Source organism: Entelurus aequoreus, linkage group LG23 (genome assembly GCF_033978785.1).
Source record: "Entelurus aequoreus isolate RoL-2023_Sb linkage group LG23, RoL_Eaeq_v1.1, whole genome shotgun sequence".
In the NCBI taxonomy this organism is placed as follows: domain Eukaryota; kingdom Metazoa; phylum Chordata; class Actinopteri; order Syngnathiformes; family Syngnathidae; genus Entelurus; species Entelurus aequoreus.
The window spans coordinates 25,592,598-25,664,686 of NC_084753.1; the positions used below are offsets into that span (position 1 = coordinate 25,592,598).

General features: G+C 41.3%; 1 long non-coding RNA gene across 3 annotated transcripts; it reads left to right on the plus strand.

Moving 5' to 3' along the window:
• Nucleotides 1-25,226: 25,226 nt before the first annotated feature.
• Nucleotides 25,227-33,433, plus strand: LOC133640415 (uncharacterized). Of its 3 annotated transcripts, XR_009824141.1 has the most exons (11): nucleotides 25,228-25,329; nucleotides 27,008-27,094; nucleotides 29,740-29,880; nucleotides 30,078-30,202; nucleotides 30,385-30,483; nucleotides 30,667-30,760; nucleotides 30,859-30,958; nucleotides 31,154-31,401; nucleotides 31,507-31,693; nucleotides 32,106-32,233; nucleotides 32,340-33,433. It is a non-coding gene; the product is annotated as an uncharacterized LOC133640415 (long non-coding RNA). The 3 variants fall into 3 exon arrangements; XR_009824139.1 differs by having other exon boundaries at nucleotides 25,227-25,329; nucleotides 30,385-30,760; XR_009824140.1 differs by lacking the exon at nucleotides 27,008-27,094 and having other exon boundaries at nucleotides 25,244-25,329; nucleotides 30,385-30,760.
• The last annotated feature ends 38,656 nt before the right edge of the window (nucleotides 33,434-72,089 follow it).

Sequence of the window (72,089 nt, forward strand, 5' to 3'; positions counted from 1 at the left end):
ACAGCTCCAATCAGCCGCCTCGACAATAGAGGTGCGGAACATGGTCCATTCGGACTCAATGTCCAGCACCTCCCTCGTGACATGTTCAAAGTTCTTCCGGAGGTGGGAATTGAAACTCTCTCTGACAGGAGACTCTGCCAGACGTTCCCAGCAAACCCTCACAATGCGTTTGGGCCTGCCAGGTCTGTCCGGCATCCTCCCCCACCATCGCAGCCAACTCACCACCAGGTGGTGATCGGTAGAAAGCTCCGCCCCTCTCTTCACCCGAGTGTCCAAAACATGAGGCCGCAAATCCGACGACACAACTACAAAGTCGATCATGGAACTGCGGCCTAGGGTGTCCTGGTGCCAAGTGCACATATGGACACCCTTATGTTTGAACATGGTGTTCGTTATGGACAATCTGTGATGGGCACAAAAGTCCAATAACAAAACACCGCTCGGGTTCAGATCCGGGCAGCCATTCTTCCCAATCACGCCTCTCCAGGTTTCACTGTCGCTGCCAACATGAGCGTTGAAGCCCCCCAGTAGAACGAGGGAATCACCCGGGGGAGCACTCTCAAGTACTCCCTCGAGTGAATCCAAAAGGGGTGGGTACTCTGAGCTGCGGTTTGGCGCGTAAGCGCAAACCACAGTCAGGACCCGTTCCCCCACCCGAAGGCGGAGGGAAGCTACCCTCTCGTATACCGGGTTGAACTCCAACATGCAGGCTCTGAGCCGGGGGGAAACAAGAATTGCCACCCCAGCCCGTCGCCTCTCACTGCCGGCAACGCCAGAGTAGAAGAGAGTCCAGCCCCTCTCGAGAGAACTGGTTCCAGAGCCCTTGCTGTGCGTCGAAGTGAGTCCGACTATGTCTAGTCGGAACTTCTCCACCTCGCGCACTAGCTCAGGCTCCTTCCCCCCCACCGAGGTGACGTTCCAAGTCCCAAGAGCTAGCTTCTGTAGCCGAGGATCGGACCGCCAAGTGCCCTGCCTTCGGCTGCCGCCCAGCTCACATCGCACCCGACCTCTATGACCCCTGCTATGGGTGGTGAGCCCATTGGAGGGGGAAACCACGTTGCCTCTTCGGGCTGTGCCCGGCCGGGCCCCATGGGGACAGGCCCAGCCACCAGGCGCTCGCCATCGTGTCCCACCTCCGGGCCTGGCTCCAGAGGGGGGCCCCGGTGACCCGCGTCCGGGCGAGGGAAATCTGGGTCCATAGTTTTTATTTCTCATTGAGGTCTTCGAGCTGCTCTTTGTCTGATCCCTCACCTAGGACCAGTTTGTCTTGGGAGACCCTACCGGGGGGCCTTTTCCCCCGGACAACGTAGCTCCTAGGATCATTGGGACACGCAAACTCCTCTACCACGGTAAGGTGGCAGCTCAGAGAGGAGGTTCTGAATTTATTTCAATAAATATTAATTTGTTAACGTTATAATGCTCAAATAGGGACGAGGGCGGGTGCACAGTGAAACAGTGAACAATTTTGCGACAAAGATGAACCTTTATTGATTGATCTGCAGCCATGACAAAACATCAGACAATCTCCATTGTCAACGACAGGCAGGAAAATAAAGATGAACACATAGCCTATGCTGTAGGCATAGGCATAGGCTCATATGTTTTTAAGTTGAAATAAAAAAAATTATGAAAAATGTGCCTCATAAGCCTTAGGCTGTCAAACACACGCACAAACTTAAATTATACAATAATGTATGTATGTCATCCCTATTTAAATTTTTTTTTTAATTAAATAAATAATAATTATAAATTACCTGCAACTTATTGGCCAAGGCAAATAGCTGAAGGGGGGAAATCAAACCCATCAGATTGCACTTTATCGTCAAACTTGAATTATAATGAAAATAGACGGTCACGACAAACAAAGCAGGCTAAATGGCCTTACATTGTAGCCAATCAGAGATGTGCTTCACTTGAAAGCGAGGCCAAATAATTAACACACAGAAGTATATCTCGAATAGAAAAAAAACACAATAAACAACGCAATTGCCTTAATTCCTTTGCATTGTAGTGCGCCCAAACAACACGTAACCATCACAATTATTCAGCTGACCGAACTCAAAATAGGTTAGACATGGGTTTATTTGGTATAGCCTAGGTAACGTTGAACTAAATTCGTTAAATTCGTTTAACATATCCAACCGTATGTCTACTTACTTTTGTTTTTGTTAGCACTATGCAGGAATAAAATGGCATCTACAGTGCCAGGATTCAGGCGAGAGCACTCTAAAATGCGCCCTGCTGCGCTGAAGGAGCGTTCACTCACTATGTATATATATTTCCAAATTAGTTCAACCGCCACCCGCCCGAATCTATTTAAAATCTTTTTTTTTTGTCATGTACCCGCCCGACCCACGGTTTATCCGCGGTTGTGTCCGCAAACCGCGCATCTCTAGTCTATATTAGGTATATTAGCCTACTATGAAAAATACTTTAAAAGTCTTATATGAAGCTGTAGTGTCTATATTAGCTATATTAGCCTACTATTAAAATTACTTAAGTAGTCTTATATAAGTGTTATAATGAAGGCAACACATGATGTAAGTGTCTATATTAGCTATATTAGCCTACTATCAAAATGACTATGTGTCGCAGGCTGACGCAAATCTTCGTTGACAGAAATATTGAAATATAATATTTATTCTGCACATTTTTACATCATTGGAAAACATTAGTTAAACTTGTCAGAGGGTGAGAACTCCTGGAAATTACTGTTTTAGAATGGCCAAAGGTATATAGGTGTGTGTACAAGTTAAAGAAAACGGCAGGCTGTCTTCTTCTAATGGATTTAATACAATCTTTGGCAAGCTAGGTAATGTTTGCTGTGGTCTGGAACAACATGACGCACCAACAGCTATCAGAAATGCAGCCAATATTACAAACAGATAATGTGTCATGAGACATGGAAAAATAAACTAAATATACATAGGTAAAGTGAAGTGAATTACATTTATATAGCGCTTTTTCTCAAGTGACTCAAAGCGCTTTACATTGTGAAACCCAATATCTAAGTTACATTTAAACCAGTGTGGGTGGCACCGGGAGCAGGTGGGTAAAGTGTCTTGCCCAAGGACACAACGGCAGTGACTAGGATGGCGGAAGCGGGGATCGAACCTGCAACCCTGAAGTTGCTGGCACGGCCGCTCTACCAACCGAGCTATACCGCCCCAGCTCAATGAGCTCAAATATAGCTACAAATGAGGCATCATGATGCAATATGTACATACAGCTAGCCTAAATAGCATGTTAGCATTGATTAGCTTGCAGTTATGCACTGACCAAATATGCCTGATTAGCACTCCAACAAGTCAATAACATCAACAAAGCGCACCTTTGTGCATTCATGCACAGCATAAAACGTTTGGTGGACAAAATGAGACAAAGAAGGAGTGGAAGATTTTACATGTAAACAAACTGTTGCGTCACAGTCCACACTATGGTGAGTTCAAGAACTGCCGAAAATAGTAGGACAAAACGATGTTCACCAAATGCTCTCATCAGTGAAGCATACACACAAACATATTAAACAGTGGGCTTTCTAACAATTGGGAAGGTTTGTGTCGTGTTTGTCCTCAAACAAAAAACCCACTAAAACAAACAAAAAAAATGTTCCCCCATCTTTTTCCATTTTCAACCCTTTTTTAAAAATGGTCCCGGGCGGCACAAAAGAGCCGCGGGTGTCTGACCCCCAGTCTAATAGAATTATTGCAATATTTGCAAGTTTGTTAACGTTTACTGGAACAAGATGGCACACAAAGAACTATCAGAAATGCAGCCAATACCAGATAATGTGTCATGAAACATGGACAAATAAACTAAATACACAGAGGACATAAATAACGGAAATGAATTATACCTACAAACGAGACATAATGATGCAATATGTACATACAGCTAGCCTAAATAGCATGTTAGCATTGATTGGCTTGCAGTGACCAAATATGCCTGATTAGCACTCCATAACAAGTCAATAACATCAACAAAGCTCACTTTTGTGCATTCACGCACAGTATAAAAGGTTTGGTGGACAAAATGAGACTGTGGAAGTTGCACTGAAGACACGGCACAAGAGCCAAGCGTGCAGTTTTTAACAAAGGTTTTAATAGACATAGGTTTTTTCCAAAGTCTTTCTCCCCCAGAACGTGACTTTTCAGTCACGTCCGTATCCTCTCTTTTCTCCTGCTCCCGGCCGCTTACTGTTAAAGACAACAGATGATTAGATTAACACGTACCACCTGTAAAATCTAATTACCTGCCAGCTGTGTTTCGCCGTCAGCACTGCCACACACTGTTCTCTGTCCTCAGCACCATGGACAGAGGCGGTGACCTTTGCTCCTGCAGGCAGCGCTGGCAACATCTCCCTCCACAGAGACAAATAAGGAGTGGCCTAAAACACGTCTTTCTGCGTAGAAAGTTGTACACGAAAACAAACTGTCCGAGTCACAGTCCACACAACGGTGAGTTCAAGGGCCGTTGAAATTAATAGGACAAAACGGCGCTTGCCAAATACTCTCATCAGTGAAGTATAAACACAAACATATGAAACAGTGGGCTTTCTAACAATTAGGAAGGTCCTCCTACAGAAAACATATTACAACAAAAAACATATTTTTCACCCCATTTTTTTTCTATTTCCATACATTTTCGAAAAAGCTCCATGGAGCCACCACGCCGCTAAAGAGCCGCATGGGGCTCGAGAGCCGCGGGTTGCTGACCCCTGATGTAGGGCCTTGGGTGGTCGCGGCGACAAGGCTGACGTAACCCCCGTCTCTTGGGAGTGATCAGATAAGGTCATGTGATCCTGCAGAGGACGCTTGGCTTCATCCCTTGACCCTACTCTTATTCCACATAAAGAAAATTACTGTTAACAATCAGCAGGCCAACGCCATTGTTGTCCCGCTCCCTCCCGCCCTTCGTCCCCCAACAAATTATAAGTACCCCACTGGGCTCTCGAGGAAGCCTGTCAGCCTCAATTCTAAGAAACCGGGGACATCTAAACCGTCTTAAGGTGGCAGTGAAAAGAAAAATGTTTCTCCCTTTTTTGGGGTATTCACCCCTTTTGTCCTGGCGGTCCTTGATTGTCTTGTAATGGCTGGCGCTTTGAGGTTCAAATTCATTTGAGATTTTCCCATGCCAGTGATTGGGCGGATGGAGAAGGCCCTGGGAACGTTTCGTAAATAAACCACACCAAATGCTACCTTTTGTGGGATTGGAGTTCTTAACTAAGGTTGTTTTTACTTTTACAGAAAACCTATGATGATTTTCATCGACAAAACCCAAAACCAGTGAAGTTGGCACGTTGTGTAAATGGTAAATAAAAACAGAATGCAATGATTTGCAAATCCTTTTCAAACTATATTCAATTGAATAGACTGCAAAGACAAGATATTTAATGTTCCATTTTTTTGGTTGCAAATAATCATTAACTTAGAAGTTAATTGCGGCAACACATAGCAAAAAAGCAGTATAGTACCTGCACTCTTTTTCTATGAAGCTACGCTGTTGTAACACGTGCAGAATGTGGCTTGGCATTGTATTCCTGAAATAAGCAGGGGCGTCCATGAAAAAGACGTTGCTCAGAAGGCAATATATGTTGCTCCAAAACCTGTATGTACCTTTCAGCATTAATGGTGCCTTCACAGATGTGTAAGTTACCCATGCCTTGGGCACTAATACACCCCCATACCATCACTGATGCTGGCTTTTCAACTTTGCGCTTATAACAATACGGATGGTTCTTTTCCTCTTTGTTCCGGAGGACACGACGTCAACAGTTTCCAAAAACAATTTGAAATATGGACTCGTCAGACCACAGAACACTTTTCTACTTTGCATCAGTCCATCTTAGATGAGCTCAGGCCCAGCGAAGCCGGCAGCGTTTCTGGGTGTTGTTGATAAATGGCTTTGGCTTTGCATAGTAGAGTTTTAACTTGCACTTACAGATGTAGTGACAAACTGTAGTTACTGACAGTGGTTTTCTGACATGTTCCTGAGCACATGTGGTGATATCCTTTACACACTGATGTCGCTTTTATTTACAGTACCGCCTGAAGGATCGAAGGGCCATAATATCATCGCTTATGTGCAGTAATTGATCCAGTTTCTCTGAACCTTTTGATGATATTACAGACCGTAGATGGTGAAATCCCTAAATTCCTTGCAATAACTGGTTGAGAAATGTTAATCCTAAACTGTTCGACAATTTGCTCACACATTTGTTCACAAAGTGGTGACCCTCGCCCCAATCAAAGGTCGCGGGCATTCAATGTTGTTTTTCAGCCTTGCCACTTACGTGCAGTGATTTCTCCAGATTCTCTGAAACTTTTGATGATATTACAGACCGTAGATGGTGAAATCTCTAAATTCCTTGCAATAGCTGGTTGAGAAATGTTGTTCTTAAACAATTTGCTCACACATTTGTTCACAAAGTGGTGACCCTCGCCCCCATCCTTGTTTGTGAATGACTGAGCATTTCCTGGAAGCTGCTTTTATACCCAATCATGGCACCCACCTGTTCCCAATTATCCTGTTCACCAGTGGGATTTTCCAAATAAGTGTTTGATGAGCATTCCTCAACTTTCTCAGTCTTTTTTGCCACTTGTGCCAGCTTTTTTGAAACATGTTGCAGGCATCAAATTCCAAATGAGCTAATATTTGCCAAAAAATAACGTTATTCATCTTGTCTTTGCAGTCTATTCAATTGAATATAGTTTGAAAAGGATTTGCGAATCATTGCATTCTGTTTTTATTTACCATTTACACAACGTGCCAACTTCACTGCTTTTGGGTTTTGTTTATTTAGCGCAGTGATGCGGAACGTCACCACCAACAACGTTACGCAGGTGGTGGAAACAGACATATTGACCCGATGTTGGTTTTTGATGCAGTATCGCCTGGGGGATCGAAGGTCACAGGCATTCAATGTTGGTTTTTGGCCTTGCCGCTTACGTGCAGTGATTTCTCCAGATTCTCTGAACCTTTTGATGATATTACAGTCCGTAGATGGTGAAATCCCTAAATTCCTTGCAATAGTTTGTTGAGAAATGTTGTTCTTAAACTGTTGGACAATTTGCTCACGCATTTGTTCACAAAGTGGTGACCCTCGCCCCATCCTTGTTTGTGAATGACTGAGCATTTCATGGAAGCTGCTTTTATACCCAATCATGGCGCCCACCTGTTCCCAATTAGCCTGTTCACCTGTGGGATGTTCCGAATAAATGTTTGATGAGCATTCCTCAACTTTCGCAGTCTTTTTTGCCACTTGTGCCAGCTTTTTTGAAACACATTGCAGGCATCAAATTCCAAATGAGTTAATATTTTCCAGAAATGACAAAGTTTCTAAGTTCCAACGTTAAATATCTTGTCTTTGCAGTCTATTCAATTGAATATAAGTTGAAAAGGATTTGCAAATCATTGTATTCTGTTTTTATTTACCATTGACACAACGTGTCAACTTCACTGGTTTTGGGTTTTGTATGATACCCCTTAAAGACGGACTATTTTATTTTGAAAGTAAACCGGATAGTTTGTTGTTTGTGTGTGACATCCTGTCCAAAACAAGCAGATTTTAGCTAAATGGAATGGATTTCTTGCTGCGCCCGGCAAATATCGAAGCTCCGCGTATATTTAGCGCAGTGATGCGGAATGTCACCACCCACAACGTTGCGCAGGTGGTGGAAACCGACATATATATATATTTTTTTGCAAATATTTTTATTGAATTTTACAGTTAAAATCACATTTAACAGTCATACTTTGGTCACGCAAAACCTTCATACAATCCCACATCCACTCATACCCACTCACATGCACACTTGAGGAGAGAGGTGCACTTAAACTTTGACAATTCAAGGTTTACAGTATAAACATTATTAGAAAAGATACCCAGATATTATATATATTTATCCATCCATCCCGCTCCGGCTCAGGATCAGCAGGCTATCCGACATATTGACCCGGTGTCGGTTTTTAATGCAGTACCGCCTGGGGGATCAAAAGTCACGGGCATTCAATGTTGTTTTTCAGCCTTGCCACTTACGTGCAGTGATTTCTCCAGATTCTCTGAACCTTTTGATGATATTACGGACCGTAGATGGTGAAATCCCTAAATTCCTTGCAATAGCTGGTTGAGAAATGTTGTTCTTAAACAATTTGCTCACGCATTTGTTCACAAAGTGGTGACCCTCGCTCCATCCTTGTTTGTGAATGACTGAGCATTTCATGGAAGCTGCTTTTATACCAAATCATGGCACCCACCTGTTCCCAATTAGCCTGTTCATCTGTGGGATGTTCCAAATAAGTGTTTGATGAGCATTCCTCAACTTTCTCAGTCTTTTTTGCCACTTAACTTGTGCCAGCTTTTTGGAAACATGTCACATGCATCAAATTCCAATTGAGCTAATATTTGCCAAAAAATAACAATCTTTACCAGTTTGAACGTTAAGTATCTTGTCTTTGCAGTCTATTCAATTGAATATACGTTGGAAATGTTTTGCAAATCATTGTATTCTGTTTTTATTTACCATTTACACAACGTGCCAACTTCACTGGTTTTGGGTTTTGTATATTTAGCGCAGCGATGCGGAACGTCACCGCCATCAACGTGGAAATCAGGGGTGAGCGTGTTGTCGTCTTTGGGGTCGCACACGTCGTCTTTTTGAGTCCTTTAACAATAGATATCCAGCCCCTTTTGCCACTTCAGCATTCTTCATCCTCCAGGTCACCTTGTGTTCATATGTGATGAAATCATCCCCTCCAACCCCCCGTTTTAAGTGTAGGAATTTTGCAAAGCCTCGCGGTCGACTATTTGCACGTCAATTTAAACAAGCGTGTTCTCCTCATAATTCACGGAGTATGACGTATCTGGGGAGCCGTGTGCGCGGCCAGATTAATTAAAGCCATTTATCTGTGAACGCTACCTGCTGGGCTTGAGGACGCCGCCATTCGTCTCTTTAGGAAGAGCTCTCTCAAAGAAAGGTGTCACCTTTTTTTCCCCCGGAGACAAAGAGGCTGAGTGGTATGAGGCGCCCATGCCGATGACATGCGGTGCATCGTGGAGCATCACATTGCGTGCGTCCCCCCCGCTTTAACCCCCGCGCGCCCTTCTTTGCCGTCTTTTTTGTTGCATAATAGCTGCTGATGCTGGGAGCCTGCAGCAGCGACGGCCCCGCCCACCTGGGTCCTTACTGAAAAGCTGCCAGTATTTCATCATCCTCCCTTCTGTGAACCCCTCATGTCGCTGCCTTACCGCCTGCTGCCTCAGGGTGGCAGCGGAGACATGCATGTTTGTCCACAAACCAGACACATTGTCCTCGTTGACTCTTGCGTGTGTTTGTGTGTGTGTGTGTGTGTGTGTGTGTGTGTGTGTGTGTGTGTGTGTGTGTGTGTGTGTGTGTGTGTGTGTGTGTGTCTGTCTAACGGCAGACAGGAACAGAAAGCGCCTGGAGTCTGCAGCACTCTCGCTGCAGTCTGGCACGGGCTATCAACAAGATACACCAGGGAGGGAGGAAGAGGAGGAAAAATAAAGGGAGGGGAAGGAGAAAAAACAGGACAAAGAAAATGCAAAAAACAGCAGAAAGAGGAAGAGGATGAGGTGTGGGGGGGGGGGTGTATAGAATGATGAAGTAAGAGGGAGTGATGGAACGAGGACACAATGGGATGCTCATGAGGGACGGGTGGGTTTAAAAGCGCGGACGAGGCAAAAATAGAGGAGACAAATATAGAACAAAGCGAGCTGGCCTGCTTTTAAAGACAGATGTGTGTAGGAGACGTATATATGAAGGGCTTGCGGGAGGACTGGAACTGAATTAGGCTCTTTGTGTCTGCAGAGCTAATCAAGATTGCGAGGGGACAAGTGTGCGCGTGTCGTTTGGGACGTGTTCTACAAATGCAACGGAGCGTTTATTTGCAGACTTAATCAGGTCTTGAACATGGTTCGCCAACCGTTGCTTCATAGTTTGTAGAGTGAAGCACAGTTGCCTTTAAGACTCAATGGAAACATGAATCATTAGTTAACTGCAAACTTTGAACACACTACAATGCATATATGTACTGTATATATGTTTGTATATACATACACTATATTGCTAAAAGTATTTGGCCACCCATCCAAATGATGAGAATCAGGTGTCCTAATCACTTGGATCACCGGTGTATCAAATCAAGCACTCAGGCATGGAGACTGTTTCTACAAACATTTGTGAAAGAATGGGCCGCTCTCAGTGATTTCCAGCGTGGAACTGTCATAGGATGCCACCTGTGCAAAAAATCCAGTCGTGAAATGTCCTCGCTCCTAAATATTCCAAAGTCAACATTATTAGAAGAAAAGTGAAGAGTTTGGGAACAACAGCAAGTCAGCCACCAAGTGGTAGGCCACGTAAACTGACAGAGAGGGGTCGGCGGATGCTGAAGTGCATAGTGCAAAGACTTTCTGCACAGTCAGTTGCTACAGAGCTCCAAACTTCTTGTGACCTTCCAATTAGCCCACGTACAGTACGCAGAGAGCTTCATGGAATGGATTTCCATGGCCGTGCGGCTGCATCTAAGCCATACATCACCAAGTCCAATGCAAAGCATGGGATGCAGTGGTGTAAAGCAGTGGTCCCCAACCTTTTTGTACTTGCCAATGCTTGAAATGTTTTTTGTTTTTTTTTGTCATAAAGAAATACAATCATGTGTGCTTACGGACTGTATTCCTGCAGACTGTATTGATTTATATTGATATATAATGTATATATTGTGTTTTTTATGTTGATTTAATAAAAAATAAATAAATAAATAAATACATTTTTTTATATTTAAAAAAAAAAAAAAAAAATTCTTGTGCGGCCGCGGCCCTGTACCAATCGGTCCACGGACCGGTACCGGGCCGCGGCCCGGTGGTTGGGGACCACTGGTGTAAAGCACGTCGCCACTGGACTCTAGAGCAGTGGAGACACCTTCTCTGGACTGATGAGTCCAGCTTTTCCATCTGGCAATCTGATGGACAAGTCTGGGTTTGGAGGTTGCCAGGAGAACGCTACATTTCGGACTGCATTGTGCCGAGTGTGAAATTTAGTGGAGGAGGTATTATGGTATGGGGTTGTTTATCAGGAGTTGGGCATCGCCCCTTAGTTCCAGTGAAAGGAACTTTGAATGCTCCAGGATAGCAAAACATTTTGGACAATTCCATGGGATGGCACTTCAAGTTCATATGTGAGTAAAGGCAGGTGGCCAAATACTTTTGGCAATATAGTATATATATACACAGTACAGGCCAAAAGTTTGGACACACTTTATTTTCATGACTATTTACATTGTAGATTGTCACTGAAGGTATCACACATTAGATTTTTCAGATTAGGCTATATCATCCCGACAAGCCTGTTTTGCAGGTTTCCCTGCTTTTTCCTGACCTAACGTACACTACCGTTCAAAAGTTTGGGGTCACATTGAAATGTCCTTATTTTTGAAGGAAAAGCACTGTACTTTTCAATGAAGATGACTTTAAACTAGTCTTAACTTTAAAGAAATACAGTCTATACATTGCTAATGTGGTAAATGACTATTCCAGCTGCAAATGTCTGATTTTTGGTGCAATATCTACATAGGTGTATAGAGGCCCATTTCCAGCAACTATCACTCCAGTGTTCTAATGGTACAATGTGTTTGCTCATTGGCTCAGAAGGCTAATTGATGATTAGAAAAGCCTTGTGCAATCATGTTCACACATCTGAAAACAGTTTAGCTCGTTACAGAAGCTACAAAACTGACCTTCCTTTCAGCAGATTGAGTTTCTGGAGCATCACATTTGTGGGGCCAATTAAACGCTCAAAATGGCCAGAAAAAGATAACTTTCACCTGAAACTCGACAGTCTATTCTTGTTCTTAGAAATGAAGGCTATTCCACAAAATTGTTTGGGTGACCCCAAACTTTTGAACGGTAGTGTATATTCCGCTCTAACCCGGTATTGAGCACTGTATAACGGATAAACCACAGAAACCTCGACTATATATATATATATATATATATATATATATACACTAGGAGTGTGGGAAAAAATTAATTTGAATTCGAATCGCGATTCTCACGTTGTGCGATTCAGAATTGATTCTCATTTTTAAAAAATAGATTTTTTTTTTATTACTTATTTTTAATTTAAAAATTTTTTTTTTATTGTTTTTAAATTAATCAATCCAACAAAACAATACACAGCAATACCATAACAATGCAATCCAATTCCAAAACCAAACCCGACCCATCAACACTGCAATAAACAGAGCAATTGAGAGGAGACACAAACACGACACAGAAAAAAACAGAAGTAGTGAAACAAAAATGAATATTATCAACAACAGTATCAATATTAGTTACAATTTCAACATAGCAGTGATTAAAAATCCCTCATCGACATTAAAAAAAAAGAACAATAGTGTCACAGTGGCTTACACTTGCATCGCATCTCATAAGCTTGACAACACACTGTGTCCAATATTTTCACAAAGATAAAATAAGTCATATTTTTGGTTCATTTAATAGTTAAAACAAATTTACATTATTGCAATCAGTTGATAAAACATTGTCCTTTACAATTATAAAAGCTTTTTACAAAAATCTACTACTCTGCTTGCATGTCAGCACACTGGGATAGATCCTGCTGAAATCCTATGTATTGAATGAATAGAGAAAATAGGGGGAAAAAAAATCGTTTTTGAATAGAGAATCGTTTTGAATTTTAAAAAAAATCGCTTTTGAATCGAATCGTGACCCCAAGAATCGATATTGAATCGAATCGTGGGACACCCAAAGATTCACAGCCCTAATATACACACAGCCTGGCCCCTGGCCCAATTTTTTTTACCCAATGCGGCCCCCGAGTCAAAACGTTTGGGGACCCCTGATGTAAACTATTTGTTGACTACAAAACATGGCTGTAAGCAATGAAAAAAAAGAAAAATGGGCTGCACCATTTTATAAGCCTCAGGGTTCAAAGCTTAGGAACAAGTAGCGGCTTATATCCCCTTAAAATGTGGTAGTTCTGACAAAATCAACAGTGCCTTTGATGGTTGAAGCCAAGTAATACACTTCATTTTCCCTCAATGCAATTATCATGTGTGTATCAATTCTGCGTGTGTGTTTAATAAAGCATACTGCGGACATGTTAAGAGGAAGAACACTTAAGCCTGCACCTGTCATGTGCAGGAGTGGTTTTTACGTGTGTGGGCGGGTGGCAAAGTGTAGACGAGGGGAAAAGGCGGGAATAAAAAAAGTGCTGGAATGCAGCTCCATCCCTGGAGGATAGCAGCTCCCCAGTGTCATGCACATCTCCCCTAATGATGCCACATGGCTCTTTTACGACCCAACAATGCATCCATTACACAAAGACAGACACACACTTGTGCTCCTCTGCACTGCTGAAGGTGCACGCTGGAAAACGTTGGCCGATGTCCAGAGGATTATATCACTTCCCCCGTTGCTCCGCACTTTAATGCGTGTGGGGCGGGGTGGGTGGTGTAATGGAGCCCCACCTGTGCCAGTGCTTCCCCTTCCCCGATTTGGCACCTCTGGTGGATTTTTTTTTTTTTTTTTTTTCCATAAAGAAATACAATCATGTGTGCTTACGGACTGTATCCCTGCAGACTGTATTGATCTATATTGATAAATAATGTAAATATTGTGTTTTTTATGTTGTTTTAACTAAAAAAAACCCAAAAAACGTTTTTTATTTTTTATTTTATTATTTCTTGCGCGGCCCGATACCGGTCCGCGGCCCGGTGGTTGGGGACCACTGGTCTACATAACATGTAATGGTAGTTCTTTGGTCAAAATGGTGCATAGATTATGTTTTAGAGATCATCTTCAAGTCGCTTTCTAACAGTCGGTCCAAGATGCGGCGTTGGTATGTGGGTGGTCTTATTTACGTGGCTCACCTTCGACAGTGTCTTCTCCCCGTCATCTTTGTTGTAGCGGTGTAGCGTGCAAGGACGGGAGTGGAAGAAGTGTCAAAAGATGGAGCTAACTGTTTTAATGACATTCAGACTTGACTTCAATCAATAATGGAGCAGCATCTTCCTCATCCGTGGCTCACTTGTGCAACAACAACGCCGGAAATGTGTCCTGTAAATAAACGTCCGACCGGAACTCTCTAATAACTAAAGTTCTTTGGGTGAATAATGTAAACTCACTACACCGGTATGTTTTAGCGCTTTCATGGCGAGTTTACTTACAGATATAAGTAAGAACTTTACACTACTTTATATTAGAAATGACAACAGCGGAGGATGAATATCCCATAACAAGAAGATAGAGAAAAAGAAGAAGCTTATCGACTACAAAGGCGGACGCACGCCAATTTTCAGGATTTATGCAGATCACGAATACAGATCAGCAGGTACCAGAAGGTAAGAAAAGTTGCTTTTGCATAATATTGTGAAACAAAACACCAAAAAATATGTCTTACCTTATACACACACCATAATAATACTCATATGTTGAAGCACAGTACAATCCATCAAGCGGTGCAGCTTTATAGCTTACCAAAGTCTCACTAAAACATTTTGATAGATTTTTTAACGCCGTAATGTTCTATATTTTCAATGGAACATATAACATTTTGGTGTTGTTTACTTGAGCCATTTTGCAGTCTACACATATCTCTTATGTGTGACTGCCATCATATTGCAGTCTACACGTATCTCTTTTGTATGACTGCCATCTACTGGTCACATTGATCATTTCACCATGTACCAAATAAAATAGCTCCGAGGTCGGTAAGCACAACCAAAATTATTCCGTACATTAGGCGCACCGGGTCGATTTTTTAGAAAAAGAAAGGATTTTTTGTGCGCCTTATAGTCCGAAAAATACGGTGTATGCAAAATTTGAATTCCTTTTATTTGCATGAAAATGTGTTATAATCATTACAATCACCAAAGAGAAAGATGTTAAAGTATTTTAATGGTAATTTAAACAAAGTAGCCTTTGGCACAATAAAAACAAATACACAGTACTCAATGTGTTTTCTTTATTTTCATGACTATTTACATTGTAGATTGTCACTGAAGGCATCACAATTATGACACCTGTGAAGTGAAAACCCTTTCAGGTGACAAGAGAATGCCAAGAGTTGGGAAAGCAGTAATCAGAGCAAATTGTGGCTATTTTGAAGAAACTAGAATATAAAACATGTTTTCAGTTATTTCAATTTTTTTGTGTTAAGTACATAACTCCACATGTGTTCATTCATAGTTTTGATGCCTTCAGTGACAATCTACAATGTAAATAGTCATGAAAATTAAGAAAACACATTGAATGAGAAGGTGTGTCCAAACTTTTGGCCTGTATTGTATATATTTATAATGCAACATTTGAATTGTATTTGTTCATATGAACATTTAAAATCCAAACCATTTAGTTTTTTTTTTTTTCAATGAAAAAATAAATAAAATGGGGAACAATTTGAATGTAAAATAGAAAAAAAGGCGCAATAACAACACTGACATATGGAGGAAAAGGTGACTTATATGTTTGAACTGGCAATGGAAAAACAAAAGCATTAAAAAATGTAATCAATTTAGCTAAAAACAAACACTTTGGTGTGACTTTTTTGCCTTTTCAAGTCGGGAAAAAAAGCCTAACCCCTTTGGTGTATAAACCTTCTATATACTATATAACTGTTGTGAGGACAGGAGTCTGCAAACAAAACCAGTGGGCTTTTGGAAGCCTCGGCCATTGCTGGGGCTTAAGTGCGCCACCAGGGCTTGTAATTAGGATGGAGTCAATTTTCTTTAATGCAACCTCTCATGCTGTTTTACAGTTTTAATCTACTCCCTTTTTAAAGTCTCATTGGGCGTGTCTTTTTATACCTTCATAAAATATGTGCTAATAATAAAGCAATTTGAGCCTCAAACGATGTATCATTTTCAGACATTAACAACTCCAGTAGCATCCTTAATAATAAAAAATAAAATAACATTAAAGTGAGCTGTCTGGACCTCTTTTTACCGCTCGGTGACCTCCGGTGGTAACCTTTGACCTGCAGATTGTACCCACAATGGGGAGCAATGAAACACCAGGGATGTGATAAAAGCAAGGGGAACTCCCTCTGGCTTTATTGGCCTGCAAGTGGGGGAATAAAAAAGAGAAAGAGAAATACAATTGACAGGAAAAGTAAGTGAGCAAAAGTGGTTTTGGTGCACTAAAAAAAAAAAAAAAGGATTTTATCACACTGAAGTCGCACATGTTCGGAACACAATAGCCTACTTTCCCTATTGTCTTGCCTGAGTGGAGCTCCCCGAAGTAATTATGAAAATTAATTACGATTCCTCCGGGAGTTGTATGGAAATGAGCTCAGCGCATTTCTGCACTGCTATGCGAACTTGAAAATGCCGAGCATGGTCAGGAGAATCCCAGTTGTTCGCAGTTTGAAACAGTCTGAAATAATAAAATACATTCAGTTGCCTTCATAACACTTTCATTAACACCATACATGAGGATGTAGGTTACTTTTCAGCTGTTTTACAAGTGTAAAAAGAAGTTAACCATTGTTGATATTAAGATGGCTGGCATACTTGTAATATTTTAAAAACAGATCAATGGTGTGATTCATCCTTAAGCAAACCGAGGCAAAATTGAGTGCAGTGCTGGGCTGCACCAGTAGAGGATCTGTTTATAATTTTAATGCCCATCCTTAACACAAAGAAAGCTGCAAATTTTATTCAAGTTAAAGTACCAATGATTGTCACACACACACTAGGTGTGGCGAAAGTATTCTCTGCATTTGACCCATCACCCTTGATCACCCCCTGGGAGGTGAGGGGAGCAGTGAGCAGCGGCGGTGGCCGCGCCCGGGAATAATTTTTGGTGATTTAACCCCCAATTTCCAACCCTTGATGCTGAGTGCCAAGCAGGGAGGTAATGGGTCCCATTTTTATAGTCTTTGGTATGACTCGGCCGGGGTTTGAACTCACAACCTACCGTATCTCAGGGCGGACACTCTCACCATTAACAAAGTCATAACTTTACAAGAAGTAAGATGTAATATTACAAGATTTTGGAATAAGCATAATGGTATACCGTATTTCCCGGACCATATGGTGCACCGGATTATAAGGCGCACTGCCGATGAATGGTCTATTTTCGATCTTTTTTCATATATAAGGTGCATTAAAGGGGTCATATTATTATGATTTTTTTCTGAATGTAAAATACTTCCTTGTGGTCTACATAACATGTAGTGGTGGTTCTTTGGTCAAAATGTTGCATAGATTTGTTACGTGCGGGGGGTCGCAGCTTGCTGCGAGGTTCGTTCTCCCGGGATGCAAACGGACCACTCCGGACAGGACGTGCAGGTAGGGACATCATTTATTTGTCGAAAGTCAAAGAAGTAACAAAAACTGAAAACAAGCCAGAGGAAAAATGTGCCGATCGCACTCACAGCTAAGGCTAACACTTAGCATAGGCAAGAAGACTAGGAATACTCACGTAACTGTAGTATAAGAAAACAAAGAAGCCAGGCCGACTGACCGGCAAAGGCAGGCTTAAAGGCCTACTGAAAGCCACTACTACCGACCACGCAGTCTGATAGTTTATATATCAATGATGAAATCTTAACATTGCAACACATGCCAATACGGCCGGGTTAACTTATAAAGTGACATTTAAAACTTCCCGGGAAATATCCGGCTGAAACGTCGCGGTATGATGACGTATGCGCGTGACGAAGTCAGAGTAACGGAAGTTATGGTACCCGTAGAATCCTATACAAAAAGCTCTGTTTTCATTTCATAATTCCACAGTATTCTGGACATCTTTTGCAATTTGTTTAATGAACAATGAAGGCTGCAAATAAGACAGTTGTAGGTGGGATCGGTGTATTAGCAGCGGACTACAGCAACACAACCAAGAGGACCGCCGACCTCACCTTGACTTCCTACGTCTCCGGGCCGCCAAACGCATCGGGTGAAGTCCTTCGTCCTTCTGCCGATCGCTGGAACGCAGGTGAGCACGGGTGTTGATGAGTAGATGAGGGCTGGCTGGCATAGGTGGAGAGCTAATGTTTTTACCATAGCTCTGTGAGGTCCCGTTGCTAAGTTGCTAAGTTAGCTTCAATGGCGTCGTTAGCACAGCATTGTTAACCTTCGCCAGCCTGGAAAGCATTAACCGTGTATTTACATGTCCACGGTTTAATAGTATTGTTGATTTTGTATCTATCCTTCCAGTCAGGGGTTTACTTTTTTGTTTCTATATGCAGTTAAAGCACGATGCTATCACGTTAGCTCGTAGCTAAAGCATTTTGCCGATGTATTGTCGTGGAGATAAAAGGCACTGAATGTCCATTTCGCGTTCTCGACTCTCATTTTCAAGAGGATATAGTATCCGAGGTGGTTTAAAATACAAATCCGTGATCCACAATAAAAAAAGGAGAGTGTGGAATCCAATGAGCCAGCTTGTACCTAAGTTACGGTCAGAGCGAAAAAAGATACGTCCATCACTGTCTCTCAAGTCCTTCACTGTAACGTTCCTCATCTACGAATCTTTCATCCTCGCTCAAATTAATGGGGTAATCATCACTTTCTCGGTCCGAATCTCTCTCGCTCCATTGTAAACAATGGGGAATTGTGAGGAATACTAGCTCCAGTGACGTCACGCTACTTCCGGTACAGGCAAGGCTTTTTTTTTATCAGCGAGCAAAAGTTGCGAACTTTATCGTCGATTTTCTCTACTAAATCCTTTCAGCAAAAATATGGCAATATCGCGAAATGATCAAGTATGACACATAGAATGGATCTGCTATTCCCGTTTAAATTTAAAAAAATAATTTCAGTAGGCCTTTAAATAATGCCTCTGATTAGTGCTCGGGGAACAGGTGAGCGTCCCAAACACCAATCAGAGGCAGGTGAAAATAATAAGTAACCATGTTAACTAAACAAACTCAAGGGTGCACAACAACAGGAACTTTGGGAGTCCAAAACTAACAGAAAATAACAAAAACATGATCCGGGCCACGGATCATGACAAGATTATGTTTTACAGATTATCTTCAAGCCGCTTTCTGACAGTCGCTTCAGGATGCGCCGTTTTGTGGGCGGTCTTATTTACGTGGCTCACGTTCGGCAGCGTCTTCTCCCCGTCATCTTTGTTGTAGCGGTGTAGCGGGCAAGGACGGGAGTGGAAGAAGTGTCAAAAGATGGAGCTAACTGTTTTAATGACATTCAGACTTTACTTCAATCAATGACGGAGCAGCATCTCCTCATCCGTGGCGCACTCGTGCAACAACAACGGCGGAAATGTGTCCCGTGAAAAATCGTCCGACCGCAACTCTCTAATAACTAAAGTTCCTTGGGTGAATAATGTAAACTCACTACACCGGTATATTTTAACCCTTTCATGGCGAGTTTACTGACAGATATAAGTAAGAACTTTACACTACTTTATATTAGAAATGGCGACAGCGGAGGATGAATGTCCCATAACGAATATAAAATACTAGGAGAAGCTTATCAACTACGGTGTCGCCACAGACTACAAAGGATTTATGCAGAACCCAAATACACATCAGCAGGTACCAGAAGGTAAGAAAAGTTGCTTTTGCATAATATTGTGAAACAAAACGGCAGATAATATGTCTTACCTTATCATCATCATCATCATCATCATCATCATCAGGCCTCCGTCAGTCGTAACGACTATGGAAACTGCGCCAGTCCAGAGGTCAAGTTTAAACTCAGCGACAACGCCTGCTGTGGCTGATGAGTCCGATGTGGGAGAGGCAAACACGGCCGCATTTACTGCAGATGTAGCTGGAAGGCGCAACTGCAGGAGTGCGTGTCTTCCGCTTGGTTCTTTTTTCATTGGCTGTGGCATGGATCTTTTCCTCGCCAGTCTTCAGCTGTTTGTGAAGGACACTGCGCCATTTGCTGCGGTCAGCTGCTGCATCTTCCCAGTGTTCGGTGTTTATGTCCAGGGCTTTCATGTCCCGCTTGCAGACATCTTTGAAGCGCAGTTTTGGCCGGCCTACAGATCTCTTGCCAGAGCCAAGTTCGCCATACAGGATGTCCTTTGGGATACGTCCATCCTCCATACGGCACACGTGGCCGAGCCAACGCAGCCTGCGTTGTCTGAGCAGCGTGAACATGGTAGGAAGACCAGCGCGTTCGAGGACCTGGGCATTCGTCACCTTGTCACTCCAATGGATGCCGAGGATGCGGCGAAGGCAGCGCATGTGGAAGGTGTTCAGTTTGCGCTCCTGTTTGGAGTATGTTGTCCATGTTTCGCTGCCGTAGAGAAGAGTGCTGACGATGCAGGCCTTGTACACTGCCATCTTGGTAGGAGTTGTCAGCTTCCGGTTCTCACAGACGCGGGTCGTGAGGCGCCCTAGGGTTGTGGCAGCTTTGCCGAAACGTTTGTTGATCTCACCGTCGAGGGACAGATTGTCACTGATGGTGGATCCCAGGTATGTAAATTGGTGTACGACTTTGAGTTGGTACTCATCAATTGTGATGGCTGGTGGAGTGTCCACTTCCTGACTCAGCACATTGGTCTTTTTTAGGCTGATGGTAAGCCCGAAGTCTTTGCAGGCCTGGGAGAATCTGTCCATAAGGCACTGGAGTTCTTGTTCAGTGTGTGAAACAATGGCGGCATCATCAGCAAAGAGCATGTCCCGAATGATTGTCTCACGGACTTTGGTCCTTGCTTTAAGACGGGCTAGGTTGAAAAGTCGGCCGTCAGACCTGGTACGTAGATGTACCCCTTCTGTTGCAGTCCCAAAAGCATGATTGATGAGCAGGGCAAAGAAGATGCCGAAAAGGGTAGGAGCAAGGACGCAACCTTGCTTGACTCCGCTCTTAATGTCAAATGGGTTGGACATGCTACCCTCATACTGGATGGTTGCCTTCATGTCGTCATGAAAAGATCTAATGAGGCTATGGAGCTTTGGAGGGCATCCGATCTTGGGTAGGATGCTGAAGAGCCCTTCTCTGCTAACCAGGTCGAAAGCCTTGGTCAGGTCAATGAAGGATATGTACAGGGGCTTCTGTTGTTCCCTGCATTTCTCCTGAAGTTGGCGTAGGGAGAATATCATGTCCACTGTAGAGCGCTTGGCGCGAAAGCCGCATTGAGATTCCGGGTAAACGCGCTCAGCAAGTTTTTGAACCTTACCTTATACACACACACCATAATAATAGTCGTATGTTGAAGCTTACCAAAGTCGTACTAAAACATTTTGATATATTTTTGAGTGCCATGAGCAATGTTTTTTTTTATTTTCAATGGAACATACACAATTTTGGTGTTGTTTACTTGAGTCATATTGCAGTCTCCACATATCTCTTATGTGTGACTGCCTTTATATTGCAGTCTACACGTATCTCTTATGCGTAATAATAATAATAATTGATTAGATTTTATATTGCGCTTTTCTTTATTAGATACTCAAAGCGCTCACAGAGAAGTGGGAACCCATTATTCATTCACACATGGTGGTGGTAAGCTACATTTGTAGCCACAGCTGCCTTGGGGTAGACTGACGGGAGCGAGGCTGCCAGTTTGCGCCTACGGCCCCTCCGACCACCACCTATCAATCATTCATCATTCATTCACCTGTGTGAGCGGCACCGGGGGCAAGGGTGAAGTGTCCTGCCCAAGGACACAACGGCAGCGATTTGGATGTCAAGAGGCGGGGAGCGAACCTGCAACCCTCAGGTTTCTGGCACGGCCGCTCTACCCACTACGCCATACCGCCCCTGTGTGACTGCCATCTACTGGTCGTACTTATAATTTCATCATGTACCAAATAAAATAGCTTCGAGGTCGGTAAGCACAACCAAAATTATCCCGTACATTAAGCGCACCGGATTATAAGGCGCACTGTCGAGTTTTGAGAAAATTAAAGGATTTTAAGTGCGCTTTATAGTCCGGAAAATACGGTATTAAAAATATTTATTAGTTTTCATACGTCATCCATCAAGGAACCTTATATGCTGTTCCCAAATGATACTCTCCATTTTTATTCGACATCCACACAAGTGTAAAAAGAAGCTAACTACTGCAACACGAAAATAACTGATTTACCATTAGCCAATGTGCACGGTGAACCTTGAATTGTACTGCTGTTAATTATGTAACTTTACAAAAGCCAAATAAAAAGCAAAGGCACAAGTAGAGCTACAAAACCCAAAACCAGTGAAGTTGGCACGTTGTGTAAATGGTAAATAAAAACAGAATACAATGATTTGCAAATCCATTTCAAAATATATTCAATTGAATATACTGCAAAGACAAGATACTTAATGTTCCAACTGGGAAACTAAATTGTTTTTGCAAATAATTATTAACTTATAATTTAATGGCAGCAACACATTTGGGCACTAATACACCCCCATACGATCAAAGATGCTGGCTTTTGAACTTTGCGCCTACAACAGTCTTGGTTCTTTTCCTCTTTGGTCCGGAGGACACAACTTCCACAGTTTCCAAAAACAATTTGAATTGTGCACTCGTCAGACCGCAGATCACTTTTCCACTTTGCATCAGTCCATCTTAAGATGAGCTCGGGCCCAGCGAAGCCGGCGGCGTTTCTGGGTGTTGTTGATAAACGGCTTTTGCTTTGCATAGTAGAGTTTTAACTTGCACTTACAGATCTAGCGACAAACTGTAGTTACTGACAGTGGTTTTCTGAAGTGTTACTGAGCCCGTGTGGTGATATCCTTTACACACTGATGTCTGTTATTTGATGCAGTACCACCTGACAGATCGAAGGTACTAGCATTCAATGTTTATTACGCTTACATGCAGTGATTTCTCCAGTTTCTCTGAACCTTTTGATGATATTACGGACCGTAGATGGTGAAATCCCTAAATTCCTTGCAATAGCGTTTTGAGAAATGTTGTTCTTAAACTCTTCGACAATTTGCACACGCATTTGTTCACATCTTTGTTTGTGAATGACTGAGCATTTCATGGAAGCTGCCAATCATGGCACCCACCTGTTCCCAATTAGCCTGTTCACCCGTGGGATGTTCCAAATAAGTGTTTGATGAGCATTCCTCAACTTTCTCAGTCTTTTTTGCCACTTGTGCCAGATTTTTTTAAACATGTTGCAGGCATCAAATTCCAAATGAGCTAATATTTGCAAAAAATAACAAAGTTTACCAGTTTGAACATTAAATATCTTGTCTTTGCAGTCTATTCAATTGAATATAGGTTGAAAAGGATTTGCAAATCATTGTATTCTGTTTTTATTTACCATTTACACAACGTGCCAACTTCACTGGTTTTGGGTTTTGTATATTTATCTACAGTTTTATATACTGTATAACTGCCCAAGATCCCTTTCATTGCATTCCACCAAAACAATATATTCTTGTTTTCAATCGGCAAAAAATTAGATTAGTTTGGAAACAAATTTTAAAAAATAAAACGGTAACACTTTAGTATGGGGAACATATTCACCATTAATTAGTTATTATTAAAGTAACAAAGACTTAATTTAGAGTCATTTGGACACTAGGGGAACATATACGGGTTAGGGTTACTAATAAGCAATAATTCTGAGGTTATTGAGGGAAGACTCTTAGTTAATGGCTTACTGGTTATATAATAAGGCCATGCAGAATAAGGCATTAATAAGAACTTAATGATGACTAATTAAGAGCCAATGTGTTACTAATTTGCATGTTAATAAGCAACTAATTAATGGTGATTATGTGTTCCCCATACTAAAGTGTTACCAAAAAAAACTTGGCTGAATTTCAGACCGCTAACCTTCAAACTGATCAATTGCACTCAGCATCAAGGGTTGGAATTGGGGGTTAAATCACCAAAAATGATTCCCGGGCGCGGCCACCGCTGCTGCTCACTGTTCCACTCACCTCCCAAGGGGTGATCAAGGGTGATGGGTCAAATGCAGAGAATAATTTCGCCACACCTAGTGTGTGTGTGACAATCATTGGTACTTTAACTTTATATCGCATAAGAAAAACATGCAATGCCCATTTTGGGCCCTAGGGTTGAACGAGGGTAATGCTGTGAATGACTGACAATGATGCTGGATCTGCTGTGGCGAAAGCAGAGTCAAGTGCGACAGAAGCGGCCATCAATCCAGCCGAGCTCGCGCAGATGTGCGGAGAACACAACCCAATCCAATCACGTCTTGGCGCCGTGGAATGCAGTCGGATGCTATAACAATATAGGACATCAAAGCTTTTAGGCTTGTAAACTCCAAGGGGTTGAATAACCCCTGAGATTAGTGCTGTAAGTCATGGCAGTCATCCCCGCTCAGGGACCCAGACGTCATAAACGTCCCCAGACACTGAGAGCCAGTGTCGGGTTTGGCCCTGCTCACCCCTCCCCTCCGGGCTCCGCGTCTCAGGGTGGTTGGAAACGCAGTTAGCTGGCTTCCGAGGTCAGGCTTTGTTTGCGTCACGTTGGGTGTTAAAACGACCGTTAGGCTTTGTTTTAGACGGCAATATGTGTGTGCACAGGAGCAGCTGGGAGGTGAAGGTGCACGAGGCGCAGCCGCGGGTTGACCCCCAAGCCCCTGTGACTTTAAAATAAGCAGACGTGTCCTTGAGTTGCACCAATCAACCTCAATGGAAATGAGTCATTATCATTACTGATTTATGTAAATATTTGAAGCGTCTTGATGGCACTGACTGACCTACAACTAATCTCATGTGATGGCACGCACTCACAGTCCTTTCTTTGGAACGTAAAATACACTTGAAGAGAAGTGCTTCATGCAAGAAAAATATTTGCAAACTTACCTGAAAGTATTCCATTTCACTTTGTAAATGTTTGTGTCATTTTTTTGTTTTTTGGTTGTTGTTAAAATTCAGCTTCATTTTTCCTCGCAAATAGAGCCTGCTTACTTGCTTTATTTTTATGACTATTTACATCAGGGGTGTCCAAACTTTTTCCACAGAGGGCCGCACACGGAAAAATTAAAGCATGTGGGGGCAATTGAGATATTTTTCATTTTCAAACCATAACAAAATATATGCATTTTTTATTTATTTTACCTTTAGGGGTCCCGGGGACCATAAAGGGTCTCAGTCATTAAAATGTTAAAAATAAGTGAGATTATTATTTTTTTTAAATTATTTAACGCTTACAGTAAATCTCTACACAGTAAAATCCCCAGTGTCAAATATGCAGTGTTAACATGCATTACATCTATCAGAGTTATTACAACAACAGCTGGAGTAAAACGCCCCCCAGTGTTGGTGTTGATTTCCGTCGTTAATCGAGACAGTGTTAGAGTTACTCTGATTAGCCCCGCCCTCCAGCCCCTCCTCGTGTCCACACCCTGAAGAATTTTCTGGAAGCCATATTCTGAATGTTTAAGGACTGCGGTAAGTTGCTTCTCCTCTCTTACTAAATCAATTATTTGTCATTTGTAGCTTCATGTCAGAATTTACTTTATATTGTTGCTCAATATGTAATTACGTTATTTGTGTACGGTTTTGTATCTAAAAAATATGGTATTCTAAAAGGGCTAATGTCACCCAGTGAATGCTAGCTTAAATGTTAGCCACCTCAGACTTCATTTTTGCGCGGGCTGTGGGACAATTTCAAACATTATGTGAAATAGAATATTTAATGTGTACATTGTACATAATTATATACTGTATAAACCTGGACAACTTATATTTTACTCACTTATTCACAAAATACAGGTTTTCACTGTAGTATAGTGATGTACATGTACACTTGAGCACTTATAATGCCTAATGGAGTGCTTCAGTACTCATATCTTTTAATTATTATTATTATTTTTTTTTCTTTTTAATGTATTTATTTTTCTAACTTTTAATACAAGGGCTTTCGACCACGGAGCACAACATTAGAAGAGTCATTTTTACACGTTTGTTACATTTACAGGAAACATTTAAGCCCAAAAATAGATTATTTTTGCACCCAGTGCAAATAACGCAGAACCTTTGTCGCCCACAACAGTGGAAGCTAGGTATGTTAGCCGCTTGGCTAGCAGACGAAGGCTAGCAGACGAGGCTAGCAGACGAGGCTAGCAGAGGACAGGTGAGTTTACCGCCGCTGCCACGAAGCGAAAGGAGGAACTCGTATAAATACCACGGTGTTTCTATGTCTAATATGGGGGGCGGTATAGCTCGGTTGGTAGAGCGGCCGTGCCAGCAACTTGAGGGTTGCAGGTTCGATCCCCGCTTCCGCCATCCTAGTCACTGCCGTTGTGTCCTTGGGCAAGACACTTTACCCACCTGCTCCCAGTGCCACCCACACTGGTTTAAATGTAACTTAGATATTGGGTTTCACAATGTAAAGCGCTTTGAGTCACTTGAGAAAAAGCGCTATATAAATGTAATTCACTTCACTTCACTAATATCAGGTTAGTGTGCCGGGTAATTTTATCATTGTATAATCTTGTGACTATATGCTCCGTGTACATGCTGGGAAAGGGAGAGTGAAAAGATGTCAAAGTATTGTAAGGACGCCACTCGCGCCGTTATCAACAGTTGACAGCCTCTAATGAATGTCGTAACCCGACTAGTGTAAGCTGTATTCAACGCCAAAATAAATATATAATAATGAACGCACAGAAACCGGCTTTTACTCTGTTCTTCGTTACACACACAGACCAAACTTGAACCTCCTCTTGCTCTGTAAACTGCATGTAAATGGCTTCAAGTTTATCAGAAACCAGAACATTTGTAACTATTAAATAAACTAACATAGGGCTCAGTCCGTTACAGTATGTATATATATATATATATATATATATATATATATATATATATATATATATATATATATATATATATATATATATATATATATATATATATATATATATGTATATATATATATAAAGTATTTATAACTTTCACAAATGCATTGCAGTTCATAAAATAATAATTTAAAAAAAGGTTGCAGTATCACATATACCCAGAACTGTGATACGTTGACTTCTTTTCTGGCATTCTGAATGAATGTGCATGTGGAAGGATCTTTATTATGTTGCTCTAATCCTGCTTATGTGCTATATACTTTCTACAGGGAAAATGCTGGTAAAAGTGAGAATGGGTGATGTCCAAAAAGTTGTTAGAATAACAGAACCAAATTTGACGGACTTTTTGAATGCAGGTAGGAATTTGATATTGTGAAAGTGATGTTTGCACACAAGCTTTAACTGTGCTATGAGCAGAGTATGTACACAGCCTTGAATGTCTGGAAATACAGTGTTTTCCAGGTTTGAAATCAGAATCATCTTTGTTGGCCATGTATGTAAAACACACAAGGGATTTGACTCCGGTAAACTGTGCTTTCTCTGAAACAATGAACACAAAAATATAAATGTGCTCGAAATGTGAACAATGTGCTGGAAAATGCTGGATTTACTCTATGATGGCCAGTGTCACAATTTAAAAATTTATAGTTTGATGTAATTGTGTTGCTCCCGGTGTAAGCATCAAATGTGTCTGGGTGGGGCAAGCCCAGTTCTTTGTCATGCAGTGTATATATATATATATATATATATATATATATATATATATATATATATATATATATATATATATATATATATATATATATATATATATATATATATATATATATATATATATATATATATATATATAGTCTATTTAAAATATATATAGTCTATTTAAAGCTTTGGCTTCTTTAAAAAGTTTACATTTGTCATGATCCATGGTCCGGATCATGTTTTGTTTAGTTATGCTGTTAGTTTTGGACTTCCTTAGTTCCTGGTTTCACTTCCTGGTTTTGTTTTGTTTCCATGGTTACTCATTAGTTTCACCTGTTCCACGTTTGGACTCACACACACCTGTCTCACGTTTTCACATTGTCATGTCACACACCTGTTCACAGTTAGTCACGCACCTGTTTTCACTTATCATGTCACTATATAGGCTTTTCTGTTTCTGTTGTTCGTCCTGGCGACATCACCTTCATCTTCTCCACACATTTATGCTCTGCACCTGTTTACCATAGTTCTTGTTTCATCTCATGCCAAGTAAGTTTTGTTTATTGTTCATAGTTTTGTGCCCACGTGCATGTCTTTTGTTTCATAGTCTAGTTTTCTACTTCCGCATTTGTGCGCGCCTTTTGTTTGTACCTTTTTGTTTGAGTTAAAATATTAAACATGTCCTCACCTGCACGCCACGTATGGTCCAATTCATTTGCACCACGGGAGAGCAAACCACGCCACAGACAAAGTTGTGACAACATTTTAGCTTGAAAGTGCTGGAAAATAGTTTGAATTTTGCTCCTAAAAAGCTGTATGTTAGTTAATAGCACTGTTTCAATTAAATTAAAATTCAGTTGAATTTAGTTATAGAAAACTGCTCTCACTTTATAACTAATGGTAAGAACAAAGTTTATATTATAACTCAAATGATAGGTTTGAATTCCAAATTTAGTATCTGTAACTGGGTTTCCATTACAGATTTTTTGCAAAATAAAAGCAACATTTCTAAATGACGACAGTCTAATTGCGCATGAAATCTTATCCCGCAAAAATTCGGCATAGGAAGATGGACTCTCCAAAAATCCATATAACACTCCATATTCCTATGTTGTTATAACACAAAATGGCTTCAAACACTCACAAAATGCTACAAAAACCCATAAAATGACTTAAAAAACACACAGAATACTACAAAAACCCATAAAATGACTTAAAAAACACACACAATACAACAAAACCCATAAGAAGACTTAAAACACACTTACAATACCCCCCAAACACACAAAATACTCAAAGAACACACAAAATGACTTAAAAACACGGAATACTACAAAAACCCATAAAAAGACTTAAAACACACATACAATACCCCCAAAACACACAAAATACTCAAAGAACACACAAAATGACTTAAAAAACACACGGAATACCACAAAAACCCATAAAAAGACTTAAAACACACATACAATATCCCCAAAACACACAAAATACTCAAAAAACACACAAAATGACTTAAAAAAACACATGGGATACTACAAAAACCCATTAAAAGACTTAAAACACACATACAATACCCCCAAAACACACAAAATACTCAAAGAACACACAAAATGACTTAAAAAACACACGGAATACTACAAAAACCCATAAAAAGACTTACAACTCACATAAAATACCCCCAAAACACACAACATACTCAGAAAAAACAGAAAATGACTTAAAACGCACATAAAATAACCCAAAAACACACAACATGACTTAAAAAACCCACAACATGACTTAAAAACACACAATATACTCAGAAAATGACTTGAAACACATAAAATACCCCACAAAACACACATAACACTACAAAAACCCATGAAATGACTTAAAAAACACACAAAATACTCAGAAAATGACTTAAAACACACATAAAATACCCCCAAAACATCTGCTTCTACATTGTTAATGGCGAGGTTACTAAACAATCACCTGTTAGCTTACCAGCGTGAAGATATGCAGATAAGATTACAGGTATCATAAATCATGTTTCATTTTATGTGTTTTTTGAATTGAGAGTGCAATTTCACATTTGTTGCCCCTTTTTTTTGGTAGCCCTATTTGAAATTATATATAGGAGTATCAAGTCATTCGGTTTTTCTAATGATAATTTTTCTTATATTTGTGTATACAGTATTTGTTTTGACTGGGCCTTTCAACTTTGGCTGTATGTTTCGCTTCAAAATAACTGATTTGAAACTCATTTTAAAAATATATCAAATGACCTGTCGGTTTCTGCTTTTTTTCTGTTTCCTAGCATTTGCCAAATTGGGTGTCCCAGCTGTAACAGAAGGTGTCAAAGTTGTTGACAGTTCAGGGACTGAGATAGATGATGATGTTTTTGAGGAAATTGTGAAGGATCCATCCACTGGGGTTCTAACCATCAAATACGAAACAGGTTTGTTACCGCTTTAAATTTGTAAGCTATATTACATTTTTTATTTTAATAGCGAGAAGAGGTAAATCTTTATTTATAATCAAGCTAAGTAACTTTTTTTTTCAAAGCAAACCGATATTCTCCATTAGATTAGGTGTGGGTTTATGAGCAAATTGTGTCCAACATGTCTTCTTTTTCCTTTTTGCAATGGTGGTTAGAATCTGTCTCCATGGTAACCTCTCCAAAGTCCCAATCATCCGTTTGTTCATCGGACTCAGACACAATCATCCTTGAAGACACTCCTACTAGAAAGCGTCAGAGGCTGGACTCTGAAGCTATGCAAGTAAGACTTCATACAGGCACTAATGCTTTCTATTGAACAAGGATTAAAATGGTTACAACAATGATCTTAAATTGCATCGTATGAGGGCTATGTTTAAGTTATGTCCAGATTTTAACATTGTATTGTACTAAATATAGATTTATTCAACTGTTTTATATTTTTGTTTGATATTTTTATTTCAGCTGGTGAAATCCATTCTTACCAAGAAATCGGGTGGAGAATATATAATAAATAAATACAACCGAACTAAGTCCTTGACAGATGAGAGCAGAAGAAAATTGGTGAATATACTGGCAGCTGAGATGACGGAGAAGAATGGATAAGTTGTTTATTGGTTTTGATTGGCACATGTGTTCTTATTTAGGTTTCAGAGTAATTTTAAATCTAAAGTAAATAATAAACATTTCACTACATCTTATAAAACGTGTGTATGACAAATAAACTTGAATGTGATTTTTTTTAAGTACATCTCCATAGACAGGTGAAGGAAATGTATGCACAAGAAATTGTAAAATCTTGTTCCCCAACCTCAGAGACCCATTTTCCAAGAATGGCTATGTGAGTTACACACTGTTAATTGTTGTTATAGTTTTTATTTTGAGTCGTCCCAGAGTATGTTGTGACTAATAGTGCCTATTTTTGCAATTCTCTCAAAGGAACATTTTTATGATAGCAACAGTAGTACTGGGTACTTGGCCTGGAGAATTAAAACTATTCAGAGATGCAGTGCTAAAGAAAGGCAGTCATCATTTTGAGGTAATCCTATATTATTCTTGAGAAATGTATTGAATAGAATAGTCATATGAGCACTTATTGGTTTTGTTGCATTTGTTGCAATGCTTTTCAGCCAATAGCCAAACATTTTTTCATAAAAGTTGGGTCACATCCAGCTGACAAAGTGTTTTGAACTGTATGTGATTGTCATGAGTAGTATGTCCCCATATTGTTTAGGACCATCTGATGAAGACAAGTCGGGAGGACCAACTGTTGGACGAGTTACCCAATTCATTCCAGAGACTGTCCTGTCTGAAGATGAGTGCACGGAAGCGATGTTACTGATGAAACATTCGGCTGACGTGGACATGGTCATCAAAAAGATGAAGCTGACATTTGCTCATCGGCATAACATGGTCCTGGACCCACAGCAGTCAAGCAACATTCTATCTTATTTTCCTCGCTTTAAAGACATCAAAGGCTTGGTAATTATCTCATCAGCATTTTCGATATAAATGTTGTGCAACTTGCACATTTTAACTGTCGTTTACTGTGTAATTTTAAAATTGGTACCTAACTTCCCACTACAGGTTGAACAGGATTTTGTTCTAATGTTTGGAGAGGATGTATCGGGCAAGTTTGTGGAGAAGTGGCCAACCACACTCAAAAAGAAGATCATCCAACAATGCAGAAAGCTTCCCTCCATCACTGAGCTTGAGGAACTCCTGATGGCAGCTGACCCTCCTGAGGATGGGACTGAAGTGAATGTTGACTTTGGTAAGAGGTTTGTAAGGATACATTCATTTAAATGAGGAAGCATGTTCAAAATGCGGGCTTACAACCATAATTAGAACAAAATTCCAAAGTCTTTGGCCTCACCAAGAAGATTTAAAAAAAAAAAACTAGCTTCTTCAGGTGTTTTTAAAGTGCCATATTTTATTGATATATATATATATATATATATATATATATATATATATATATATATATATATATATATATATATATATATATATATATATATATATATATATATATATATATATATATATATATATATATATATATATATATATGTATATGTATATGTATATATATAAAGTAATAAAAATGCCACTGACCTTGCAGTGTATTAAATTAAATTGTTGGTCCACATTTGAAGTAGGCTATCAAACTTGTTCTGTTTCAGGTTGGGACAGTGACCTCTCATCGATTTTGCTGCTCTTACACTTGATCCCACCGACTGCTCTAGGTCGGAAGAGGCCAGGAAAAGTTTCTGCATCCCGGGCTGAGAAGCATCTTGGGGTCTTCTAGAAGGTTTGTATTGTTCTCTAATAAAGGATTTTTAGTTTACAATAATTTATGTAATCATTTCTATTATATAACCACAACCATGTCGATTTTTGTATTCTTCTCTCCATAGACTGGAACAAGCATCCAAGAACATCTTGACACCATTACTACCAGCACTCAACCCTATCTCCTGGCTGTTGGAGTGAGGAAGAATACAACCCACCAGTTCTTCATAATTCTCGACAAGAATGCCATACCTTGCAGGTCACACTCCTCTCTTGGTGCTTTTGATGAACTGTTTAAAGCACACTTTGTGTTTGCGACATCCTACCACACCATGCTCCACACCATGTACACAGTCATCCAGACTACTTTGTACAACATTGATGTTGGGAAGGTCAAAGAGTCCTCATGTTGCTGAAATTAGGACAAGGTTGCTTCTGTAGTGTTTGACTTTTGTCTTCCACCATTAAGTGTTTTGTTTGTCAGGCTGAGTTCCCTAGTTCAAACATGCTTGTTCGACATTTACGTTTAGTTCACGGTTACCTGCCTGGAAAAAATCTTAACCTTAAATGCGTTCAAACTGGATGTGGTGGTGTGTTTGGTACTTTCTCTGGTTTTAGGAAGCATTTGAAAACAAAACACTCAGAGTGTACTGAACTACAGATTGGCACCAATGTTCACTTAAACAGGACAGAAGAGACAGTGTCAGTTAATGTAGATGAGTCAGCCACAACATCTGAACAGTTGAGACAAGCTAATAGGAGCAGTCTGGATATGTGTGCCACTGCTGTTGCACAACTTAAGGCAGCTGGATTAAGTCAGTCTACTATGAATGGTTTTGTCTCATCCATGGAGGAAGTGTACAGAGTACCGCTGTGACTTCATTGTCTGTTCAGAAGTGGCATTTGACATGCCTGTGTTTTGTAAGATAAAAAATATTATTGTCAAAGATGATGATGTATTGCTCTGTGGGAAACTGATGGAAACTGTGTGTTTTGAGGAGCATTACCAAGCCTATAAGGTCAGGCTGCATCCAGTCAAAGTTGTTAAGGTTTTGGACATAACAAAACTGCCTTACTCCAAACCATTTGATGTTCAAATGGCGTATGGAACATCATGTTCCACATTCTATGTTGTCCCATATTGCCATTTCATGCAGCCCTAAGGTCACCCTTTCTGTATTCTCTCCCTAAAGTTGATTGTTCTGCCTGACAAAGAAATAAAGGTAATTAAACGTATGATATTGTATTACTGTGTTTTGCACTCACTTGCTATTTACAAGACAAAGTTGGTGAGACTTAATTTGACACTGCACAAGAGTAAATCAAGTAGAATGAGCACCAATTTTTTTTTCAGAAATAGTGTGAGGTTTTATAAACACTGCAATAATAAAACATTTTTACTATTTACTAAATATTTTTTTCTTCACTGTAAGGGAGTGAATAATCAACATATTAGTGTATTATCAAACCTTATCAGAGTTATTTGAACACCAAAGGAGTGTTAATGAGCAAATACATTTAACTTGGTGTACATTTATCACCACAGAAGAGTAACTTATCAACACTACTCAAGAGTAATATTTACACTAATCAGAGTTAAAAAATAAGTTGAACAACACTCTACAGTGTTACAATTTTTGACTCTATTTAGTGTTCATTTAACTCTATAAATTTAACACTGGAAAGGGTAAATTTAACACCAGACAACACTCTACAGTGTTACAATTTTCGACTCTATTTAGTGTTTATTTAACTCTATAAATTTAACACTATGGAAAGAGTAAATTTAACACCAGCTCAGGTTAGGACCATATAGACTCGGGGATAGTGTTAAATTTAACTTTTTAAGTGTTGATTTGACACTATGGAATTTACTGTGTATATCAACTTCAAGTTGATATAAAGTAATACAAATTAAAAAAAATGTTTTATGGCTTTTCTGTCAAAAACAACTTAGTTTTTTTATAGTAAAACTGAAATATGCAGTATTTAGTACATAGAGCCCTAAAAGATCAATAATGCAGGACACCATTAATTTTAATTATTTCATATTTTTGAGTAATCACAGTGAAAAGATAAATAAAAAATCACTAAATATATTTGGGATCCAAAAGGTGCCCCACTCATAAAGTGATACATTTGTATTAGGTTTTTCTTTTACTTTCAACACTTAAGTTACGAGATCAACTTCAGATATATCTGTCGATTTTATGCTGGAACTATTATTTTGTTTGTTTTATGCGCTTTTGTCAAAGAAAACTTTGATGTTTTTATATGGCTACTACACAATATATGCAATATTTACCACATAAAACATTTTAAAGTGAAATATTTGAAGTAATTGGAGCCCTGTAAAGAATTCATTATAACATGGATTTTTTTTCATTATTATTTTTTTTTGAGCAATGGCAAAAAAAGAAAAATGAAGAAAGACAAAGAAAAAAAAAACATTCTGCATGGCAGCTTTTGTGTCAACATTGCAACTTTTTCTCGTTAGATTTCACCTCATTCCACTTTTTTTAATGTTCTTTTTTATTTTTACAATAGTATTTCCAGAATGTGTGGCGGGCCGGTAAACAATTAGCTGCGGGCCGCAAATGGCCCCCGGGCCGCACATTGGACACCCCCGATTTACATTGTAGATTGTCACTGAAGGCATCAAAACTATGAATGAACACATGTGGAGTTATGTACTTAACAAAAAAAGGTACAATGAAAACATGTTTTTTATACTAGTTTCTTCGAAATAGCCACCCTTTGCTCTGATTACTGCTTTGCACACTCTTGGCATTCTCTTGATGAGCTTCAAGCACACCTGTGAAGTATTAAAATTATTTCGCTTTCATGGCGAGTTTACTGACAGATATAAGTAAGAACTTTACACTACTTTATATTAGAAATGGCAACAGCGGAGGATGAATGTCCCATAACAAGAAGATAGAGAAAAAGAAGAAGCTTATCGACTACGGCGTTCACACGGACTACAAAGGCGGAGGCGCATACATTTTCAGGACTTATGCAGATCCCAAATACAGATCAGCAGGTACAAGAAGGTAAGAAAAGTTTATTTTGCATAATATTGCAAAACAAAACGCCAGATAATATGTCTTACCTTATACACACACACCATAATAATACTCGTATGTTGAAGCACAGTACAATCCATCAAGCGGTGCGGCTTCATAGCTTACCAAAGTCGCACTAAAACATTTTGATAGATTTTTGAGAACCGTGTGTAATGTTCTATATTTTCAATGGAAAATATAAAATGTTGGTGTTGTTTACTTGAGTCATATTGCAGTCTACACATATCTCTTATGTGTGACTGCCATCTACTGGTCACACTTATCATTTCGCCATGCACCAAATAAAATAGCTTCGAGGTCGGTAAGCACAACCCAAATTATTCCGTACATTAGGCGCACCGGGTTATAAGGCGCACTGTCGAGTTTTGAGAAAATGAAAGGATTTTAAGTGCGCCTTATAGTCCGTAAAATACAGTAATTAAAAAAAAAAAGATTACAGACATGACAAAAAACTGTAGCGATTTTTCTGGCTTTAAGAAACAAGAAAATAAATAAAAAAAACTAATTGTGGTAGTTATAGTTTAATTTATAGTTTCAGCAGTGTAAATAATATGGAATCATTTAATTCTGAGGTAAAAAACAACAACAACTATGACATCATGACAAAAAAACAAACAAAAGAAAACACAGCACTAGAAATGTGTTGCACCACCTCTGACTTTTATAACAGCTTGCAGTCTCTGAGGCATGGACTTAAGGAGTGGCAAACAGTGCTGTTTACCAATCTTGCTCCGACTTTCTCTGATTGCTGTTGTCAGATCAGCTTTGCAGGTTGGAGTCTTGTCATTGACCTTTATCTTCAATTTCCACCACACATTTTCAATTGGATTGAAATCTGGACTATTTGCAGGTCATGATTGACCTTATGTATATTTCTTCATGGAAAGTTTTTTACGGTTTTTGCTCTGTGACAATATGCATGATCAGCTTAAAAATTATGTCATGATCCCCACACGTTGAAAAGAAGAAGTTGAAAAGCCAGCATCTGTAATGGTATATTTATATCCAACACAATTTCCCAACTCATATGGAAACGGGGTTTTTATTTCAATGGTTGGAATCTGCACTTTTGCATGATATACTAGTTACTATGGCAGGGGTCACCAACGCGGTGCCCGCGGGCACCAGGTAGCCCGTAAGGACCAGATGAGTAGCCCGCTGGCCTGTTCTAAAAATAGCTCAAATAGCAGCCCTTACCAGTGAGCTGCCTCTATTTTTAAAATTGTATTTATTTACTAGCAAGCTGGTCTCGCGCCCGACATTTTTACTTCTAAGAGAGACAAAACTCAAATAGAATTTGAATATCCAAGAAAATATTTTAAAGACTTGGTCTTCACTTGTTTAAATAAATTCATATTTTTTTTTACTTTGCTTCTTATAACTTTCAGAAAGACAATTTTAGAGAAAACATACAACCTTAAAAATGATTTTAGGATTTTTAAACACATATACCTTTTTACCTTTTAAATTCCTTCCTCTTCTTTCCTGACAATTTAAATCAATGTTCAGGTAAATTTATTGTTTTTATTGTAAAGAATAATAAATACGTTTTAATTTAATTCTTCATTTTAGCTTCTGTTTTTTCGACGAAGAATATTTGTGAAATATTTCTTCAAACTTATTATGATTCAAATTCAAAAAAAATATTCTGGCAAATCTAGAAAATCTGTAGAATCACATTTAAATCTTATTTCTAAGTCTTTTGAATTTCTTTTAACATTTTTGTTCTGGAAAATCTAGAAGAAATAATGATTTGTCTTTGTTAGAAATATAGCTTGGTCCAATTTGTTATATATTCTAAAAAAGTGTAGATTGGATTTTAACCTATTTAAAACATGTCATCAAAATTCTAAAATTAATCTTAATCAGGAAAAATTACTAATGATGTTCCATAAAAACATTTTTGAATTTAAAAAAAAAAAGATTCGAATTAGCTAGTTTTTCTCTTCTTTTTTTCGGTTGAATTTTGAATTTTAAAGAGTCGAAATTGAAGATAAACTATATTTCAAAATTAATTGTCATTTTTTTCGTGTTTTCTCCTCTTTTAAACCATTCAATTAAGTGTAAGTATCATTAATTATTAATAAAAACATAGAGTTAAAGGTAAATTGAGCACATTGGCTATTTCTGGCAATTTATTTAAGTGTGTATCAAACTGGTAGCCCTTCGCATTAATCAGTACCCAAGAAGTAGCTCTTGGTTTCAAAAAGGTTGGTGACCCCTGTACTATGGTAATCTAATTAGTTACTATGGTCATCTAATTAGTTACTATGGTAATCTAAGTCACAGCAGCTCAGACGAGGCACCAAGCAGTGTGGGTGGGGAGCGTTTCCACAGAGTGTTTCCAGAGCGGCCAGCCGGAAATGTGGGTGTCAGCGACAGACGTATAGAAGGAGATTTTTACAACAAAGTTCTAAAGCTTAGTGATATATCAAATTTATCAAATTGTAGGTGGGTTTATTTTGTTACCCTTTGTGTTCATATTTTGCTGTTTGTTGCATTTTTGTTGCGTTTCGTTTGATTGTAAAATATGTCGATCTAGAATGGGTGTGAAAATATGTTGTCAATATTCAGTGTTTTATCGTTCATAGTAAATATTGTAAATCCCACATTCTTTATTTCCATGTACGTTCTGGGTGTCTCATTCAGTAAAAATGTTTTTTAATTCCATTCCGTTTTTAAGGCGTTTTTTAGCATTCAATCAGACATTATTGTGAGGTTCCTAAAAATCCGATATACTGGCCCCCCAGACACATTTTTGGAGTCAAAATAATCGCCCCGGCCTGCCTTAACCTATTCTAACCTTGTTTTTTTTTTATGTTAAGGTGTTAATGACTGCTTTCGTTTTGATTTTCTGTTTTAAAATCCCATTTCTTTCATGCGGTTTCTTATGGAGTTTATGTAAATGACAAGATGCAATCGTTAAATGCTCTTTCACTCCCTGTACTGTTCCTGTCAAAATACAACACACCCATGCACCCCAGCATTATCATAATCCTGCCCAAGAGCATAGGAGTCATGGTTCCTCCCCCAGGCGGGCACATGCTTATGTTGTGGGCTGCTCATCATATTACAGTAAGCTGCCGAAAGCTGATGTTTTTGGCACGATCCCCGCTGATACTACACCTCTTTGACTCTGCAGCCCCTTGGCTCAGAGTGATGGAATGATTCTTGGAAGGAGCACTGGAAGTTGTTTCATTAGAACGGTCAGTTAATAGGTGGTCAATATTAACATCTAAGAACGATGTGTCATGCAGCTGTTGTCGTACAATATTAGCACAGGTGTCAAACTCACAGATCTGGCCCTCAAAAACCTGGTAATGATAAGTGTCAATAAAGTACTTAGTATTTTTTCACTAAATGTAATGGATTTTTTTCATTTTGACAGAAAAAATATATGTACTGCTTGAAATTGCATGCCTTTTAAACTTTAATAGTATCCATTATTGCAACAAATATTACAGTATATTATCATACTTTAATATGATAATATTAAAAAAACATGTTTGGTCTAAATGAAAATACTTTACAGCAAACTACCCATCAAATTAATACAAATGACAATACAGTGTTGTTTACAGCATATTACTGTAAATTGAAAAAAACTAAACATTTTTGGCGTTAAAATTCTGTGGACTGAGCTGCCATATTTTTACTGTAATATCTTGTTTTTAACGGTGTATTACTGTAAATGGAAAAACGATACATTTGTTTTTACGGTGGAAAAACTGCCAGCTAAGTTGCCAGAATAAAAAAATAATAACTTGTACTGTTTTTCCATTAACAATATAATGTTGTAAAAACTAATGTAAATTTAATAGTAAAATTCCAGCTTTTTCCGTAAAACCCCCGCGAAAAACAGTGGTACTGTTTTTCCATTTACCGTAAAATTTTGTAAAAAAATTAATAAAACACTATATTTTACAGCTAAATGTTGTAAATGTAAAGTTTTTACTGTAAAATTGACAGTCTACCTAAAACAATTTGAATAATTAATAGTGAAATCCAGAGGCAAATTCCTACATTATTCACTGTTACAAGTGGCCCTCTGATGGCAGCCATAACTGCCATTTGGCCCTCAAAGAAAACCACTTTGACATCCCTGTCATACAGTCTCAGTGCCGTCCAGTTGGGGATGTTGTACCGGGGCCCCAAACACGGGGCCCTGGGCTTTTAAAAAAATATAATTACTAGGGATGTCCGATAATGGCTTTTTGCCGATATCCGATATTCCGATATTGTCCAACTCTTAATTACCAATACTGATATCAACCGATACCGATATCAACCGATACCGATATATACAGTCGTGGAATTAACACATTATTATGCCTAATTTGGACACCAGGTATGGTGAAGATAAGGTCCTAAAAAGAAAATAAGATAAATAAATTAAAAACATTTTCTTCAATAAAAAAAAGTAAAACAATATAAAAACAGTTACATAAAAACTAGTAATTAATGAAGATGAGTAAAATTAACTGTTAAAAGTTAGTACTATTAGTGGACCAGCAGCACGCACAACCATGTGTGTTTACGGACTGTATTCCTTGCAGACTGTATTGATATATATTGATATATAATGTAGGAACTACAATATTAGAAACAGAAAGAAACAACCCTTTTATGTGAATGAGTGTGAATGGGGGAGGGAGGTTTTTTGGGTTAGTGTACTAATTGTAAGTGTATCTTGTGTTTTTTATGTTGATTTAATAAAAAAATAAAAATAAACAACAAAAACGATACCCATAATAAAAAAAACGATACCGATAATTTCCGATATTATATTTTAAAGCATTTGTCGGCCAATAATATCGGCAGGCCGATATTATCGGACATCTCTAATAATTACTATAGCTGGGAAAGTTTAATAACAAGGTTCTCGGAATCGTCATCAGAGCTCACCTTTAAGCATTCAAATAGAGCACCAACATTTTGGTACAAGGATGACGTGATAGGAGACAGATTCATTGTATGTTTACCCATCTGTGGCAGTTATGTACACATTTCACTTTTGCATCTCATTGCATAACATTGTGGTCTGTTGAAGTACCGTATTTTCCGAACTATAAGGCGCACTTAAAATCATTTTTTTTCCTCAAACCTCGACAGTGCGCCTTTAACCCGTTGCGCCTAATGTACGGAATAATTCTGGTTTTGCTTACCGACCTCTAAGTTATTTTATTTGGTACATGGTGTAATGATAAGTGTGACCAGTAGATGGCAGTCACACCTAAGAGATACGTGTAGACTGCAATATGACTCCAGTTGTCATGATCCGTGGCATCATGTTTTGTTATGTTCTGTTAGTTTTGGACTCCCTTAGTTCCTGTTTGTGCACTCCTGGGTTTACTTTGGTTACCATTGGGATTAATTGGGTTCACCTGCCTCTGGTTAGCGGTCCCACGCTCAGCTGCTGTCAACCACTAATCAGAGAGCTATTTATTCACCTTGCTCGCCATGCTCAGTCTGGCGTCATTGTTTGCTGTATGCAACAGTCACGTAGGTTCATGTCTTGTTTCGAGTTTACGCTAAGTGTTTGCTACATGCACCTGTCACGTACGTTTTGTTTGTTCATGCCACAGTTAGTAAGTTTTCCTTGTCCATAGTCTATGCTAAGTGTTAGTTTAGCTTCAAGTGCGATCAGGCACGTTGTTCTGTCGGCTCGTTTTCAGTTTTTTGTAATACTTTGATTTTGAGGAATAAATCATGTTTTTACCTGCACGCCTTGTCCGGAGTAGTCCGTCTGCATTCCTGGGAGAACGACCCAGCAGTAATCTGCGAAAACCCCGTTGTGACACGAGTAAACACCAAAATGTTATATATGTTCCATTGAAAATATAGAACATTACACACGGCGCTCAAAAATCTATCAAAATGTTTTATTACGACTTTGGTAAGCTATGAAGCCGCATCGCTTGACGGATTGTATAGTGCTTCAATATACGAGTTATTAAGGTGTGTATAATGTAAGACATATTATCTGCCATTTTGTTTCGCAATATTATGCAAAAGCAACTTTTCTTACCTTCTGGTACCTGCTGATCTGTATTTAGGATCTGATTAAGTCCTGAAAATTTGCGCGTGTCTGCCTTTGTAGTCCGTGCCGACACCGTAGTCGATAAGCCTCTTCTTTTTCTCTACCTTCTTGTTATAAGACATTCATCCTCTGCTGTTGCCATTTGTAATATAAAGTAGTGTAAAGTTCTTACTTATATCTGTCATTAAACTCGCCATGAAAGCGCTAAAACATACCGGTGTAGTGAGTTTACATTATTCACCCAAGGAACTTTAGTTATTAGAGAGTTCCGGTCGGACGATTTTTCACGGGACACATTTCCGCCGTTGTTGTTGCACTAGTGAGCCACGGATGAGGAGATGCTGCTCCGGTATTGATTGAAGTAAAGTCTGAAGGTCATTAAAACAGTTAGCTCCATCTTTTGACACTTCTTCCACTCCCGTCCTTGCACGCTACACCGCTACAACAAAGATGACGGGGAGAAGACGCTGTCGAAGGTGAGCCACGTAAATAAGACCGCCCACAAAACGGCGCATCCCGAAGCGACTGTCAGAAAGCGACTTGAAGATGATCTGTAAAACATCATCTATGCAACATTTTGACCAAAGAACCACCATCACATGTTATGTAGACCACAAGGAAGTCTTTTACATTTAGAAAAAATAAATAAAATATGACCCCTTTAATGCCCCTTATATATGAAAAAAGATCGAAAATAGACCATTCATCGGCAGTGCGCCTTATGGCCCGGAAAATACGGTAAGTTTAATGCCCATTATAAAAATATAAAAATTAAGTAAATATACCTCTTTTAGAAAATAATGTTCTGCTTGACTTCTGGTTGGTTGTTGCTGTTGCCTGATGGACAACAAACGAGTTGAGGTTTCCACTGGTTTTGTCGCTGTAGTGGAATTTCTGACCTTTGAGCTATATTTCGTGTCTGTCAAGAATGTCTGCTCGTTTCATTTCTTTTCTATTCTATACCATTGAAGGACCAGATGTAGGACAAAGTTGAATATGGAGTCGCTCTGACCATTCTACAAAATGTTTTGATTGTCTAAGTATGACTAAGGGATTCAAGGATGTTGCAGAACAAACAGGTCGAAAACATCAGGACCTTGACGCATGAGGAAAACAGATAAAATGGCCAAGTGACAAGGGCTAGAGAGTGATTGCTTGATTCTTGTGTCCTCCGTAGGACGTTTGTTTGTCTGCATGGGCAGCTCAATCCAACTTTGTACTTTTGATCATTGGTAAATAACACTTTTGTACTAAACTCACTTTTGTTGCTGTTTAAGCTTCGGACAATCCACTACATCGCCTTTTTTTTTTTGACCACTACTCGCAGCAACATGGTGTTTAACGTCACACAATTCACCATCATGGGGACGGCGTGGTGCAGTTGGGAGAGTGGCTGTGGCAGCAACCTGAGGGTTCCTGGTTCAACCCCCACCTTCTACCATCCCAGTCACGTGCGTTGTGTCCTTGAGCAAGACACTTCACCCTTGCTCCTGATGGGTCGTGGTTAGCGCCTTGCATGGCAGCTCCCGCCATCAGTGTGTGAATGTGTGTGTGAATGGGTGAATGTGGAAATAGTGTCATAGCGCTTTGAGTACCTTGAAGGTAGAAAAGCGCTATACAAGTATAACCCATTTACCATTTTTACCATTTGAGCAAGACACTTCACCCTTGCTCCTGATGGGTCGTGGTTAGCGCCTTGCATGGCAGCTCCCGCCATCAGTGTGTGAATGTGTGTGTGAATGGGCGAATGTGGAAATAGTGTCAAAGCGCTTTGAGTACCTTGAAGGTAGAAAAGCGCTATACAAGTATAACCCATTTACCATTTACCATCATGGGCAATAAAAAAGACGCGGCGGAGAAACCACACAATGCCCTTAGGAGACATGATTGCTCACCTTTGCCAGCCACATATTTTCCTTTTCCCAATGGAATTTGTATTTCTGCAGCCTTTTCGTTTTGTTCCTCGGAGGAGAGTGTTTATTGAGGTTGTTACTAGTACGCATAGCATCAGTCTAAGCGTCATCCCTGTCAGCCATGCTGTTGTGTTCTCGTCTTCTTTATTCCTGTACTTTTGCCGCACACGCCAGTGCCTCAACGAATGAGATGAGCCGAATCCTGTGTTGTTTGAGGGTTTTTGAGGGTGCTGTCATCTCATTGGTCCCGTAGCAGGTGAGGCTGCCGCTTTACCATAGCGATGCAATATAATAGCGCTTTGTCATGTAATACAAAACTCAAAACCAGTGAAGTTGGCACGTTGTGTAAACTTTACTTAACGTTCGAACTGGAAAACGCTGTTATTTTTTGCAAATCAGAATCAGAATCAGAATCAGAATCAGAATCAGAATCAGAATCAGAATCAGAATCAGAATAGTTTTATTGCCAAATGTTAGCTCATTTGGAATTTGATGCCTGCAACATGTTTCAAAAAAGCTGGCACGAGTGGCAAAAAAGACTGAGAAAGTTGCGGAATGCTCATCAAACACTTATTTGGAACATCCCACAGGTGAACAGGCTAATTGGGAACAGGTGGGTGCCATGATTGGGTATAAAAGCAGCTTCCATGAAATGCTCAGTCATTCACAAACAAGGACGGGGCGAGGGTCACCACTTTGTGAACAAATGCCTAAACAAATTGTCCAACAGTTTAACAACAACATTTCTCAACGAGCTATTGCAAGGAATTTAGGGATTTCACCATCTACGGTCTGTAATATCATCAAAAGATTCAGAGAATCTGGAGAAATCACTGCAACCAACTTTGAATGCCCATGACTTTTGATCCCTCAGGCGGTACTGCATCAAAAAGCAACATCAGTGTGTAAAGGTAATCACCACATGGACTCAGGAACACTTCAGAAAACCACTGTCAGTAACTACAGTTTGTTGCTACATCTGTAAGTGCAAGTTAACACTCTACTATGCAAAGCTAAAGCCATTTATCAACAACACCCAGAAATGCCACCGGCTTCGCTGGACCCAAGCTCATCTAAGATGGACTACTGCAAAGTGGAAAAGTGTTCTGTGGGTCTGACGAGTCCATATTTCAAATTGTTTTTGGGAACTGTGAACGTCTTGTTGTTAGGCGTATAATTCAAAAGCCAGCACCTATGATGGTATGGGGGTGTATTAGTGCCCAAGGCATGGGTAACTTACTCATCTGTGAAGGCACCATTAATGCTGAAAGGTACATACATGTTTTGGAGCAACATATGTTGCCATCCAAGCAATGTTATCATGGACGCTCCTGCTTATTTCAGCAAGACAATGCCAAGCCACGTGTTACAACAGTGTGGCTTCATAGTAAAAGAGTGCGGGTACTAAACTGGCCTGCCTGTAGTCCAGACCTGTCTCCCATTGAAAATATGTGGCTTATTATGAAGCCTAAAATACCACAACGGAGACCCCGGACTGTTGAACAACTTAAGCTGTACATCAAGCAAGAATGGGAAAGAATTCCACCTGAAAAGCTTCAAAAATTGGTCTCCTCAGTTCCCAAACGTTTACTGAGTGTTGTTTAAAGGAAAGGCCATGTAACACAGTGGTAAAAATGCCCCTGTGCCAACTTTTTTGCAATGTGTTACTGCCATTAAATTCTAAGTTAATGATTATTTGCCCCCAAAAAATATGTTTCTTAGTTCGAACATTAAGTATCTTGTCTTTGCAGTCTATTCAATTGAATATAAGTTGAAAAGGATTTGCAAATCATTGTATTCAGTTTTTATTGACCATTTACACAACGCGCCAACTTCACTGGTTTTGGGTTTTGTGTTAGCACACCTTGCAAAAATGCAAAATGCTTCATTTCGCTTGGTAGCGGCAAACCTAGCGTGGATCACTTCACTGTTCACTCAACACGGACACCATCACGTCTTTGAAGCTCATGCATTCAAACGTAGCATCAACATTTGGGAACCAGGATGAAGTGATACAAGAAAGGTACAAATATGATAAATCAATGTGCGGCAGCATGTGACAAAAGTATATTTAGGTTTCTTTGGTTGTGTATTTCGTAGCTCATAACTGTGGTGCGTTCAAAGAACCCCGATACGAGACTGTGGAAGACTCTCGCTTCCGGGTTCTTCGGACCACCAATCACCGACATGCCAGTCTTCCAGGTTGACAATAATGTTTTATTTTTCAATAAATTGTCTTTAGTGTGCTTTTCAGCAATTGTTTACTACAAACTAAGCACATGAATGGTTTCTCTCCAGTGTGTACTCTGTCTCGCTCTCGCTCTCGCTTGTGCTCCACCACCAACTCCACTCTCCTCCCCGGCTGCTGCCTTTTAACAGAGGGACAGGCATACTTGCCAACCCTCCCGATTTTCCCGGGAGACTCCCGAATTTTAGTGCCCCTCCCGAAAATCTCCTGGGGCAACCATTCTCCCGAATTTCTCCCGATTTCCACCCGACAACAATATTGGGGGCGCGCCCTGCAGACACTGCCTTTAGCGTCCCCTCTCACCTGAAACTTTCACCCCTTAACAGCTGCATGCTGTCCAGGCGTCCGCTTTCCCCCCATATAAACAGTGTGCCGGCCCAGTCACATAATGTAGCGTTGGACGGGTTTAACAATGGTCTTCACTCGAAGATGTCAAGAAATCCTGGTCTGTGACGTCTTCTTGGAGTTGCCAGGCTGACGGCCATCTATTTCCGCCCGGAAGGGGAGGTGCTTACGGGACCGCCGCCTTCCCTGACGTCCTTGGCCTGGAGCGCCGCTTCCGGGACTGCGGTGATGCAAATGGAGTCTCTGCGCTCCACGGAGGAGTAGCGCAGCGTTTCCTCTTCCATCGCGCACAGGACCGCCCAAGAAGCCTCATCCAAAATGTTTGCGGGAGAACTTTCTTGCTGGCGACATCTGTCAGGACGTGGTTTGTTCTCCCGTGGTGCAAATGATTGGTGTGAAGTTGAAAACATGTTTAATTTTAACACTCAAAGAAGGAATAAACAAAAGGCGCGCACAATGGCGGAAGTACAAAAATTGGCTATAAAAACAAAAAACTCGCACAAAGGCAGAAATATGGACAAAAAACAAAACTTGCAAACTATGGCATGAATAAAGAAAACTTACTTGGACGAGAAAAGGGTATGAAAAGGAGCAGCATGGATCATAAGGGTGTGTAGAGAGTGTGATGTCGCCAGGCTGACTTCCTGGCAACAATGGGCTTAAATAATAGTGACATGATTAGTGAAAATAGGTGCGTGACTCAAAACGTGAAACAGGTGCATGACATGACAGGTGAAAACTAATGGTTGCTATGGTGACAAAACAAGAGAGTGAAACCAGGAATAAAAAGCGTCCAAAAAACAAACAGCACATGGCCAAACAAAAACATGATCAACACAAACATGACACTTTAACCCTGTTACAAATATGCGCCACGCTGTGAATCCACACCAAACAAGAATGACAAACACATTTCGGGAGAACATCCGCACCGTAACACAACACAGGCCTGGCCCTAACCAATCTGGCGCCCTAGGCAAGATTTTAGGTGGCGCCCCCCCACATCGGCAGTGAAGCGTATATACTCACAAGAAACCGAATAGCTTTGTCTCTGACCTTTTTTTTTTACTTAAAGAAAGCAAATTAACAATCATAATAGTTAACAAGATTAAAAAAAATATGAATAAATAAATGACTACAAAAAATAAAAAATTAATATATGAAATACAATATTTTTACATACATAAACACAAAATAAAACGTGTCAACAAGTTGCATAAAATAAATTAAAAATACAATATAAATAAGGCACTGCACAAAACAAGATATCAAACCAGTATGACTTTAACAACTATATTACAAAAAAAGGGGATCCTACAGAGTTCTCTATTTGTGCTTTTTAATATTGCATTAACTAGAATGACTTACAAATTACTGTACACCAGGGAGTACTGTAATTACCTAACGTTACATTATTATTTTCCATAACAATTTAGCCCCCTCCACAATATTAACCCGACGTTAAAACAGAACTAGCTATATATTGATTAGCAATTGCCGAATCATGAAACATTAGCTTAAAGCAGCAGCTAGGTTACTATCACATTCTGTAACAGACAAATAATTTCATGTAGGCTAACGTTACCTACCTGCTACCTCTGTCTTTTTCTCGTTTCTCCTCCTCTTCTTTTCTATTTTTTTCTTCTCTGGGCACCTGACAGTTTTGGCCGTTTTGACATCTTGTGTAGTTTTTTGATGTGGTGACGTCCAAAAAGAGCCATGATATGGGAAGGGAGGGGGCGCACCGTGCGGGGGGAGAGGAGGGGGCGTAATGTTGTAACAAATAATTTTTCTATTAAATAGGCTTTACTTTGCATTTTAATTAATGTGGGATTATTTTTTGTATTTAGAAATAATGATACCAACTTTTTTTTCCTTTTTTTTCTCTCCAACATTTGTGGCACAGGCGTGGCGCCCCCTGATGGACGGCGCCCTTAGCATTTGCCTATACGGCCTATGCCACGGGCCGGCCCTGACACAACACAAACACAACAGAACAAATACCCAGAATCCCTTGCAGCACTAACTCTTCCAGGACACTTCCCCCACCCCCCCATCTCCCGAATTCGGAGGTCTCAAGGCTGGCAAGTATGGCGACAGGTGATTAGACAACCAGGCCATCTACGCACCTGTCGCTGATCTCGCAGCCGGTCCTGGCACACCCCGCTTCGCTGCAGGTCCCCTCCCCCCCCCCCCTACAGAGACATTTCTGTTTTTCAAGGTACGGTCGGCAATCCTACTCAGAGACAAATTCGATTGGCAAAAACGATGCTGATTAGCCAAATGTCTTCTGAGGCCGCTCATAATTTGCGTGAATTGGCAACATTGCAGAATCCTGCAGAGACTAATATTTTAGTATCGGATGCCTTCCCGAAAGACATGCACCTGGGGATAGGTTGATTGGCAACACTAAATTGGCCCTAGTGTGTGAATGTGAGTGTGAATGTTGTCTGTCTATCTGTGTTGGCCCTGCGATGAGGTGGCGACTTGTCCAGGGTGTGCCCCGCCTTCCGCCCGAATGCAGCTGAGATAGGCTCCAGCACCCCCCGCCACCCCAAAAGGGACAAGCGGTAGAAAAACAGATAGAAGCATTTAAGTCCCATCTTAAAACTCATTTGTATAATCTAGCCTTTAAATAGACCCCCCCTTTTTTAGACCAGTTGATCTGCCGTTTCTTTTCTTCTCTCCTCTTCTCCCCTGTCCCTTGCGAGGGGGAGTTGCATAGGTCCGGTGGCCATGGATGAAGTGCTGGCTGTCCAGAGCCGGGACCCCGGGTGGACCACTAGCCTGTGCATCGGTTGGGGACATCTCTGCGCTGCTGACCCGTCTCCGCTCGGGATGGTTTCCTGTTGGCCCCGCTGTGGACTGGACTCCCGCTGATGTGTTGGATCCACTGTGGACTGGACTTTCACAATGTTATGTGAGACCCACTCGACATCCGTTGCTTTCGGTCTCCCCTAGAGGGGGGGGGGGGTTACCCACATATGCGGTCCTCTCCAAGGTTTCTCATAGTCATTCACCGACGTCCCACTGGGGTGAGTTTTTCCTTGCCCGTATGTGGGCTCTGTACCGAGGATGTCGTTGTGGCTTGTACAGCCCTTTGAGACACTTGTGATTTAGGGCTATATAAATAAACATTGATTGATTGATTGATTGAAAATGGATGGATGGATGCCTTCCCACTCCTAGGGGGCGTATGAGCACGGAGTCTGTGGGAGGTCAGCGAAAAGCATCTCTCAGCGTTCACACGCCATTTCGGCGGTCGTTTTCAGCGCCCGCTTACTGTTGATTGGATGCGTAAACATTTCAAAAGAGAATCAAGCTGAACGTTGTTTTTTGCGCCGTAATCCAGAGCAGATGCATAAACAAAACTGCTACGGCATTTAAAGCGCCGAGCACTCTTGGGGTCGTCATGTTTGCTGCTGTAAAACGGAAGACAGCGGTTAAACTCCATCAGATGTGTGCTTAAGCACTCCGCATAAGGTTGTCATCTGTTGTGCAACTCGCACAGCTGTGCAGGCGCGCACACGCTATTGTTTTGATGTCGGCGTCGTAACCTGCGTGGCCGTTTGATGAAGAAACAAACATTGACGGGGCTTTTTTTTTAAAATTTTTTTTTTTTTTTTTTTACACAGTTGTCGGGCCCTCAATCATCGCCGACACCTGTCAAGCAGAAGCGTTCCCACACAGGAAGTCAACTGTTCGACGCGGCGGACGTTACATGCCCCTCGCCATGTGTTCGCCAGCCGTCTTATAGCACGTCGTGACATCACGGCACCATGTGACTGACAGGCCCTCTGTTTGTTTTGCCCTTTTTAGAAGGAGTTCATTTCCTGTGCTCCCTTTGTTTTAGATGGTATATTTTAAAGTTGGGGGGGGGGGGGGGGGGGGTCGTCGTCCCCTTTTTTTAAATGTGGTGTTTACATTGTGTGAGTGCTTTGAGGGAAGGCACAAAGCCACCGCACAGTGGGTGGATTATAAACTTGGACCGAGTTTCAAACGGAGTAAACTTATAAACACAGATCCCCCCCCGACACACACTCTTAATGCGGGTCCTGGACCGCTCAAGTAGTACTTTAGATCCAACCCAGGCCTGGCCCGTGTTTTGACTTTGATGCGTGCAGTCGCGTTGTGTTTGCACCTACTTCTAAGGTAGCGTAACGCTCAAACCCTGGGGTACCTTTACAACAGGGGTGCTCATTACGTCGATCGCGATCTACCGGTCGATCGTGGAGGGTGTGTCAGTCGATCCCCAGCCAGGCATTAAAAAAATTGTCCTAAAAATGAGCTATCATAAATCTTCACTATGACGTCACTTTCGTCACTTGATTGACATTCACGGCACCCGAGGGTCTTCTGAGATGACGCTGGCTGCTGCCAGCTCATTATTAAGAAAAAATTACCGACAGGAAGGCGAGAAACACTTTTTATTTCAACAGACCCTGGCGCCGTACCTGTCGTCAAAACTCCAAAGACTGACTGCACGGTTGCACAATAAAAGCGCTGCTTCATCCTGCCTGCGCTCACAAAATAAGAGTCTCAGAAAGCTGGCGTGCACGAGCTAGCAAGCTACGGAGTTTGCCGCCAATGTATTTCTTGTAAAGTACAAAGGAGTACGGAAGCTGGACAAATAAGATGCTAAAAACCAACCACTTTCATGTTTATCATCAAACACCTTTAACTTGTTAACAATATTAACTATATGTGTTAAACATGCTTGCATTATCTTTAAACACCTTCAACTTGTTAACAATATCAACTATATGTGTTAGACATGCTTGCATTATCTTTAAACACCTTTAACTTGTTAACAATATCAACTATATGTGTTAAACATGCTTGCATTATCTTTAAACACCTTCAACTTGTTAACAATATCAACTATATGTGTTAAACATGCTTGCATTATCTTTAAACACCTTCAACTTGTTAACAATATCAACTATATGTGTTAAACATGCTTGCATTATCTTTAAACACCTTCAACTTGTTAACAATATCAACTATATGTGTTAAACATGCTTGCATTATCTTTAAACACCTTTAACTTGTTAACAAAAACATATATTTCATAAATAAGTAAATATAAATTATATATTTGAATCCCCGCGACTTGATCAATTGAAAAGTAGCTCGCCTGCAGAAAAAGTGTGAGCACCCCTGCTTTACAATATTGAAAATGGGGAACATTTCAAAACTCATGTTAAAACTACAGGGCCAGTAGTTGCTACAAATGTACCTTTCAGCATTATTGGTGCCTTCACAGTTGTGTAAGTTATCCATGCCTTGGGCACTAATACACCCCCATACCATCACAGATGCTGGCTTTTGAACGTTGCGCCTATAACAATCCGGATGGTTCTTTTCCTCTTTGGTCCGGAGGACACGACGTCCACAGTTTTCCCAAAACAATTTGAAATGTGGACTCGTCAGACCACAGAACACTTTTCCACTTTGCATCAGTCCATCTTAGATGAGCTCGGGCCCGGCGAAGCCGGCGGCATTTCTGGGTGTTGTTGATGAATGGCGTTGGCTTTGCAATAGTAGAGTTTTAACTTGCACTTAGATGTATTGACGGACTGTAGTTACTGACAGTGGTTTTCTGAAGTGTTCCTGAGCCCATGTGGTGATATCCTTTACACACCGATGTCGCTTTTTCATGCAGAACCGCCTGAGGGATCGAAGGTCGCTTACGTGCAGGGATTTCTCCAGATTCTCTGAACCTTTTGATGATATTACGGAGCGTAGATGGTGAAATCCCTAAATTCCTTGCAATAGCTCGTTGAGAAATGTTGTTCTTAAACTGTTTGACAATTTGCTCAGGCATTTGTTCACAAAGTGGTGACCCTCGCCCCATCCTTGTTTGTGAATGACTGAGCATTTCATGGAAGCTGCTTTTATACACAATCATGGTACCCACCTGTTCCCAATTAGCCTGTTCACCTGTGGGATGTTCCAAATAAGTGTTTGAAGAGCATTCCTCAAAATGTTCAGTCTTTTTTGCCACTTGTGGCAGCTTTTTTTAAACATGTTGCAGGCATCAAATTCCAAATGAGCTAATATTTGCAAACAATTATACATTTTACCAGTTCCAACATTAAATATCTTGTCTTTGCAGTCTATTCAATTGAATGTAAGTTGAAAAGGATTTGCAAATCATTGTATTCTGTTTTAATTTACAAGGTGCCAACTTCACTGATCTGATCTTTGGTGTCTTCAATGTGTTGAGGCACACGAGGGGATGACCCGCCAGCTCCATGTCCTGTGTGAGCACTACAAGGACTTGAATAGTCATTATGTGCCAGCTGTTCAGATCGAGGAGTAATTGCAGTGTTGGCATGACTCCACATGGGCCCCAGGTCTGTGGCATTACTCTCACCCCATTCACCACCACTAACCACCGACACCCTCGGGCACCTTGCCAAGCCCGCCCTCATGCTCCATCCATGACCCATCCTACTACCACAACCAAACAGCACCCCCAAAACCACACAGGCCCACCCTCCTCACACCCCAGCACCAACCCCTCCTTTACCACCATCCCCTCAGTTCCAGATTCCAAGGGGGCACTGGTTAACTCTAATCCCATAATAAGACTCTCAGCTGTCCGGGAACAGAAAGAGAACTTTCCTCTGGTAAATTCTAGACTACCTTTTTTCTTTACTGCCCTCCCTTCTTTTTAGCTAAAGTGGAGGCAAGATGACACATTGGGCCAGTTTTCTGTCTTCCTACCATTTTCATTCATTCTTTCTTTCTCACCAGTTTTTTTTTAATTGTTATAATACAAACCCCAGAACCAGTGAAGTTGGCACGTTGTGTAAATGGTAAATAAAAACAGAATACAATGATTTGCAAATCCTTTTCAACTTATATTCATTTGAATAGACTGCAAAGACAAGATATTTAACGTTCGAACTGGAAAACGTTATTTTTGCAAATATTAGCTCATTTGGAATTTGATGCCTGCAACATGTTTCAAAAAAGCTGGCACAAGTGGCAAAAAAGACTGAGAAAGCTGAGGAATGCTCATCAAACACTTATTGGGAACATCTCACAGGTAAACAGGCTAATAGGGAACAGGTGGGTGCCATGATTGGGTATAAAAGCAGCTTCCATGAAATGCTCAGTCATTCACAAACAAGGATGGGGCGAGGGTCACCACTTTGTGAGCAAATGTGTGAGCAAATTGTCGGAACAGTTTAAGAACAACATTTCTCAACTAACCATTGCAAGGAATTTAGGGATTTCACCATCTATGGTCTGTAATATCATCAAAAGGTTCAGAGAATCTGGAAAAATCACTGCACGTAAGCGGCAAGGCTGAAAACCAACATAGAATGCCCGTGACCTTCATTCCCTCAGGCGGTACTGCATCAAAAAGCGACATCAGTGTGCAAAGGATATCACCACATGGGCTCAGGAACACTTCAGAAAACCACTGTCAGTAACTACAGTTGGTCGCTACATCTGTAAGTGCAAGTTAAAACTATACTATGCAAAGCCAAAGCCATTTATCAACAACACCCAGAAACGCTGCCGGCTTCGCTGGGTCCGAGCTCATCTAAGATGTACTGATGCAAAGTGGAAAAGTGTTCTGTGGTCTGACGAGTCCACATTTAAAATTGTTTTTGGAAACTGTGGACGTCGTGTCCTCCGGACCAAAGAGGAAAAGAACCATCCGGATTGTTATAGGCGCAAAGTTGAAAAGCCAGCATCTGTGATGGTATGGGGGTGTATTAGTGCCCAAAGCATGGGTAACTTACACATCTGTGAAGGCACCATTAATGCCGAAAGGTACTTACAGGTTTTGAAGCAACATATGTTGCCATCCAAGCAATGTTATCATGGACGCCCCTGCTTATTTCAGCAAGACAATGCCAAGCCACGTGTTACAGCAGCATGGCTTCATAGTAAAAGAGTACGGGTACTAGACTGGCCTACCCGTAATCCAGACCTGTCTCCCATTGAAAATGTGTGGCGCATTATGAAGCCTAAAATACTTTGGTCGTAGTTTTACGTAGATTTTGTCGTATTTACCTGTAGAAGTTCTCCTCCAGGCCAAGCCCTCCCTTTGGTGATGTCTTCTCCCCGTCAGCCATATTGTACTTTTTAACGCTTCCATATGGAGTCGACTGACAGATATAAGTTGGAACTGTACGCAACTTTGTATTATAAATGGTAATGCAGATGATTTTATCATGCATGTGCATGTACAAGCCAGTCTGCCCTACAAAAAGAGGTTAGAGCAGGGGTCGGCAATCCAAAACGGTAAAAGAGGCCAAAAATACAAAAAACTAATCGGTCTGGAGCCGCAAAAAATGAAAAGCCGTATTTAAGTCTTATAATGAAGGAAACACATGACATAAGTGTCTATATTAGCTATATTAGCCTACTATCAAAATGACTATGTGTTGCAGGTTGAAGCAAGTCTTCGTTGACATAAATGTTGAAATGTAATATTTATTTTACACATTTTTACAACATTAGAAAACATTAGTATATCAGAGGCTACTCAAAAGGTGAGATAACTCCTGGAAATTACTGGCTTTTAATGGCCAAAGGTATAGATGTGTGTGTCCAAGCTAGGTACTGTTTGCTGTGGTCTGGAACAACATGGCACACAATCAACTATCAGAAATGCAGCAAATATTACATACAGATAATGTGTCATGAGACATGCAAAACTAAAGTATATACAAAGAAGATATAAGTAAAGGAAATTAAATGAGCTCAAATATACCTGTTACGACCGGGTCGCATCGTGGTGCGAGGTGTTCTCCCAAGGATGCAGACGGGCTCGGACACAGCTTGCAGGTAGGAAAATGATTTATTCGTGAAACTAACTCAGACAGGAAAAAACAAAACGACTAGCGTGGGAGCTAGCAAGCAAAATAATATAGCATGAGAGCTAGCAGGAAACAAAGTGGTCGTTACTTGTTGCATGAAAGCAAATTAGGAAGCCAGGCAGAGTGCTGCCCGGGCGAAGACTAAATAGCCCTCTGATTAGTGCCCGGACAACAGGTGAGCGTCTCGAACACTAACCAGAGGCAGCTGAGCATAATCTGCCGTCATGGCAACAGAAACAAAACAAGGTGCTGAAAACACATGTGACTTGAAAACGTAAAACTATGATCCGGGCAGCGGATCATAACAGTACCCCCCCCTAAAAGGACAGATTCCAGATGTCCCTTGAAAACAAAAAAAACAACTGGAACCCGAAAAAAAAAAACAAGCAAAAAGTTCACGAGTCAAGGGCGGGCGGGGGGGTGACTTGGTGGTGGGTCGCCAGGCCACGTGTCCCCGAATCCACCGGGGAAGGGTCAGGTGGCGGCGGCGAATGGAACGCCGCCGCCGCTGGCGAGGCGGGCGAGGCGGGCGAGGCGGGCGAGGCGGGCGACCGCGGTAAGGCCACATTGGTGGCCGCCGAGAAGGTGGGCGTGAGTGGCGCCAGAATTTCAGCAGCCTCTGAGTCCTCTGAGAGAGCTGCTTGCGCAGCCGGACCACTCGAGGTCGCTGAGACGTCGCCGTGGAAGCGGTAGGTGTCGACGTCGCCGTGGCAGCCGGAGGAGTCGCCGTCGCTGTCGTGGCAGCCGGAGTCGCTGTCGTGGCAGCCGGAGTCGCTGTCGTGGCAGCAGGAGTCGCTGTCGTGGCAGCAGGAGTCGCTGTCGTGGCAGCAGGAGTCGCTGTCGTGGCAGCAGGAGTCGCTGTCGTGGCAGCAGGAGTCGCTGTCGTGGCAGCCGGAGTCGCTGTCGTGGCAGCCGGTGCTGGTGCGAGAACCAGTCGTGGTACAGGTGCTGGTGCGAGAACCAGTCGTGGTGCAGGTACTGGTGCGAGAACCAGTCGTGGTGCAGGTACTGGTGCGAGAACCAGTCGTGGTGCAGGTACTGGTGCGAGAACCAGTCGTGGTGCAGGTACTGGTGTGGGAACCAGCCGAGGTGCAGGTACTGGTGTGAGAACCAGTCGAGGTGCAGGTACTGGTGTGAGAACCAGTCGAGGTGCAGGTACTGGTGTGAGAACCAGCCGAGCAGGAGGTTGTGGCTTAGCCCGCCGAAGGGCAGGTGGCGGTGGCCGAGCAGGAGGTTGCGGCTTAGCCCGCCGAAGGACAGGTGGCGGTGGCCGAGCAGGAGGTTGCGGCTTAGCACGCCGTTGTGCCACCCCACTCGCACAGCTCCCAGTACTAGCCCCCCCCTCAAAAAGCGGATCCCAGACGCGCTCCTTGCGGATTGGAACCGTCTTCAAGGGTGGGAGGAGGGAGGTCCGGGGGAGGGCAGAATCCTCTCCTCTAAATTGTCCAAAATGTCTATTGTCACCCCCCACTTGAGACTGGGACTGACTAGATTTAGTCCTTAAAAAAATGTCCTGATAATGATTTATTGCGGGATTAAAGTCACTTGAAAATGGCTGGCAGGAAGAATTGACATAATGTCTAAAAAAGTCTTTGTCTATGACGTCATCCAAAATGGACGGGACAACGTCATCAAGCGGCGTGTCATCAGGGGGTGCCGACGGAATGACGTCATAGCTGCAGTCCCAGTGATTGACAGGCCAGTCATAACAATCATCGGTAAGGTAGTTGATGGGATTAACAGACCTTTGAAGAGGGAAATCTTGGGCTGAATGTAGCTTGCTGTGTACCGGCGGAGGCGTTTGAGGGAGTGGCGCGTCTTGGCGGCGAAGTGAAGACCTCTTGGGTGGCTTCCGTCTTCGCTGACGCGTCCGGTGGTGCGGAGGTGTGGCGATGTCCTCGGGCCAAACGGAGTGGATTGGGACCAACTTTCCGTTAGGACCCCAGATCAGGTCCTGGCGCTCCGAGGGGGAATAGCGGAGAGTCTCCGCCTCCATTGCTTGCAACACCATCCACGCACCTTCGTCCATCTCCTCCGACGTGCTCGTTGCGGGAAAACTTCTTGCTGGCTTCCTACTGTTACGACCGGGTCGCATCGTGGTGCGAGGTGTTCTCCCAAGGATGCAGACGGGCTCGGACACAGCTTGCAGGTAGGAAAATGATTTATTCGTGAAACTAACTCAGACAGGAAAAAACAAAACGACTAGCGTGGGAGCTAGCAAGCAAAATAATATAGCATGAGAGCTAGCAGGAAACAAAGTGGTCGTTACTTGTTGCATGAAAGCAAATTAGGAAGCCAGGCAGAGTGCTGCCCGGGCGAAGACTAAATAGCCCTCTGATTAGTGCCCGGACAACAGGTGAGCGTCTCGAACACTAACCAGAGGCAGCTGAGCATAATCTGCCGTCATGGCAACAGAAACAAAACAAGGTGCTGAAAACACATGTGACTTGAAAACGTAAAACTATGATCCGGGCAGCGGATCATAACAATACCTACACTAATGATGCGATATGTACATACAGCTAGCCTAAATAGCATTTTAACATTGATTAGCTTGCAGTCATGCACTGACCAAATATGCCTGATTAGCCCTCCAACAAGTCAATTCCATCAACAAAGCTCACCTTTGTGCATTCACGCACAGCATCAAATGTTTGGTGGACAAAATGAGACAAAGAAGCAGTGGAAGATTTTACATGTAAACAAACTGTTGCGTCACAGTCCACACTATGGTGAGTTCAAGAACCGCCGAAACTAGTAGGACAAAACGATGTTCACCAAATGCTCTCATCAGGGAAGCGTACACACAAACATATTAAACAGTGGGCTTTCTAACAATTGGGAAGGTTTGTGTCATGTTTGTCCTCAAACAAAAAACATACTAAAACATCCATCCATCCATCCATCTTCTTCCGCTTATCCGAGGTCGGGTCGCGGGGGCAGCTGCTTAAGCAGGGAAGCCCAGACTTCCCTCTCCCCAGCCACTTCGTCCAGCTCCTCCCGGGGGATCCCGAGGCGTTCCCAGGCCAGCCGGGAGACATAGTCTTCCCAACGTGTCCTGGGTCTTCCCCGTGGCCTCCTACCGGTCGGACGTGCCCTAAACACCTCCCTAGGGAGGCATTCGGGTGGCATCCTGACCAGATGCCCGAACCACCTCATCTGGCTCCTCTCGATGTGGAGGAGCAGTGGCTTTACTTTGAGCTCCCCCCGGATGGCAGAGCTTCTCACCCTATCTCTAAGGGAGAGCCCCGCCACCCGGCGGAGGAAACTCATTTCGGCCGCTTGTACCCGTGATCTTGTCCTTTCGGTCATAACCCAAAGCTCATGACCATAGGTGAGGATGGGAACGTAGATCGACCGGTAAATTGAGAGCTTTGCCTTCCGGCTCAGCTCCTTCTTCACCACAACGGATCGATACAGCGTCCGCATTACTGAAGACGCCGCACCGATCCGCCTGTCGATCTCACGATCCACTCTTCCCTCACTCGTGAACAAGACTCCGAGGTACTTGAACTCCTCCACTTGGGGCAGGGTCTCCTCCACAACCCGGAGATGGCACTCCACCCTTTTCCGGGCGAGAACCATGGATTCGGACTTGGAGGTGCTGATTCTCATCCCAGTCGCTTCACACTCAGCTGCGAACCGATCCAGTGAGAGCTGAAGATCCTGGCCAGATGAAGCCATCAGGACCACATCATCTGCAAAAAGTAGAGACCTAATCCTGCAGCCACCAAACCAGATCCCCTCAACGCCTTGACTGCGCGTAGAAATTCTGTCCATAAAAGTTATGAACAAAATCGGTGACAAAGGGCAGCCTTGGCAGAGTCCAACTCTCACTGGAAACATGTCCGACTTACTGCCGGCAATGCGGACAAAACTCTGGCACTGATCATACAGGGAGCGGACCGCCACAATCAGACAGTCCGATACCCCATACTCTCTGAGCACTCCCCACAGGACTTCCCGAGGGACACGGTCGAATGCCTTCTCCAAGTCCACAAAACACATGTAGACTGGTTGGGCAAACTCCCATGCACCCTCAAGGACCCTGCCGAGAGTATAGAGCTGGTCCACAGTTCCACGACCAGGACGAAAACAACACTGTTCCTCCTGAATCCGAGGTTCGACTATCCGGCGTAGCCTCCTCTCCAGCACACCTGAATAGACCTTACCGGGAAGGCTGAGGAGTGTGATCCCACGATAGTTAGAACACACCCTCCGGTTCCCCTTCTTAAAGAAAGGAACCACCACCCCGGTCTGTCAATCCAGAGGTACCGCCCCCGTTGTCCACGCGATGCTGCAGAGTCTTGTCAACCAAGACAGCCCCACAGCATCCAGAGCCTTAAGGAACTCTGGGCGGATCTCATCCACCCCCGGGGCCTTGCCACCGAGGAGCTTTTTAACTACCTCAGCAACCTCAGCCCCAGAAATAGGAGAGCCCACCACAGATTCCCCAGGCACTACTTCCTCATAGGAAGACGTGTTGGTGGGATTGAGGAGGTCTTCGAAGTATTCCCTCCACCGATCCACAACATCCGCAGTCGAGGTCAGCAGAACACCACCCTCACCATACACGGTGTTGATAGTGCACTGCTTCCCCTTCCTGAGGCGGCGGATGGTGGTCCAGGATCGCTTCGAAGCCGTCCGGAAGTCGTTTTCCATGGCTTCCCCGAACTCCTCCCATGTCCGAGTTTTTGCCTCCGCGACCGCCGAAGCCGCACACCGCTTGGCCTGTCGGTACCTGTCCACTGCCTCAGGAGTCCTATGAGCCAAAAGAACCCGATAGGACTCCTTCTTCAGCTTGACGGCATCCCTCACCGCCGGTGTCCACCAACGGGTTCTAGGATTACCGCCACGACAGGCACCAACTACCTTGCGGCCACAGCTCCAATCAGCCGCCTCGACAATAGAGGTGCGGAACATGGTCCATTCGGACTCAATGTCCAGCACCTCCCTCGTGACATGTTCAAAGTTCTTCCGGAGGTGGGAATTGAAACTCTCTCTGACAGGAGACTCTGCCAGACGTTCCCAGCAAACCCTCACAATGCGTTTGGGCCTGCCAGGTCTGTCCGGCATCCTCCCCCACCATCGCAGCCAACTCACCATCAGGTGGTGATCGGTAGAAAGCTTCGCCCCTCTCTTCACCCGAGTGTCTAAAACATGAGGCCGCAAATCCGACGACACAACTACAAAGTCGATCATGGAACTGCGGCCTAGGGTGTCCTGGTGCCAAGTGCACATATGGACACCCTTATGTTTGAACATGGTGTTTGTTATGGACAATCTGTGACGGGCACAAAAGTCCAATAACAAAACACCGCTCGGGTTCAGATCCGGGCAGCCATTCTTCCCAATCACGCCTCTCCAGGTTTCACTGTCGCTGCCAACATGAGCATTGAAGTCCCCCAGTAGAACGAGGGAATCACCCGGGGGAGCACTCTCAAGTACTCCCTTGAGTGAATCCAAAAAGGGTGGGTACTCTGAGCTGCGGTTTGGCGCGTAAGCGCAAACCACAGTCAGGACCCGTTCCCCCACCCGAAGGCGGAGGGAAGCTACCCTCTCGTCCACCGGGTTGAACTCCAACATGCAGGCTCTGAGCCGGGGGGCAACAAGAATTGCCACCCCAGCCCGTCGCCTCTCACTGCCGGCAACGCCAGAGTAGAAGAGAGTCCAGCCCCTCTCGAGAGAACTGGTTCCAGAGCCCTTGCTGTGCGTCGAAGTGAGTCCGACTATGTCTAGTCGGAACTTCTCCACCTCGCGCACTAGCTCAGGCTCCTTCCCCCCCAGCGAGGTGACATTCCACGTCCCAAGAGCTAGCTTCTGTAGCCGAGGATCGGACCGCCAAGTGCCCTGCCTTCGGCTTCCGCCCAGCTCACATCGCACCCGACCTCTATGACCCCTGCTATGGGTGGTGAGCCCATTGGAGGGGGAACCCACGTTGCCTCTTCGGGCTGTGCCCGGCCGGGCCCCATGGGGACAGGCCCGGCCACCAGGCGCTCGCCATCGTGCCCCACCTCCGGGCCTGGCTCCAGAGGGGGGCCCCGGTGACCCGCGTCCGGGCGAGGGAAATCTGGGTCCATAGGTTTTATTTTTCATTGAGGTCTTCGAGCTGCTCTTTGTCTGATCCCTCACCTAGGACCAGTTTGTCTTGGGAGACCCTACCAGGGGGCATAAAGCCCCCGGACAACATAGCTCCTAGGATCATTGGGACACGCAAACTCCTCTACCATGGTAAGGTGGCAGCTCAGAGAGGAGCATACTAAAACAAAACAAATATTTTCCTCCATGTTTTTCCATTTTCAATCCATTTTTAAAAAATGCTCCAGGGTTGCTGACCCACGGGTTAGAAGAAAATAAGGATTTTATTACTCCAACTTCTGACCACAACAGAATAAAAATTGCGGACTCACGCAAAGCTCTTGGGTAAACCTCTACCCTATTTGGAGAATGTCATGAGCCGTGGTCCGGATCATGTTGTTGTTATGTGCTGTTAGTTTTGGACTCCTTTAGTTCCTGTTTGACACCTGAGTTTGTTTTAGTTACCATGGCTACTTATGATTTTCACCTGCCTCTGGTGTTCGGGACGCGCACCTGCTTCTAATCAGAGGACTATTTAAGCCTGCCTCTGCCAGTCAGTCGTGCTGGCGTCATTCTGTCAAGACGTGGTTTTCGCTTACTGCGGGGTCGTTCTCCCAGGAAGGCAAACGGACGACTCCGGACAGGATTTGCGGGTAGGAACATGATTTAATCTTAAATTACACTCAACGAGGTACAAAACAGAAAACAACCCGAAGGCAAGCGTGCCTATCGCAGGCGGAAGCTAAGGCAATAACTTAGGACATGAAACTATAGACATGAACCTCACGAAACTGTGGCATGAAACAAACACGAAAATGTGGCATGAAACAACTAGCAATAACTATGGCATAGAACACACACACGAAACTGTGGCATGAAACCCATAGCATTAACTATGGCATAGAACACACGAAACTGTGGCATGAAACCAATAATGACGCCAGGACGACTGACTGGCAAAGGCAGGCTTAAAGGCCTACTGAAACCCACTACTACCGACCACGCAGTCTGATAGTTTATATATTAATGATGAAATCTTAACATTGCAACACATGCCAATACGGCCGGGTTAACTTACAAAGTGCAATTTTAAACTTCCCAGGAAACTTCCGCTTGAAAACGTCGCGGTATGATGACGTATGCGCGTGACGTCACGAGGGCAATGGAAGTGTTTGGACCCAATTCAAATACCTCGGTTTTCTTCGACAAAATTCCACAGTATTCTGGACATATGTGTTGGTGAATCTTTTGCAATTTGTTTAATGGACAATGGAGACTGCAAATAAGAAAGTTGTAGGTGCGATCGGTGGAGTGGCGGACTACAGCAACACCAACACCAGGAGGTTGTGTTGTGTTTTGAGCAGGATAGCAGACGCACTACAGTGAGTAAGCCCGTCGCCGCATCTAAGTTAGCTTCTGTTTTTTTAGCTTCGCCAAGCTGAATATTATTAATCGTGTATTTACATGTTCATGGTTTAATAGTATTTTTGATCTTCTGTCTATCCATCCAGTCAGGGTTTTTTTAAATTTAGTTTCTATCTGCATTTGAGACTGCTATGCTATCACGTTGGCTACGTAGCTAGGTTAGCTTCTATTTTTTTAGCTTCGAAAAGCTGAATATTATTAATCATGTATTTCCATGTTCATGGTTTAATAGTATTTTTGATCATCTGTCTATCCATCCAGTCAGGTTTTTTTTTAATTTAGTTTCTATCTGCATTTGAGACTGCTATGCTATCACGTTGGCTACGTAGCTAGGTTAGCTTCTATTTTTTTTAGCTTCGAAAAGCTGAATATTATTAATCGTGTATTTACATGTTCATGGTTTAATAGTATTTTTGATCTTCTGTCTATCCATCCAGTCAGGTTTTTTTTAATTTAGTTTCTATCTGCATATGAGACTGCTATGCTATCACGTTGGCTACGTTGCTAGGTTAGCTTCTATTTTTTTTAGCTTCGCAAAGCTGAATATTATTAATCGTGTATTTACATGTTCAGTCACTGTGAATATCCATTTCGCGTTCTCGACTCTCATTTTCAAGAGGATATAGTATCTGAGGTGGTTTAAAATACAAATCCGTGATCCACAATAGAAAAAGGAGAGTGTGGAATCCAATGAGCCAGCTTGTACCTAAGTTACGGTCAGAGCGAAAAAAGATAGGTCCATCACTGCCTCTCAAGTCCTTCACTATAACGTTCCTCATCTACGAATCTTTCATCCTCGCTCAAATTAATGGGGTAATCGTCACTTTCTCGGTCCGAATCTCTCTCGCTCCATTGTAAACAATGGGGAATTGTGTGGAATACTAGCTCCTGTGACGTCACGCTACTTCCGGTACAGGCAAGGCTTTTTTTATCAGCGAGCAAAAGTTGCGAACTTTATCGTCGATTTTCTCTACTAAATCCTTTCAGCAAAAATATGGCAATATCGTGAAATGATCAAATATGACACATAGAATGGATCTGCTATTCCCGTTTAAATAAAAAAAAATCATTTCAGTAGGCCTTTAAATAGTCCTCTGATTAGAAGCAGGTGCGCGTCCCGAACACCAGAGGCAGGTGAAAATCATAAGTAGCCATGGTAACTAAAACAAACTCAGGTGTCAAACAGGAACTGAAAGAGTCCAAAACTAACAGAACATAACAACAACATGATCCGGACCACGGATCATGACAGAGAAATCGGCTCGCTTGGAGCAAGTTTGGAAAAAGACAAGATTGTTTTATAAATATCTCCGCCATGCCTCAATAGTTTAATTTCACTAATGTGGATCCCAAAAACACAAAGACATGAAGTAAGAAAAGTTGTTTTGCAGAATAACAGTCAGTTTCATTTAGAATAGACCGGGGTCAGCAACCTGCGGCACTCGAGCCACACTCGGCTCTTTAGTGCTGCCCTATTGGCTCCCTGGAGCTTTTTCAAAAATGTATGAAAATGTGAGGGAAAACATTTTTGTTTTAATATGGTTTCTGTAGGAGGACAAACGTGACACCTAATTGTTAGAAATCCCACTGTTTGTATTAAACATGCTTCAATCAATCAATCAATGTTTACTTATATAGCCCTAAATCACGAGTGTCTCAAAGGGCTGCACCGTTTTGTCTTACTAATTTTGGCGGTCCTTGAACTCACCATAGTTTGTTTACATTACAACTTTCTCCGACGCTGCCACAGAAAGGCGTGTTTTATGCCACTCCTTGGTCAGATTTTGTCCACCAAACGTTTTATGCTGTGTGTGAATGCACAGAGGTGAGCTTTGTTGATGTTTTTGACTTGTGTGGAGTGCTAAATCCATTAGAGGAAGAGAGCCTGCAGTTTCCTTTAACTTGGACACACACATCTATAATGTTTACCATTTTAAGTCAGTCATTTCCAGGAGTTATCGCACCCTTTGAGAAGCGTCCGTTTTACTAATGATTGATTGATGTAGAATACATATCACATTTAAACTTTTCTGTCAACGAAGATTTGCGTCAGTCTGCGACACATACTCATTTTGATAGTAGGCTAATATAGCTAATATAGACACTTACATCGTGTGTTGTCTTCATTATAACACTTATAAAGTCATTTTGATAGTATGCTTACATAGACGCATCATGTGATGTCTTCATTATAACACTTATATAAGACTTTTAAAGTCATTTTGATAGTAGGCTAATATAGCACTTACATCATGTGTTGTCTTCATTATAACACTTATATGAGACTTGTAAAGTCATTTTGATAGTAGTCTAATATAGCTAATATAGACACTTACATCATGTGTTGTCTTAATGATAACACTTACAGTAAATAAGACTTTTAAAGTCATTTTGATAGTAGTCTAATATAGCTAATATAGACACTTACATCATGTGTTGCCTTCATTATAACACTTATATAAGTCTTTTAAAGTCATTTTGATAGTAGGCTAATATAGTTAATATAGCCACTTACATCATATGTTGCCTTCATTATAAAAATTATATAAGTCTTTAGTTTTTGCAGATGATTATTTTTGTATTTTTGGTCCAATATGGCTCTTTGATCATTTTGGGTTGCCGACCCCTGGAATAGACTTTTATTCATCCCACAATTACTTTGTTGCAGTGCAGGTTTTTACATACAGTAACATAAATAAAGCATAATGAAAAGCTAAAAAAATAGTAATAAATAATACACATTGCTCACTAATATGTATAGATACAAGATAAAATACAACAAAAAAACACCAACATCCGTATCGCATACCACAAAAAAACCCAACAGTAATTAAGTAAGTGCGTTGTCTAGTGGGCAGCCTAGGACGGAGTCAGCTCTCTTAATCAGTTTATTAAGTCTCTGACCGTGCTGCCCCCTACCCCAGCAAACGACATTACATACAATGCTGTCAGAAAACTACTGTATTGATTACATGCCGGCAGGTTTAAAGTTGTCTGTTTTTTGTGTAAAGGGCTTCTTCCAAGGATGTCCCTGTTAAATTAAGGCACGTTTTCATACATATCGGTTTTAACGTAATCGTGTGGAAATCTCCTAGGTCACAGGTGTCAAACTCAAGCCCCGGGGGCCAGAACTGGCCCGCCACATCATTTTATCTGGACCGCCAACACCTGGAAATGATATGCAGTGTTTCCCACACATTCGTTTATTTGTGGCGGCCCGCCACGAAAGAATTACGTCCGCCACAAATAAAAATAAATAAATAAAAAAAATAAAAAAGTTGTTTTTTTTTGTTTTTTTTTGTCCTCTCCAGCTTCTCAGGCAAATCATATAGTTGATGTAGATGCCCATATCGGCTGTTCAGATTTACTTTACAAAAGAGAAGTGTAGGATACTTCTCTTGTTGCCTTATTTGTATTTGACTTTATTAAATGTATTTATTTTAGAAACACAACATGTGTATACAACAAAGGGTGCAAAGTCTGCAGGCAGTAGGAAACACATGGTTAAGTGTAGGGAGTAAAAGTGATGGCAGTCTAAAGTTCAAGATTTTTGGAGCTCTTTGTTCAGTGGATCAGATGTTTGATGAAGCTCTGTGTCTATCTACCACCACTACTGTTTTCTGTTTATTTGTTACTGACTGTGGCAGGACACCTCTGCCTCAGTTTCACTTTATGTTGCTGGTAAATAATACGGTTGTAGTAGTAGGCTAAAGTTAAATTATTTAGTATGCACTAATTAAAGGGGCAGAGCTTTATGAGACATTTTAGATTTTTTATTTTATAAGATTTATTTTTTAAAAGAACCACAATTAATAAATATATTTCAGTGAGTACCTTATTGTTCAAATCTGTATATAAATATAAATAAATGATAAATGGGTTGTACTTGTATAGCGCTTTTCTACCTTCAAGGTACTCAAAGCGCTTTGACAGTATTTCCACATTTACCCATTCACACACACATTCACACACTGATGGCGGGAGCTGCCATGCAAGGCGCTAACCAGCAACCATCAGAGGCAAAGGGTGAAGTGTCTTGCCCAAGGACACAACGGACGTGACTAGGAAGGTAGAAGGTGGGAATTGAACCCCAGTAACCAGCAACACTCCGATTGCTGGCACAGCCACTCTACCAACTTCGCCACCCCGTCCATATGTGTACATAAAGTGTTGTAATTATATTGTAAAATGGATGGATGGATGGATGGATGGATGGACGTTTAAAACAAAACTGTTATTATTAATTAGTAAGTATAACTTTTTTGAGCCTTTTTAGAGAAAATCATATCATTGTAGTAAATTATGCAAATGTATCGATGATGCCATGGTGACCACGCCCATAGCCACGCCCATAGCCACGCCCCCACCGCCACAGGTATCTTGGCAGTTTACGGGAAACACTGATATGTGTCAATAAAGTACTTCATATTTTCTCACTATATGTAATTTAGCTGTGTTTTTTCATTTTGACAGAAAATATATACAGGTATCTACTGCCTGAAATTGCATACCTTTTCAACTTTAATAGTATCCACTATTGCAACAAATATTACAGTATATTATCATGCTTATCAAACATTTTTGTGTAAATAAAAATGCTTAACTTTACAGCAAACTACCCATCAAATGAATAAAAATGACAATACATTTTACGGTGTTCTTTTACAGCATATTAATGTTTTTTTTGCGTTAAAATTCTGTTGACTGAGCTACCATATTTTTACTGTAAAATCGTGTTTTTAACGGTGTATTTCTGTAAATGGAAAAACGATACATTTGTTTTTACGGTAGAAAAACTGGCAGCTAAGTTGCCAGAATAGAAAAAAAAAAGAACTTGTACTGTTTTTCCATTAACAATATAATGTTCTAAAAAACTATTTAAATTTAATAGTAAAATTCTGGCAACTAAGCTGCCAATTTTTTCCCGTAAACACCCCCCAAAAAACAGCAGTACTGTTTTTCCATTTACCGTAAAATGTTGTAAAAAATAAATAAAACTATGTTTTACAGTGACATTTTGTAAATGTAAAGTTTTTCCTGTAAAATCTACAGTCTACTTAACACAATTTATATAATTAATCATAAAATCCAGAGGCAAATTCATACATTATTCACTGTTACAAGCGGCCCTCTGATGGCAGCCATAACTGCCATGTGGCCCTCAATGAAAACCAAACTTTAACTCATCACCATATTCATGAACTAATAAGCATGTCCATTTATGAATGATTTTGGGTGGAGATCAAGGCGGATTGCAGACATCCCAATCTTTGTGTGCGTACAGTCTGAGCTTTTGGCGTACACAATGTTTTACATTTACTTCCACGCACAGTTTCATAAATGACGCCAAAATGAGTGAGGAGACTCCGACTGGTGTGCCCTGTGACACATTTCACTTCAAAATACACCCCATTGGGACTGTAGATAACACTGTTACAAGCTTTGAGAATATAAATTGCTTGTATGTACAAAACCCAAAACCAGTGAAGTTGGCACGTTGTCAATTTATATTCAATTAAATAGACTGCAAAGACAAGATTTTTCCAAAAACAATTTGAAATGTGGACTTGTCAGACCACAGAACACTTTTCCACTTTGCATCAGTCCATCTTAGATGAGCTCGGGCCCAGCGAAGCTGGCGGCGTTTCTGGGTGTTGTTGATAAAGGGCTCTGGCTTTGCATAGGAGAGTTTTAACTTGCATTTAAAGATGTAGCGACCAACTGTAGTTACTGACAGTGGTTTTCTGAAGTGTTCCTGAGCCCATGTGGTGATATCCTTTACACACTGATGTTGCTTTTTGATGCAGTACCGCCTGAGGGATCGAAGGTCACGGCCTTGCTGCTTACTTGCAGTGATTTCTCCAGATTCCCTGAACCTTTTGATGATATTACGGACCGTAGATGGTGAAATCCCTAAATTCCTTGCAATAGCTGGTTGAGAAATGTTGTTCTTAAACTGTTGGACAATTTGCTCACGCATTTGTTTACAAAGTGGTGACCCTCGCCCCATCCTTGTTAGGGAATGACTGAGCATTTCATGGAAGCTGCTTTTATACCCAAGCATGGCACCCACCTGTTCCCAATTAGCCTGTTCACCTGTGGGATGTTCCAAATAAGTGTTTTATGAGCATTCCTCATCTTTCTCAGTCTTTTTTGCCACGTGTGCCAGCTTTTTTGAAACATGTTGCAGGCATGAAATTCCAAATGAGCTAATATTTGCAAAAAATAACAACGTTTCTCAGTTCCAATGTTAAATATCTTGTCTTTGCAGTCTATTCAATTGAATATAGGATGAAAAGGATTTGCAAATCATTGTATTCTGTTTTTATTTACCATTTACACAACGTGCCAACTTCACTGGTTTTGGGGTAGTAAAACCGGAAAATATGTGTCAACATACTGGGGTATTCATTTAAATAATGCAACCAAGTAATTTACTGTGATTAATCACAAATAATCACAATTTCAAGTGTGAATAATCTGGTTAAAAAAGACTTGACTGCCCTATTAAAAATATATTAAAAAAGAGTCTAAAGGACAATTTCACAACCTCCTCTGCTGTACCTTTGCAGACCCCTTATGGCAGACCTGGGCAAAAAAGGGCCCGCGGTCCACATGTGGCCCATTAAGATTTTCAATCTGGCCCTCCGGACGTTCTACATCATTTAGACCTTTAACATCAAAACTGTAGCCGCCATTATGATGTGAAGTGATGTTTTTAAATGACCGTACGTCTTGAACTATAGAAAGTATTTCAATGGTCGAAATTTGCACTTTTGGGTGTTATAGGAGTTATTACGGAAATCTACGTCACAGCAGCTCAGACCAGGAACAAAGCGGAGTGGGCGGGGTTTGTTTTCAGAGCAGCCAGCCCCAATTGCATGTGTCAGGAACAGATGCGGAAGCAGATTTTTACGTGATAATATATCATATTGTTGGTGTTTATTACACATAGCCTTCATATTTTGCTGTGTTTTACGTTTTTGTTGTAAAAGATGTCTGGAGGAGCTGGTCTAAGAAGTAAAAGAGGAGCAATGTTTATATGTTGTCAATAGAGATGTCCGATAATGGCTTTTTTGCCGATATTGTCCAACTCTTAATTACCGATTCCGATACAGTTGTGGAGTTAACACATTATTTTGCCTAATTTTGTTGTGATGCCCCGATGTATGCATTAAACAATGTAACAAGGTTTTCCAAAATAAATCAACTCAAGTTATGGAAAAAAATGCCAACATGGCACTGCCATATTTATTATTGAAGTCACAAAGTGCATTTTTTTTTTTTAACATGCCTCAAAACAGCAGCTTGGAATTTGGGACAGGGGGTTCTGGGTATTTGTTCTGTTGTGTTTATGTTGTGTTACGGTGCGGATGTTCTCCCGGAATGTGTTTGTCATTCGTGTTTGGTGTGGGTTCACAGTGTGGCGCATATTTGTAACAGTGTTAAAGTTGTTTATACGGTCACTCTCAGTGTGACCTGTATGGCTGTTGACCAAGTATGCCTTGCGTTCACTTTTGTGTGTGTGTGAAAAGCCGCAGATATATGTGATTGGGCCGGAACGCAAAGGAAGTTCCTTTAAGGTTTAATGGCGCTCTGCACTCCTCCCTATGTCCGTGTACATAGTGGCGTTTTAAAAAGTCATAAATTTTACTTTCTGAAACCGATTCCGATAATTTTGAAACCGATACCAATAATTTCCGATATTACATTTTAAAGCATTTATCAATAAAACATTGAATATTGACAACTAGCGATGTCCGATAATATCGGACTGCCGATATTATCGGACATCGCTAGTTGTCAATATTCAATGTTTTATTGTTCATAGTTAATTTGGTAAATCCCTCTTTTTTTATTTTCAGTAAAAAACTGTAAAATTTAATTCCGTTTTTTTGAGGTGGTCTGTCATAACTTTGTTAGAATTCTATCGGACATTGTAACTTTTGGTATTAGTCTTCCTGGAAAAAAAAAAGGGACCCAAACACACATACTGTACAGCAGAATTTGACAGCTATGTGTATATATCATTTATACACAAATACACATTGGCCCCTCAGACACATTTTTTTCTCTCAATGTGGCCCCCGAGTCAAAATATTTGCCCAGCTCTGCCTTATTGGTCGCCTTGTTACTTCAAGGAAAATATTGCGACTTCTGCATTCAGTAAAACACACAATATTCCCAAACTGTGCTTTCATTTTTATATTTCCCCCCAGTGTATTATCTTCAAGGCACTTTGATACCGTGTGTGTGGAGCTGTGTTTTCCTGTCAGGCGTGGACAGAAGTGCGTGTTACGTACTAAGCAGTGTGTCTGGGTGGGAATCACTAAGCTGCGTTATCAGCTTTAGCAGCCTGGGAAAATGTAACCAGCTACGATAAAGATAAAGGCGCACAGAATAAAAGCAGTTAAGCATAAACTGTTGTTTTGGATATTTCCATAAGTGCTTTAGTAATATTTAAGATTACGTATAACAATTTTAGATTAATCTACGGAGGTAATCCAAGGCTTTGTTGTGCCCTAAACACCATTTTGTAAACCCATTACTTATTGCCATTAGACTCCCACCTTGAGTTTTAATAAACATAAAACTTAACGTAAATATGATTATAAATATGTCAAGTTTCCCTTCACTTCAAAGTGTAAACTAGATATTAGGCTGGTCATCAGAGGTAAACCATTTTTTTATTTATTTTTTAACTTTTTTTAATTTTTATTTAACCTTTATTTAACCAGGAAAGTCCCATTGAGATAAAAAAAACAAAAACAAACAAACACAAAAAAAAATATTTTTCAAGGTGCAGCAAAAGATACAGTTACATAAAAATACATGTCATGGATCTGAAGTTGATCTAGAGATTTTGATGTTGAAAGTTGAAAAAATGTTTACTTATTTTTAACACTTTTATGAGTGGGACCCTTTTGGATCCCCTAGAACGGGGGTCAGCAACCCACCGCCTTAGTGGCTCCCAGGAGCATTTTTTAAAATAGGGTTGAAAATGGAAAAAGATGGCGGAAAAATAACTTTTTTGTTTTAGTATGTTTTTTGTTTGAGGACAAACATGACACAAACTAATTCCCAATTGTTAGAAAGCCCACTGTTGAATATGTTTGTGTGTATGCTTCACTGATGAGAGCATTTGGTGAACATCGTTTTGTCCTATTAATTTCGGCCGTCCTTGAACTCATAGTGTAGACTGCGACAGTTTGTTTACATGTAAAATCTTCCACTGCTTCTTTGTCTCATTTTGTCCACCAAACATTTGATGCTGTGCGTGAATGCACAAAAGTGAGCTTTGTTGATGTTATTGACTTGTTGGAGTGCTAATCAGGCATATTTGGTCAGTGCATGACTGCAAGCTAATCAATGCTAACATGCTATTTAGGTTAGCTGTATGTACATGTTGCATCATTATGCCTCGTTTGTAGCTATATTTAAGCTCTTTTAGTATTGTTTACTTTTAACCTCTTTGTATAAAATTTAGTTTTGCATGTCTCATGACACATTATCTGTATGTAATATTGGCTGCATTTCAGATAGTTGTTGGTTTGCCATGTTGTTCCAGACCACAGCAAACATTACCGAGCTTGCCAAAGATTGTAATACATCTATTAAATACCGTTTCCTTTAACACATTCATACATTTGGCCATTCTAAGTCAGTAATTTCCAGGCGTTATCTCACCTTCTGAGTAGCCTCAGATGTACTAATGGTTTCTAATGTTGTAAAAATGTGTAGAATAAATATTACATTTCAACATTTCTGTCAACGAAGATTTCCTTCAGCCTGCGACACATAGTCATTTTGATAGTAGGCTAATATAGCTAATATAGACACTTACGTCATGTGTTGCCTTCATTATAAGACTTAAATACGGCTTTTCTTTTTTTG